Source organism: Nuphar pumila, chromosome 2, assembly GCF_984573655.1.
Source record: "Nuphar pumila chromosome 2, dmNupPumi1.hap1.1, whole genome shotgun sequence".
NCBI classification, from domain to species: Eukaryota; Viridiplantae; Streptophyta; class Magnoliopsida; order Nymphaeales; family Nymphaeaceae; genus Nuphar; species Nuphar pumila.
The window spans coordinates 123,068,944-123,141,032 of NC_143250.1; the positions used below are offsets into that span (position 1 = coordinate 123,068,944).

General features: G+C 39.7%; 1 protein-coding gene, 1 long non-coding RNA gene and 1 pseudogene across 3 annotated transcripts; 2 read left to right on the plus strand and 1 right to left on the minus strand.

Annotated features, from left to right (window-relative positions):
- The first annotated feature begins 5,754 nt into the window (after window positions 1–5,754).
- Window positions 5,755–28,052, plus strand: LOC149846981 (THO complex subunit 4C-like). Of its 2 annotated transcripts, none has more exons than XM_089996720.1 (6): window positions 5,755–6,114; window positions 6,573–6,710; window positions 6,807–6,875; window positions 18,570–18,760; window positions 27,003–27,056; window positions 27,625–28,052. In XM_089996720.1, the coding sequence occupies exons 1-6, from the start codon at window positions 5,890–5,892 to the stop codon at window positions 27,809–27,811; spliced, it is 864 nt and encodes a 287-aa protein (XP_089852846.1). In that variant the 5' UTR covers window positions 5,755–5,889; the 3' UTR covers window positions 27,812–28,052. The 2 variants fall into 2 exon arrangements, with proteins under 2 accessions (XP_089852846.1, XP_089852847.1); XM_089996721.1 differs by having other exon boundaries at window positions 6,576–6,710.
- A 10,229-nt stretch (window positions 28,053–38,281) lies between these two features.
- LOC149846982 (putative inactive receptor kinase At1g48480 pseudogene) lies at window positions 38,282–41,184 on the minus strand (annotated as a pseudogene).
- A 5,353-nt stretch (window positions 41,185–46,537) lies between these two features.
- Window positions 46,538–49,735, plus strand: LOC149846983 (uncharacterized). Its single transcript, XR_016430580.1, has 2 exons — window positions 46,538–46,835; window positions 47,180–49,735. It is a non-coding gene; the product is annotated as an uncharacterized LOC149846983 (long non-coding RNA).
- The last annotated feature ends 22,354 nt before the right edge of the window (window positions 49,736–72,089 follow it).

Below are 72,089 nucleotides of genomic sequence, written 5' to 3' on the forward strand. Positions count from 1 at the left end.
ACTCCTAAAAATAATAATATATTTTAAAAGCATTTATGTTTGAATGACTCCGTACACTCTCAATATTTTGTAGTAGCATCTTAGAGCTTGTCTTAGGGAGCCAATTTTACAAGAATCAAGTTGTAACTCCATCGTTTTGTGTCCTTGAGATTGAAGGTTGGCAAACGAGCAGAAAGAACCAAACACCAGGTGTTTGTGGTGAGTTGAGTTCAAGCTGACTCGTTCACATAAAGAAAAAAAAACATTGTTTGGAAGTTGGAATTAATAGGATTGGAACTCTAAACTTGTTTAATGAACCTTATCCTAACCTACTTAGGACAAAGAATGCATTGTTTCAAAGTTGAAAGCAATAATATTTGAAATCTTGTTGTTGCTTAATCAGTTTGTACTAGTCAAGCTAAGAGGAACACTCATTGCTTGTATATGGATTGTCATTTTTTTTTATATTTACACAGAGAAACCACCCTCCAAGATTAGAGACCTAGCCATGTTGACTTTGTCTTTCGTACTTGTGGTCATTGTCCTAGCAGTGTAAAATTTTGTGGGCTTACCCCTTTGCCCCAAGGGAGTCACCAGGCTTCGGCTTGCACAAGGGGTGATGCCCATAAAATTTTGGTGGCCTAGGTCCCATCCCACTACGCCAAAACCCTTTGGGGGCACAAATTGTTGACTTATTCTATGGTTTTAAACAAGCTCTTTATGTACTGAGCATGAGCCGAACCACAAGTTGTAAGACCTACAAAATTTCAATAATTTAAAAAAGGATTTTTGGTGTTCAATGTGAAATATCTCATTTATCCTGTTTAATTGATATGTATGTTTGATCTGTGTTAAATACCTCAATTATGTTTTTTCTTAGGTACTATTAATAATTAATGTCTATATTGATAATTAAATTAAGAAGTTAATTTAATTAGCAATTTAGGGTAATTATTAAATTGTTAAGTTAGTAATTAATTACTCTGATAAATAATAAATAACTATGTAAGTTAATTAAACCATAATAATTAACTATGTAAGTTAATTAAACCATGGTTAATGAAAAATAAATTCTAAGTGTAGAATAAATAAAAATTGATTAGACTTTGGGTTTGGATCATACCCAGTTAGATTTGAATCCAACTGGGGATCCAATATGGAATTTACTTATATTGGGTTTTTCTAAGAATAATAAATAAAGGAATTTATAATAAATATAATAAATTAATATACTGGTTAGTTCTAGTTGGGATTGAACCAACTAAACCAACCAAGTGGTGGGTGATTTTCTATGTGGTTCCTTCATGGGAACCACATGAGGGTGTAGGACCCAATGGGCCCTCATCCCATTGGGATCCCATGGTAGGATATTCTCTTTCTCTAAGACTTGGCTTAATATGGATGCCTTATTTTTGAGCTTTTTATAAACATTCGTTTTTAGTGAAACTTGTAAAAGACATATTTTTGACTTTTGTGTAAAGTGGTCAACCTTGAAAAATGTTTTTTGAGTGGAGGGCAAGACTCCATCTCAGCTCTCTATGTTCCATCATGTGTGCACCACCAGACATCTCATCTTAGCTCTAAATCCTCTATAAATGCACCTTAAAAGTAGAGAAGCTCATATCTCCTCTCCTCTTGGATTTTTTTTTAAATCCTTATTTTCTCCCTCTTCTCTTCCCTCCTCCTTCCACCAAACTTTTTTTTGAAGGCTCTCCACCTCTTTCTACTTAAGTGTAGTGTGGGGTACCAAAGTGAGACTCCACCCTACACGATTTTGTGGTAGGGTTTTCTTGATGTTTGTTATGTTCTTCATGGATTCTTCTTCAATGGTAAGTTAAATCTATATTTATAGTTTGTTCATGCTTGATCTTTCATCTTCTTCTATACTAACATGTAGCCATGTGATACATGTAGGTATGAGTATGGATATACATGGGACATACCCATTAACACATGTTGTAGACGTTCTCTCTAATGTTTATTATTGTGTCATACATTTTTAACTAATATTCATGGTTAAAAATGTTGTTCATGGATTTTTAATGGAGACTTTACATTTTTTTACTTCATGTTCATGGTTAAAAATGTTGTTCTTGGAATTTTAATGGTGACTACATTTTTACTTCATGGTTAAAAATGTTCTTAAATTTTTTATGGTGAGTTTATAATTTTACTTCATGTTCATAGTTAAAAATGTCGTTCTTAGATTTTTAATAGTGACTTTACATTTTTACTTTATGTTCTTTGTTAAAAATGTTGTTCTTGGATTTTTAATGGAGACTTTACATTTGTTTACTTTATGTTCATGGTTAAAAATATTGTTCTTGGATTTTTAATGGTGACTTTACATTTTTACTTCATGTTCACGGTTAAAAAATGTTGTTCTTGGATTTTTAATGGTGACTTTACATTTTTTCTTCATGGTTATGGTTAAAAATTGTTGTTAGATTTTAAATGGTGACTTTACATTTTTACTCCATGTTCATAGTTAAAAATATTGTTCTTGGATTTTTAATGGCGACTTTACATTTATAACTCATGCTTATGGTGAAAAATAATGTATTTAAACTTCTATTGGTGTTTCTCTATTTATTAAATCATGATCTTAGGTAAATCTCGTGTAAATAGAATTTATTATGATGGTTCTTAATGTTCTTTATAATGTTCATGATTAAAATCTTGCATTTGAACTCTCAATGTTGATTCTCTATTTTTAGATCATGATTATAGTGAAACCTCTTATAGATAGACGGTAGATAAAGTTTATCTATTTCTTTTTATCACCTAGTGTTTTGGATTTCAATAAAATACCTATTCAGGATAATGAGAAACCTAATCATGTAGTAAGACTTTAAATATAAGCTTGTATGATTTTGAAATCTAAGATTACATGGTTCAAAATCTAAGCTTGTATGCTTTTTTTTTAAATAAGCTTGTATGACGATAAATGATTTTAGAATATAAGCTTGTAAGGTTTTAAAATACAAGTTTGATTTTTGAAATCTAAGCTTCTATGTTTATTAAACATAAACTTGTATGGTTTTCAAATCTAAGCTTCTAGGTTTATGAAACATATATTTGTATGGTTTTAAAATTTCGGCTTGTGTCGTTTTAAAATATAGCTGGTATGGTTTTGAAATTTGAGTTTGTTTGATTAATATATATATATATATATATACAGATTTTATGGACTGTCTCTTGTTGGACCGGTTCATACCAAGCTCGAACCACCGGTTAGTTCAGACCTGGCCTGAACCCAAGCAAGTCAGACCCAGCTTGAACCACTAGTTGGTTTAGGCCAGGCTTGAACCCAAGTGGGTAAGACCCAATCTAAACCATTTGTTGGTTCAGATCAGGTCTAAACCCGCGTGAGTTTAGACTTGGCCTGAACTGGTGCTCAACTTGTGAGCTTTAAAAAAAAAATGAAAAAAGATAAATTAAATATGTATAGTGTGCTAATTGTTTTTTAAGAAAATCATGTATAAATATATATAGTGTGAAATACATATATATAGTTGGCATGTGGAAACACACACACACACACATATATATATACTTTGGAAAGTTGGTATACATAGCTTAAAGAGTATACATGTACTAGTATATATATATTCATGAAGTTGGAATGTATGCCAAGGATGAAGAATGCCACAATGCATGATTGACAATGCTATGAGATAATTATGTTTTGAATGCAATGCATGATGTTTAATGCAGACAATACATGCTTGCACTATCAATATTATTGCATTGGTATACATATATATATTCATAAAGTTTGAATGTATGTTGTGGATGAAGTATGCCACAATGCATAGTCAACAATGCTACAAGATAATTTATGTTTTTAATGCAAAACATGATGTTTAAGGCTGTCCAATGCATAAAATACATGTTTGCACTTATATATATTCTTGAAGTTTGACGGTATGCCATAGATGAAGTATGCCACAATGCATGATTGATGATGCTATGGCGTGATTTATGTTTTATATGCAAAGCATGATGTTTAATAATGTTCGATGCATATGATACATGCTTGCACTATCAATACTATTCTTTGTGTTAGGCATAAGGTTCAAGGAACCTTAGTAATGCCATCGGGCACTTGTGGATTCACCTATTTTTTAAATTGCCATTGATAACTTAAATATGAGTTTGGGTCTGTCAAGAACCCACAAGGTATGTAAGGACGTATCATATTATATGCAATACATCCACACTCTATTTTCTCGCTTTCATCGGCGAGATGCTCACTTGGGCCAAGGGCACCTGAGTTACGTGAATAAGTTGGGTACATAACGATGTCATGATATAACCATTATCTTAAGAGGGTACTTGAGCTACTAAACCTTGTTCGCCTGATGGATTGAGGTACATGGATTGTTAATCACATTAAGAAAGTAAAAAACAACCTTGTAACCCATTCACACCATTTTGGTCTATCCTGGAGAAGGTAGCTTGATACAATATCAAGTGACGATGTCACATGTAGATTTCACCTACATGTCATACTAACTTGAATTCAAAAGCAATGACGTCCTTTGGTTTTTTGCCACTCTAAGTTAGGGAGGTTAAGGTTATCCATAAGTGACATATCTCATCTACTGCAGTAGTACATATTGCAATCTAATGGACTCTTGTTGGACTCTTTTGGTCATAGACCACTCACTTGAGGTAGTTGATCCAATCCGTTAGGCACTTCAAAAAAAAGACTTGTAGCATAATAAACACCATAGCGACCTCAATAGATGTGATGAAGTCACCCTCCACGTACCTGGGGGCGTAATCAAGAGAAGCAAGACTTATAATGACACATCAATTGTTAAATGTTTTTATTGATGAGATATATGTTGGTAGCTATTTTCATTACAGTTACATTTTGATCAGTTTGAAATATTGTAAGAGCATGATTGTATTAACCTGATGAACTATGATATCATATCATTGATGATTGTTTTGATATTGTTCAATTTCTATATTTGTGATTTATCTTACCAAATCACAAGAGTTTAAGCTGGTTTCATGGAGTGCAGGTGATGAATGAATGAATGTGCGACATGATGAAGTGGTAAAGTCGAAGAAAACTATGTTTCTAGCTTTCTTGCTGATCTTAAGATTTTGTTCAATCTTAGTTACACTAAGAAGTTTGAGTTTATTTTATGAACATGTTAATTATGAATGATGATTTTGTCAAGATATTAATGAATATGCTTTTCATTCTATTATTGTGGATCCGTGTCTTCTCTGAGATTACTATGTGTGCAAACTTAGATCTAAGTCCAAATGAAAATTGGATTCAGTCAAGCTTAGACCTTATTATTTTCTTTAACCTGCCCAGGGTTGTCCAACTTAGAACCCCAAAACTATTTCTGGGGTGTCATATTTCAAAAGACTTAAAAAAAAAATGGATTAAAATCTTAAGTATTTTAAGTTGAAATTTTTGGAGCGTTGCATAAGCAGCTCATTTTGTTTCCGAGTTTTACGGATTGCTCACGCTAGGACCGAACTAAGGAACAAGGAGGTCCGAGGTGGGTCCGTTTGGATATTAGGGACCTGTTCGGCATTTTCAGTATTGTTGCCTTGATGAGAGAGAGGACGCGCAAACTTACACACTGCCCTATAAAATTTCCCACTCCCACACACGGCCTCTTTCTGTTCGTCTCCCCTCCTAATTTGAGCCCTAGAATGATAGAATCTCCTCTCCCTGCGATCTTTGATCTCCCCCTTCCGCCCCTCGTTTTTGCCAAACCCTAGCTTTCTTCCATCCGAGCCCCTATCGTTTCTGCGGCGCCTCCAAGTTTCTTCCGTCGTCTCCTTGCATTCATCCGTCTCTCTGCTGGTTCGAGGCTACTGCTGGGTTTTCCGGTCTATTAGGGTTTTTGCTGTTTCGGTATATTCTTCCTTTCGATGGTGAAGTCTCTGGACATGACGTTGGAAGACATTATCAAAAGCAACAGGAGGAATGGCGCTCCCAGGGGCCGAGGCCGTGGTGGTGGAGTTATTGGCGTCGGTGGTGGTGGGATTGGCGGCCGAGGAGGAGCTGTTGGCCGTGCAAGGGGTGCCGGCCGGTCCGCTTTGCGGCAGGGGCCGCTCCGGGTGAATGTTCGGCCTTCTTCGTATTCGATAGCCAAGGCAAGCTAAATCTCCATAAGAATTAGACCCTTTTTCTTTGAAAAAATTTACTGCCGATCCCAAGTCGGTTCAACTCGAGATGTTCCGGTCATGGGAGAACGCCTGAAAATGGGGCATCGCAGACGGCAGTTGTCGGTATTATGGCTATCCCTCGATCGCTTAATGGGGAGGAACCGATTGATGGCCTTTTTCTTTTTCTAAACCGTGAAGGTTTGATTAGTGCATCTTCTTGATGCAAAGATTTCGATTCTAGAGGCTTCTACTAGTACTACTACTACTGCTTCTTGTGTGTTATAGGAGTTTCTTTGAGTTTATGGAATATTTTTTTTCATCATCATCATCTCTATCATTGACTTTTGAGGAGCCCGGGGTTGTTAGTGTTACGTGGTTGTTGTGCTGACATTCTTATTCTACCGATGTGGGTATTGCTCTTCCCGTTCCATGCGTTCGACCATCAGCAGTCATTCAGCAGAGCCAAGGATATGGTATGGCAGCATGATTTGTTTCAAGATAGCTTGCTAGCTGCTGGCATTGATATGGGGGGCAAATTGTACATCTCGAACCTTGATTACGGGGTGACCAATGAGGATATTAAGGTGGGCACATTTGGAGAAAGATAGCACGATATGTTGACAGCCGGTTCTTATATTTACCTCCCACTATTCAACACCATTCTGGAATTGCTTTTTCAGGAGCTGTTTTCGGAGATTGGGGGCATCAGGCATTTTGCAGTTCATTATGATCGCAATGGCCGCTCGAGTGTACTGTCTCAACCTTATTTGTATTCTTAGATGTTTTTTCTTACTGAATCTGTTTTGCTGATGTTTGACAAACTCTGTCAAATGCTTTCAACCAGGGTTTTACAACCTTGTTTCTCGTCAGCTAGCGATTTTTATTTTAGATTTTCCAATATGTCATGAGTCAGTTGACATTGTTTTGGTTTCTTGATTGTTGCATACCTCAACATGCATATTTTTTTGTTCTGCTTATTTCTTGATTGATGCATACATCAACATGCATATTTTTCTTGTTCCTTTTCTGTTTTGTTATTGTGGGATCATTATGATTTTTCTTGCAACATTTTATGCTCACACCATTTGTTGCAGTGAATTGAAGCTCCTATGTTTGAGTCTTCCTAACAAGTTGAAAGCCTTTTAATTGTTATTGATTATTTTGATGGCTTTGTTTAAATATCTGGGAAAGCCCAACCTGCAGATTTTTTTGTGCAACACGGATTTCCCCTTTCCCTCGAATTTTGGCACTTGTATGCCTACATGTGGACTGGGGTAGGGTTGATACTTGATAGTTGATGCATATAGCCCAGGTTGTAATGAATGTCTTTGGTGGCCATGAAGATCTTCTTCCTAGTGAGCACAGCCGTGTGGTGAAGGAAACAGCAAAATGAGGTTGCTTGATCTTCATCTCTGCCTCCTCATTAGAACGTTGCTTATTCAAAATATGTTTTATAGCAGCCAAGGATGAGTTTGATCCATTATGCTCTTCAATTTGTTTGGAAAAGAAATGAGAGACAAGAAAACATCTTTGATGACAATCAAAAGGAACAATCTCAAACAGTCCAAGACCAAATTTCGGGACATTTCTTGGTGAATGTGATTTGCAGTAATATCTTGAAATGAATACTAGTAATAAATGAACTGGTTCATGATTGAATTATGTCATTTGAAGCATGATTTCTACATAATCATGGTCATAACTACTGAGATCATTGTTCACCTATTTCATAGTTCTTGTGGTATTGATATCACTTTTGGGAAGATTAGAAGAATGATTAAATGGAGGACATAAATGGAGGACAAGTGCTAAGCTTTAGAATAGGAAGGATGAAGGCTAGAAACAAGGTTCCTTCTTGTAATGGGCAATGCCAATTGCAAGTTCAGTTACATTTTTTTTTCAATTTTGCATAATATTGACATCTCATTAGATTTGATTTCAAGCTATTCAGCTGCTAGGACTGAGAACATGCCATTCAAATATTTCTGTTATATATATATATATATGGATATATATTGATATGTGGTCTAGAAAGGCCATCGTGGAAGACATGTCGAGGAGATCATGTTCTTGTTTGATGTATACAAGGCCCAAGGTCAGAAGTATTGTCGTCTTAGGGGAGTTGCTGGAATTGCCATATATTTCATAATCACCTATATCATTCAAGGTAATTTCTTGGCGAGTTTTTTTTTTTGGGAGATATTTTCAAAAAGTGTTTTTTCTAGAGAAATTTTCAGTATAATCTCAGAAACATAAGAAATTGAAATTAATATAGTGAATAATAAGAAAGAAAAGAATAGTTAGTTTTGTAGTGTTTTTCTTACGAAAATATAAAGAAACTAAAAAAGATTTTAAAATATAAAAGAAACAAAAAAGATATAAATATATAAAAATATGTTTTTGAGTACCTCGAGAATATATCGGGAATATATTGTGATAATATCATGATATTTTTTATTCTGTTGATATTTTGAAAATACCAGTATTCTCTAGGGGAAATATCAGTTGACCTTGAAATACCGAAAATATCGTGATATTTTCAAAATATCGGCTATATCAGTGACAGTGGTATATTTACTGTTCATGTTTATGCTGTGCAACCAAGCGTTTACTTTGTGTTTCTGAAGGTCTTGCTTTGTTTTTCTTTGTTGAGAGGATAGGCTGTATATGCCATATGTATCTTCTATCCTTGTTTTGGTTTGTGGAAAATGCTGTCTTATCAAAGCTTAAAACCTCAATCAATGTGGGTAGATGGTTTCTCAATATTGGATTGGCTGGTGCATTTAGTTTTTCTAGGCCAAATTCCAATTGAGCTTCCAATAGGAACCTTGCATTGGTTAGAGTAATTGGTGATGCTATTGATAGGAGTTTTTGCTGAATAATCATCTAAATTTTGGTTCCAGTGGACTCTTGCTGCACTACGACTAGTGGATCTAATAATGAAATTGCAGATTGTGCAAAAACTATAAGATATGGGTGCTATTGCTTATTATGTTTTGCCTTGCAAAAACAAAGATATTATTTGGATACATGTGTTAGTCTTGACATCAAAGATAAAGTTGTAAACATACAATTGTTATATAATGGCAAACTTGTTACACGAGGGACACTTTTTGGTATTTTACCTAAACCCAAAATCATATTATGTGAACAAGTTTAATATCCGAAGGAGAGCGGTCATTAACCCCTTTTTTCTTCTATTGCTGCTGTCCTATAATATCTTCACCTTCTCCATTCTATTTCTAACACTTTATTCTCTCTCCTAAAGTCACATGGTATTGGAGCGGCTGAGACTGGTCAAGATGATGACCCTCCCAAGACCTTCTGTGAGGACCTGTAGTGAGCTAAAACAATACTCATGGTTGTAAGTTCTTATCTTCTTTTTCTTGCTCTCTCTCTCTCTCAAGATTCCTTAGTTTGCCTTCTTTTCCCTCATTTGTCCATCTTTTCTATTCAAATAGAGGTTGAGCTGTCATATACCATAGGTGTGATCTCATTCAAATTGGGCATCATTATAACTAGTGATTTGGCCGACATCAACACCATTATAAGGGTTGTCTATGCTTAGATCAAGTTCATATCAATAATCTATTATATAGATCATGTGTCTGATTTATTCCAACTGGGCGATCTTCATATCTATCAACCAAGCTGAAATCAACTTGTTATTGTTGCTGCTAGCATTGTTACTGTTGTCATTAGCACCATTATGAGGGATCTTTCAAGCTTGGATCGGATTTTGATTTGAGATTTGAACTTAGTGTTTAACCCACAATTTCTAGATCGGAAATCAGAATTATAAAGTGGTACAAGAACTAGGATCTAAAAGCCCACACACACTTCTGCTGTCCACCATCTCAACATTTCTCGAGATGGATATTGCACCCATCTCGAGCAATGCCAGGATAAATGGCTGTCAGACAAGTTGCTTCATTCCTACCATGCGCTGACACTGCATATAATGTAAGAAAGGAAGGTCATGGTCCTTATTATACTCAAAGGATAGCAATGTAGCTGTCAGCTATGAATCACACAAATTGTCGTGGAACCACGATCCAAACTGAACATGATTAATCGATACCGATTTTTTTTGAATGTCTGTACTCACCAAAGTCACGATAAAAAGAAAAGGAGAAATCACTATTCAACAGTTAAAACGACAAAATGAGGCTGCTTGCGAATCTCTGCCTGATTAGAATGTTGCTTATGCAACACAAGGCCAATATGTTTTATAGCAGCCAATGATGAGTTTGATCCAGAGTTACCAGAAGCTTCTTAGGTAGCTAGGAAGCACACTTCCCAGAAACTCACTTCATAAGCACGATACTCTTCGCTTCCGAAACTTTATGGGAATCTTGATTCCCCCACACTTCTTCTATGCTTCCCACACGCATCGTCCATGGTTCCTATATGTTTTTCTCACGTTTCTTTTCATGTTTTCCGTATGCTTCCTCTCACGCTTTCCACTCACTTCCCATATGCTTTGTCTAAATTGGTAATCATCATTGTTAGATTTTAACATTCTGAAAAATCATGAAATATAAGAATAATTCAATTTTATTTTACTTTCTATTTGCTTCATGTTCAATTTCTATTCAGTTCTCATATTGCTTCCTTTTCTATTATATTTCACTTTCAATCACTTCTCACTTCCTATAAATTTTAAAATGCCTCGCTTCTCGCTTTCACTTCCCATGTCATTTCCTGCTTCCTAGTCTGACAACCTTGGTTCGATCCATTATGTTCTTCAATTTGTTTGGAAAAGAAATGAGAGACAAGAAAACATCTTTGATGACAATTACTTCTTATTTTTAAAGTGTTTATTAGTGCCTTTGTACGCCACACATGGAGTGTCCAACATGTCCAATAGTGTTGGATACCTGAAAACTGAAAAACAACTTAACCAATGACAGTCATCCATGACTGCCTTCAGCTGCTTCACCTAAGAATGGATGAGCAGTTAGCCGGCACAGCCGACCCCTACGAGGGTGTGTGCCTCCGAGATCTCCGCAGGGCCCTTGAGAAGGTGGAATGGAAGCTGATCAGGGTAACCGTTTGGAGAGCAAGGTGGCTACTTCCAATGCTCACTGAAAGCCTCTACGAAATGATGAAGGCGGTGGCAGCCTACGAGGCAGAGTGGGTGCGCTAAGGGGTGACTTCATTGAGTTGCTGGAGCAGAAAGAGGCGGTGCTTGAGCAAGCTGACCTAGCCTCGTTCTTCGGCCAACAGGACGGCGAGCATGCTAATGGCTGAAAAGGTAGCAACACTGGCCTGGCACATGTGCAGAGTGTGCATCTGGCAGCCGCACTCGTAGCCAGCCAGCTACCGGCTCTACTTATCACGATGGCACTGGCAGGCCCAGCAGGAGGAGCAACTGCAACCCTGGCAAGGGGTAGCAAGAAGGGGTCATGGAGCCCTACCACTGCGAGCTGCTATCATGGCCCAATAGCTCGGCTCAAGCAACACAACGAGGGCCAGGAAGGCCACTTCCTTCCGGATGGCGACAACACGCAGGGCCGAAATAGGCATCGCATGCACCAGGGAGCCCCTGCACGGAGTGGCAGGAGCGCACAACCGGTCTCAGGAAGGGAACAACCATCGAACCCCGGGGCGGAGTAAACCGCTTCCCATTTCATCCGGGTGGTTAGCCGGGTGATTGGGGCTGGTGAGGGGCGAAGGGAATAGACTCAAGCATATCCCTACCCGAGTCTTGGAGCATGGATTGCTGTAGTTGCACTGCACTGCACATGCCTTGTATAGCCAGGGGCTGTGGGCGAGAGGCCAACCACCGCCCTCCCCCCCCCCCCCCCTGCCAAAACTGCCAGCCCAACGTAGACACAGAGTGCTCCAGCATAATGCATGCAGCCGGCACACCTCGCCTCAGACCAAGCGACTGCCCGCGCACTGCGTCGAATGCGCACTCCTGACGTGCTCCTGCTGCTCCATGAATGCATGCGCCCATCACTGCATGCCTGTGCAGCACGTCCCGCGCAGGCACCTCCTACGACTGTCTTAAGCATGTGCGCCTCGCTACCGTGCACGAGCCTCCGCCTGCATCCATGCCTCTACAAGAAGGTGCTTCACATGCCTGTGCAACGCGTCCCGTGCGTTGCACACCCGCAGGCACCTCCTGCGGCTGTCTTCCCTGCATGTGCGCCTCACTGTTGTGCACAAGCTTTTGCGTGCATCCATGCTATGCACGCCGGTGCTTCGAGCACCCACCTTCGCACGCAGTCGCACGCCCTTGCCCACATATGCTCACTCATCACCGCACCAGAGCAGGAGCCATGGCATAGCAGCAAGGCTCCGACACCGTGCACAGTTGTACCCGCCCTAGAACCGTGCATGCGCAATATGCCTCCCCAGCAACTCCTCATGTTGCGCACACCTCATCGCACGTGTTGCACTCAACCGTGTGAGACCAACGTCTTGTAAAGCAAAGCAGTGCAACACCTTGAGGACAAGGTGGAGCGGAAGAGTAGTGGAGTTTATACGACCTGTCGTGCAACATGCAAGCAACGGGCGGCAGGCCCGTATACCCGAGCACGTAGTCTGCACACTGCACAGGTCCACCAAACTGGAGAAGCCGGCTTGTGTAGCTGCCCGGACGGAAATGGAAGGACACGCCCCTGCGGCAGGCGCCTTGCAGAGGCCCAGCTTTGGCAATAGGCGCCCAGGCCTATGCGCCCTTGTGCAGGGTTCTGTATAGGCCCAGCAAGGTCCAGTTTGACTGAGCAACCAGTTGCTCATTTTGTATTTACGCATGACACTCTTTTTGTAATAGGCTATATAAGCCATTGTAAGGGACGAGAGGGAGGTTATCAATGATGAATGAAATGAAAAATATTTGAAGTCCCCCATTGAGGGTCCCTTCTTCTCCCCCTTCTATTCTTCTTCCCCATTTGGTGTGCAACCTCTTGGGAGAGGTTCATCTCCGCGCTGAGCTTCTTGGAGCGTGGTTCTCTCCAAGTCGGCAGGAGGCCACGTGGTTCTCGCCCCCCTGAGTTTGTTGATCGGTTAGAGCAGACTGCAGGTGCTTCTACTCTCCCTCACTAGGTGAGCCAACCCCAACTGCCTTCTCTCAAGCCAGGCTGCCCGCGCATCGTAAGGACACACACTTGGTGCTGACACAGCAGCACACACCCGCCTCACCACCTCTTCATTCCCTGTGTCTCCGACCCTCCACAACAAACCTCTCGCGTGCAGTCCAGCCAACAGCTTCTGCAGCCATTGCAGCAAGCGTTTTTAAGGTCCTAAAACCCAGGCCTTATCACGGGTGTGGGTGTGGCACCCGTACCCGCACCTATGTGACATAGTGCAAGGCCAAAGAGATAGGGGGACCAACCTGGTTGGCAAAGGCCAAAGAAAAGATGGAATGTTCATTGTTATGTTTTCCCCACAGAGATCTATGACATCAAAGTTTGGCACAAAGAACTTCTTTAGCCACTTTCTATTATCAACAACGATGATTGAATTTTTGCATTGGGCTTTTGGTCATTTCTAAACTATTATTTAATTTTTCTATTCAATGACCCATCTACCCTTTTTTAAAAACTATAAACACCTTTTTTTGTCCCTGCGTCTAATAACTAGTTGCCCAACCTTGTATCTACCTGCCGAAAAAGCCACCAGAAGTTTATATTTCGTGTGAGTGCCGACTGGAAATCAGGCCATCCAAACCCAAAATAAAAAATCCCTTGCCAACTTTTTCTTTTCTTTTCTGCTTAAGAGAACCCTTAACATTTAATCCTACCATTATGTCGCCTAAACCTAACAATTCCACCCATAACAAGTCTCATCAAGGTTCACTCTGCATATACTTGCCAAAAATCACACTTTCTGGCATCTCTCTCTCTCTCAGCTTCACTAACACGCATAATGCCCTCCATGTTGATCTCTGTTTTTTTAAGAAAAATATATCATATTATCTATGTTACATAGGTGTGGGTGTGGGTAGGAGTGCGGATGCGGTGATCTGGCACTTTAAAAAAACTTGGGTTCGGGGGTACGGATAGAATATATATATATAATTTTTAACAGTTTTAAGTTAACACTGTGTATTTGTGTGCATTTATGTATTTATATATATAATATAGATAAAAATGAACTTGATTAGGGTTAATTGAATATACTTTTGGATAAAAATATACCTTAGTGTGGTTGACTTCACCTAACACAAAAGTTGTGTTCAAGTGTCGCACCCGCCTGGGTGCGAGTGCGAGGTGGGTGCAGTGCCCTATTAGAAAAGTTCGTGTGACATAACGTATTATTGATAGGAAGAATTGGCTTCTACATAAATGACTGATGAGGCAACACTCATTGTAAGTTGTGATACAAAGGTACTGAATTGAAAAAAAAGAACATCCCAAATCTCTGATTAGATGAGACACTATAACGATGAAAAACAGCTTCTACAACTGTTTTACTTAACTGATGAGCAACATCTTCTACAACACACCACTAAAGCAATGGAAAAAATAAATCATTGAAAGAGCAATCTGTATGCAGGAAAATTGAAGTCAAACCTTGAGTAATTGGGTCAACCTTGCAGCAAAATTACAGTGAGTTATTGTTCATCAATTGAAAGGATTCTGACTTAATTTCTGGCAAGTATATAAAGGCTTTCGATAAATTTCCCATGGGCAACCACTAGTTTAGGGTAATAGATGAATTGCGGGTTTAAATGTTAAGGGATTTTGGGTTTAGACAGCCTGATTTCCAACAGTGCTCACAATGAGTGTCCATTTCCGATGACCTTTCCACCAGATGGATGCAAGGGCAACCGGTGGGTAGATGCAACCCTATGTCACCTGGGTACAGGTATAGGCAGTGTTGTAAGTATCATATATTGTTACTATTGAGGTTCTCGATAGGATCACAATACGAGTATGTATCATACTCATATCGGGTGTATCATACGATACAACTCTATTTACCTGTATCGTACGATACATATCGTACGATGCAGTATCGATGCACTTTAAAAGGGTCTTTCTCTAAGTCACATGGGTGCGGGTGCGGGGGTGCGACACTTTCAAAAACCTTGGGTGCGGGGGTGTGGGGTGCGGCAAAAACAAATAATATATATATATATATATGCAAATATGATATTATTTATATAAAAAAACTCGACATCAACAGTTGGAGAGTTGGAGAAATTTATTCAGCAAGAATCTTTCGGGAGCAAATGAGACAGATGAGGACATGACACAAGTGTAAGTTGAAGTATCCATGAAACGTAGCGTTTATATTCAAGATTGAACAGGATCTAGGAGTAGACATTGAGCCCACCCGGTCTGGTCCGAACTAGACTCAGGCCCATCTAAAGCCCTGCCTGACTCTTGTCAGCTTCGAGCTAGGCACGAGTCAAGCCAAGTTACAGGTGAGTCAAGTCAGGCCCTTTAAGCTAGTCAGTATTCTTAAATTGTGAGTCATTAAGATATGAATAAACCAGAAGAGTCAAAGCCAAATTTGAGAATGCCACATAACAACAAAAAGAAACAAAAAAAGGAATTAAAATTGTTGTGAATTTCCATTTTATTATTTAAGAACAATATTTTGAGTCAAGCCAGCGCAAGTGCACTTTGTCTTCACGCTTATCCAAGTAAAAGTTTCTCATGTCACCCTGATAATCCTTCCATAACTCTGCAGTATCTGCATTGCCAATGACAGTAAGGTCCACCAGATTCGTTACCGATACAAGCAGTGTTGCTGATAACCCCCTCATGTCGATCTTTGGCAAGCAGCCTAGCATGCCTGTATTTTCAGGGAGAGTTGAGAAAAAGGAACAATCGAACAAATCCAGAAACCTCAGCTTCTATTGTAAAATCCGACGTAAAAAAATCCTTTCGGACCCGGGTCGGATCTGGATCCGGTCCGGACCTGTAACCCATTAGGGTTATTAGCATGCGAATGCGAGGGTTAAAACCCTCGCATATTTCAAACCCCCGCAGCCTCCCCTTCTTCTGAGAAAGGAAACCCCTTTGGGGTTTCCTGAATCGGGCGTCCCCCAAGCCTTAAAATAATCACAGAGGGGGGGGGGACCCTCACCGCCTGCGCCTCCCTCCTCTGCCTCATCTCCCCTCCCGATTGCCCTCCTCATCTCTCTCTCAATCACTCTCCCTCTGCCTCGTCACCCTCGACTCGTCGGAGAACCGGTATACTCCCGAACACCACCAGCCCCTACGTGCGTCTGCGAGCTCAGCGCCATCCCCTCTTCTTCCTCCTGATCGTCGTTGCCGCTGTCATCGTCGTGACCTCGCAGGTAAAAAGCCTCTCCTTGCAATTTTCCTTTTCGGCTGGGTCGCCGGAGAACCGGCAGAGGGCCGACAACCTCTGTCGTGCCATCCCTCTCTCCTCTGTTTCTGATCAGGGTGTCGGTAGGAGGTCGGCGGCTCATGCCTCCCCTGGCCCTCTCTCTCTCTCTCTCTCTCTCTCTCTCTGTCGCCGGAGGGTCGGCAGTCCCCTGTCGTTCCCTCCCTCTCTCGTGGTGCGCCGGAAGGTCGGCAAGAGCCGATGGCCCTTGTTGCGCTCTTCCCTCTGCTCCTTGCCGGAAGGTCAACACACCCAGGGTCGGGTTGACCACACCCGGTGCCGCACCCGCACCCGCGTCGAGTCGCGTCAACGCGGGTGCGGCACCCTGCTAGCCGAATCCCTGTGACATAGGTCTTTCCAATGAGCTCTTATAAAAAAAATGTGTGGCCCAGTCCTAGATCTTGCCCTTTTTAATTGGTTATGCTCTATGGGATGCAATCTCACTGCTCCTTCTTCGTGCACAGGTTGTCTTCTTGTTGAGTATGCGTGGAAGGAATGATGAATTCCTATTTTTCTATGTTCCGTTCTTTAAGAATCTTCCTTGGTTGATGTGGTTGAATTGGTATAATCAAGAGGTAGAGGCTAAAAGCTTGTAATATGATTTTAATCCCTTGTTTGAGGAAGGGAACTAGGTGGTGGTTGCAACATGGTGGTTCACTTTGTAGGAAAGGAATTTGTTCCTTCAGAGAGGATGACTCCTAGACTCCTAGTTATCCTAGTGCCATTGTTTGTAGTGCCTTTGATATTTATTTTCTATTATAAACAAATAGATAAATATTCCAAATTGTTGAATTCCTTATTCTCAATATTGAATTAAAGAATTTTAGTAAGTTTGCTAAACTGTTGGTTTCTCTTTCACAACATTGAGTTATTATGGGACGACTATCAATATTTTTTGTGCATGCCACTTTGTTAGTTTGGCGTTAGTTTTGTCAATTTATTATTTGTATTCTCTATGTGACTCTAATTCTCGATATGTTCCTTCAGGGTACGTTTGATGCGCTGCTTCCAGCGTGATTCAGATGAAAATCACGTTGGGAACAACGATTTTCAACAAACGATGGACGCGGTGGACAGCGTTCCACGCATTCGCCACGTTCATTTTGACGTGTAATTTTTGCTCCACCCCTCTCCCCGTTACAAATAGAACAAGAACTGAAAGAACATAAAAAAATGCATCGACAGGCGTGCCACGCTCGTCGATGCTTCTCTCCATCGATTGAGCAAGGCAGAGGGGCACTGACTCTCTCTCTCTCTCTTCCGATCCACCTCCACTCGGAGGTGACGAGCCTCTCCCCATCGTCGCCTCGATGGCCCGTGTACTACGTGCAAAGCCCCTCCCGCGACTCCCACGATGGCGAGAAGACGTCGCTGCACTTGACGCCGGTGCTCAGCCCGATGGGCTCCCCTCCCCACTCCCACTCCTACTCCTCCGTCGGTCGCCACTCCCGTGAGTCCTCCGCCAGCAGGGTCTCCGGCTCCCTCAAGTTGGGCTCCACCAAGATCGACCACAGCGGCAGGGCCGACAAGAGGGGGCAAGCTCTGGCGAGGAATCCCCGCCATCGAAGAGGAAGGATTGCTCGACGAAGAGGAAGAATCGAAGGGAATCCCATAAACCAGTGTCAATCGAGCTTGAGATCTGCTGCTTCTGAATCGGAGTAGCTGATTTCGAGCTCGATTCACGTTCACTGTCCAAGTTGGACATTTGGAACATAGCATTTGAGTATGGTCCAAACAAACGTTGGACTTGGAACAGTTGTTACGGAACGAACATAACCAATGTTCTGTTCTGTTCTTTTTGTTCATTTCGTCCAACCCTGGACAAGCCATCAAACATACCCTCAGTGATGAAGAGAACCTTTCTCCTTCTAGACTGACACATGTATTGCACATTTGAATTCGACTTCTATGTTTTGGAATTGCAAGAAAGCAATAAATTTTTGCACATGCTATTTTTAGATATGATTGCATGTCTAAACTTGGCACTCTTTTTTCCTTCATCATCATTTCCATTCAAATCCTGCTCTTAATGTCTATACGAGTGCTTCTAACCCCAGATTTTTTGTTCAATCTAGAAGTTTTTTATTTATCTTTTACATAAATTTGATATGCCTGTCCCTGATTGACAGGGCACAGCAGAAGTAGTATATACAAAGAGAAGCGATGCCATAGCAGCCATGAGGCGGTACAATAATGTTTCTTTGGACGGGAAACCAATGAAGATAGAACTGATTGGTACAGACACAGGTGCTCCTGTTTCAGCTCGTGTCGAAGTCAGTGGTGGACCTAATGGAAGGGGACAGAGGACTGTTGTCATGCGGTAATCAAAGATTCTCTCACCCACTCTTGTTTATTGTAGTCAATATTTTCTTATGCCAATGTATGGTGATAGTCGTATATCCTCCTGCTGCTGATTGTTGATAGATTATATGGGGGGGGGGCACCTGCATTTTCTTTATAAAGATATAAGATCATGATATTTTAAACTTAGCTGAATTTTCATCCTGAAATATAAATATTTAGATGCACTGATCTGTATGTTCATTGTCTGGAGGAGATTGTTACCTACCAAATAACCAAGTAAACAGTTTCTGAGCTTAAGATGAAAAAATTGTATCTTTTCTGGTGACCAGAGTGCTGTAGATTGAAGCATGATATGATCATAATTTGTAATGCCGTGCAAATGATGACATCAAATATAATATATATCAATATATGTAATAAATGAACATTAGATAGCGTGAAAACTGAAAAGGTAGCTTCCATAAATCCTCCTATATCTACTGCACCTTTTCTAATAAATTTCTAGTGCATTATCTGTAAAGTCCATGAATTTTCTGGATTTTTGAGAAATAATAAGGGATTATCCCGGTAATTTTCGGAATAATTAATTAATTATCTAGGATATTTTGGATTTTATCAAGTTATTTAACATTTATTTAGAATTTACTAGTTTTTAAAACGTATTTGGATTTGGGTCTCGATGGGGGATCCATGAGGATCGACCCCATGAAATCCAGTTCAAACTGTTCGACTTAAACACATAGGATCCATTTGGATCTTATAGTTTAATTGAGTTTGGATCCAGAGAGATCCAAATTCATAAACCAATATTATCAGGATTTGGATCCATTTGATTGGGCCCGGTCTAAGTTAAAAAGAAACTTCGAATTTGGATCTAGAAAGGGATCCAGGTTATTCAAAGCATAAGACTGAGATTTGGATTCATTAGGTGGATCAAATCCCAAAACAAGTTGGATCCATAAGAGATCCAAATTGTTAAACACATTGAGTCTAGAATTGGATCCACATGGTCGGACCAATTTTAAACATACTAAAATATAAATATACAATATATATATATATATTTATAGCTAGTTGTGGTTCCTTAATAAGGATCTTGTAATTGGATTGGATCCATTAGATGGACCCAATCCACATTAACTTAGAAATCAATATATATATATATATTAAGAATATGGATACGTACTCATATTTGGTTCAAAGATCCAAATAAGACCCAAGGTGGATCTCATTTAAATTCAGATCCAACCCAACTAAAAAGACCCATACCAACTGTATGTGTTGGATCTTAGGGTTCCAACCCATAATACTCTCTCCCTCTCTCTCTCTCTACCATGAATTGGGTTGGATCCAACCACACTCAATACCCATTCACCCCCCTTTTACTCGGACCCCCACCGGCATTTCAAACCTATAACCCCCCGTACGAATATCTTCACTCACCACCTCTCACTCTTGCCCTTTCACTCCCTCTACTGTGCACACACAACACTACCACCTCCACTGCTTTCGGCGAGCCCCAGCCCGCCGGTGCTGCCTCTCACGAGAACCACTACCGACCGCCTCCTCTTCCTCGGTATCCCTCATTTGAGGCAAACCCGAGCCCCCCCCCCCCCCCCCCCCACACACACACACACAGGTGAGGTCCTTCTTCCCCCGCCTCTCTTCTTCTTCCCTCTGCTTCCTTCCAGCGAGCCACCGGCAACAGCAGCGGCGCTGCTGCTCCCCCCTTCTCTCAGAAATGAGGCCACCACCATCCTCCCTCTATTTTCCTCTGATTTGGTGGCTGGCCAGAGGCCAACCAACCTCTCCCCTTTTGCAGTTTGGTCCTGCATAACCAAACTAGGTTTGGTTAAACCAAGCCCAACTCGGTTAAGCCCCAGGCCGCTCCCCCCCTACGCTGTGTGTTCTGTCAGGAAGGAGGGGGCAGAGGCCAGCCGACCTCCTGTTTGTTCCGGCAGAACCAGCGGCCCACCCCTCCTTTGGCCGCTCGGTTCGGCTTAACCGAACTGGTCTAGGTTAAGCTCAACCTAGCCCAGCTCAGTTCAAATCCTGACCGCTCGATTTTTAGCCAAAACTGAGCTCAGCTTGGCTCAACCCAACCAAGCCTAGCTCAGTCCTGTCGAGCTCAGTTTAGGTTTGACCCTAATGTCGCCGTAGTCACCACCTCCGTTGGAAAAATGCTTTATCGCCAGTTTCTCCATCACTTTCACCGGACTATGGCTCGTTCCAAGCCAAGTACCGTAATGTCGGTTCTTATGCTAACCATCGCCTCTTGCTGCAGTTTGCCGCCCCGTTTTGCAAGCCCCACTTGAGGGCTACAAACACACACATCCACACATTCTTGTACCTCCAGCACAAATACCGAAGCATAAGTGAGCCATCACCTGCACTCGGATTCACTCAAAGAATTGCATGCACTCCATGGTAGGGAAAATACACACGATGATCATATTTATACGGTCTTGATATATGTATTTTCTATTATATCAAATAAATATACGTATATATAATTTTACATATGTACATATATATGTATGATTTATTTACGTACTCAGTTTTGTGTACGCTTGCTTTATTTAAATTACGCACACATTTAATACCTTTTTGGTTGGGGCAAGCGAGGCTGCATGCAAAGACAACCTTGCATGACCAATTCTAGTATGTTAAGTTTGCTGGTGTAGTGTTTGAAGCACTATCTGCAACTCTTTCCTTGTCACTCGGTCCATCATAGTCCTCAATTTGATACTAATGATAGGGTGTGCCAATCAACTCCTTTGCGTCTGTCGATGTTGTCCACTTTCTGGCTGGGCTGAGCAAGGCTAATGCGGGGGGGGGGGGGATACATTACACAACCAATTCTGTGGTGTTTGGTTGCAATGAAGGGCCTGTGCAGCATGATTATATCCCAAGGCAGAGGAGATGTGTGTGTTCGTTGAAAATACAATCACAAAAGAAAACAAGGCTCAATTTATCAAAGGTTCCCACAACATGGGGGTTTCTTTTGCTGTGCAGTGTTCCCATTACACACAATTTGAAAAAAAAAGGCGGTAAGACCCCCTGAAAAAATATTGGGAGGTTTTATTTGCAGTTGTGCATTGTACACAACAATAACAAAAAGGTAAGAAAACTCCAACCATGGGGTTTTCACTCTTGTCTGTGCGATGTGCACACACAATGCACAAGAAAAAAAATAACAGATGGAGAAATTGCTCATCCAAAAGATACTCCATTGGAGAGAGAGAGAGAGAGAGAGAGAGAGAGAGAGAGAGAGAGAGAGAGAGAGAGAGAGAGAGAGAGAGAATGTCATGTGGATCAAGCAAGTTAAGTTTAGCTTTCTGTTATCCTATGTCACATGGATATGCACATTTTATGAAGTTTTCAATATGACTAGTACATACGGGGACATGATATGGGGACCAAAACGGAGTATCCATGTGACATGGTAGTTATCAAATATATGAAACTAGTCAGGCGGTCATGGTTCCGTTTTTTTCATTGTCCTTTTTCTGAAAAATTCTCTTACCAGCTATTTCAGGGTTACTGGAAGTGCCATAGCATATGGGGAAGCGCATTTCGGAAGCGCGAAACGTGGTGCTTCCGAAACGTGCAGAGAAGCGAAAAAAATTGGGAAGCATACTTCCCAATTTAAGGGAAACTCGCTTCCCCTTATTTTTTTATTTTTCTTACATTTTTCTCTTTTTTCGCTTCCGGTTCACTTCCTAGGTCGCTTCCGAGACAATTCCTGGTTCACTTCTAAGTCGTCTCGTGCTTCCCGCTTCTTAAAATTTTGGAAGTATCTTGCTTCCCACTCCTGCTTCCCCGACTGACAACTCTAAGCTATACTGATATGGGTACCATGTGCACATTGCCTCCGTCCATGTTAATACATTTAATGACTTAGTTTACTGTTATGGGGCACGACAAGAGTTACCAGAAACTTCTTAGATAAGTCGGAAGCCCGCTTCCCAGAAACTCTCTTCGGTAGCGTGATATTCCTCGCTTTCAGAACTTGATGGGAATCTCGATTCTCCCACGCTTCATATATTCTTCTTATATGTTTTCTCACTACTTTTCATGTTTTTTATATGTTTTCTCTCATGCTTCTCACTCACTTCCATGTGCTTTCTCTAAATTGGCAATCATCATTTTTAGATTTTGTTAAAAATTTAATTCTTACGCTAAAAAATCATGAAATTTAAGAAGTCACTTGTATTTTAGTTTTTATTTGTGTTCCATTTTGATTCCCATTCAATTCTTATATTATTTTTTTTATTTCTTGCTTCCTGCTTCCTACACATTTTAAAATGCATCGTTTCTCGCTTCTGCTTCCTAGTCCGACAACATTGGGCACGACACAAACACCTTTGGTATGACATGAGACACCTTATTTCAATTATATGAGCTTGTCATTAGGGCCACTGTTTATTTCAAGTACTATAATCCAATGTCCTTAGTTGTCAAAAGCTGCACCTAGGCTGGCTAGGCGTAGGGCTACCGCCTAGGCTTATGGGTCTAGGCGGTAGGGCCCTATTTTTTCACCTAAGCTACTTAGGTTGTCCATGCTTAAGTCGTAGAGACATAGTTGTCATGTTTTTTAAAATTTTTTATCTTTTTTTTTCTTTTTCTTCTTCTTTCTGCCCCCAAAACTTTATTTTTTTATTCTTTCTCTTCTTTTGTTTTCTTTTTCACCTTTTTTTTCTTCTTCCTTTCACCCCTCCGCTTAGTTGTCAAAAGTGGAGCCTAGGCTAGGCGGCCTAGCTGAGATCTATGTCACACGGACTCTTCTAACAGGGCACTGCACCCGCGTCGCACCCACACCCACACCCACACCCATGTGGGTACGATACTTAGACGGCTTCCTTTGTCTCAGGTGAAGTCAACCACACTGAGGTCCATTTTTGTCCAAAAGTAGATTCAGTTAACCCTAACCAAGTCCAGTTATATCTATATTATGTATATAAATACATAAATGTACACACATACACATAGTGTTAACTTAAAATCGTTCAAAATTATATATATACCCTCCTCGTAAGCCTCACCTAAATCTTTTTAGGGGCTCACCGCTTAGGCTCTGCCTAGCGCCTTTGACAACTAAGGTGTCCTCTAGTGTCATGGGCAAAAATTTTCTGCAAGCTTGTGCAGCGCGAGGCAACCTAGTTTGGCCAGCCTAACGACCTAGGTCTCACACAAACTCTTTTCTGCAATTGTTGAAATGATCATTGCCTAAGCGGATGTTTGGTATCAAACACCACCTCATGCACAACGACCTAGCCCAAGCCACGGCTCCGCCCATCTTTCCTATACGCATGCCACAATACTCTTCAATGAATGTACGTAAGTGAGCATCGTCTGAGTTTCGAGGAGGGGCTGCAATGCCACAACCCCAAGGTTACAATGCGATCTCCTGAAAGCGTCACTCAGAAGACCTGCAAGTATCTCAACTGATGGGGGACAGTCGTTTTCGACCTCTAGCCTTGTGGCCAGTTGATAGCTATACGTCATAGTGAGGAACACTACCCAAATCACACACCGATGCCTAGGCATTCACTCGCCTAGCCTCATGTCACCATATGCAGTTGGAAACACCAAATGTAATCCTTGAAAAAATTGGCCCTAACCGATACACACCCCTTGCGAACCAAACGTTAAGTGTGGGATATCTTATTCGAGTAGATAGGTACTTAACCAAATCTCCAAAGGCATACATCTTCTAGTTCGTTGGCCCAACACTTTACCAAACAATGCTTCACGTTTGTGCCGTCACACACCATCGTACCAACGATGATACCATTGTCCATCATGTGGCATACTACCACTGCATGTCACTGATAGCCCAACGCATACTGCTCGTTACTGCACTCGATGCATTTTTCACTCATTGGTGCTCAACAATGCTCTTACCACATTCCGACAAGCTTGTTCTGTGACACTCTCCCCACCCAACCCTTCGATGTCCTCGTCGAAGTTGGTGCACGTAAGAACATGGCCTTCTCTTCAAATTGTTAGTTTTCCTTTTCCCTCGTTTTTTGTTTCACTTTACCTCATCATTCTAAACTCGTAACACTTCACTCCAAAAGATTCAACTTTACACTGAAGCCGTCTTCGCACGTATGCTCCGCTCGTGCACGACCATCCTTCTCTAGCTTCAACCTGCCATCGTCACAACTTTCAACACGATGCGTCCTATACCACGACACACCTCAAGCCACTTTGACAACGATCCACTGCTTTTCCTTGCGACCCTTTGTCATGCTCATGCCCTAAACCTAAGGGCTATCCAAAGGCACTTCTTGCCCAACATGATCCTCGATATCTCCAAGTTTCAACTCTCTCCTGGAGCCGGCACACTGCAACTCTCTTCTAGAGCTAGCAAATGCGTTTTCATAGGAACCAAACTGACGAGCCGACAAGGACGACTTCTTACCACTCACACAATCCAAGGAGGAATTGCTGAAACACAACAAACCAACACAAAGAGCATCTTGCTCGAAAAGTAGATTCTTCGCAAACCCACAAATTCATCAGGCCTATTCGTAGATACTTATGCTTTTACACTTCTATCATCCAACTCGAACACTTGAGAGAGAAGATACAAGTATCATTGAGTCTCCCTCACTCAATGGTGCAAAACCTTCAAGCCGAATAACTAATGGTGCAATCTCCGCATTGTGCACAAAGCAACGCCACGCTCCACCTGTGAGCTGACACACAAATTGGTAGGAATCAATCACACACGTGCTCCTCGTAGCACAACGTCGTGGTGCCAACTTCGGCACACACTGATTTACTCATGTCCCTTAGCCAACTGAGCAACAACCGGACACATCTACTTACCATCGACAAAATGTCTCATACCTCCTTGTCAACAACTCGCTTCTACGCTCGGTTCACTACACTTCAGCTACATACATACGTACACATGACAAACCATTCTCCTTGGTGGTTTTGGTGCTTGGAACTCATCCAAACGAACACTGTTACCATGAATCGTTCTGTTTTGATACCAGTTGTCACAAGCAAAAATTTTCTACGAGCCCATGCAAAGCTAGACAACCCTGGCCAGTTTAACGGCCTAAGCCTTGCACAAACTCTTTTTTGCGATTGTTGAAACGATAGACACTGTGCACCACCCACGTACAACTGCCTAAGTAGATGTTCGGCCTCATGCACCACCTCATGCGCAACGACCTAGCCCAAGCCGTGGCCCTGGAGATCTTCCCTATACACAAGCCACAATACTCTTAAATGAATGTATGGAAGCGATCATCGCCCGAGTTTCGAGAAGGCAACACTTACACCCCTCCAAACCAACAACCCAAATTCAACAACAACGCCGCTTTCCCAAGGCCACAACGCGATCTCCTAAAAGCGTCAATCAAAAGACTTGTAGGTATCTCAACATTTGAGAGAAGGTTGTTTCCGCAACACTACCTAAATCACTCACCGATGCCTAGGCATTCACTCACCTAGCCCCGCATCACCATATGCAGTTGGGAACACCTAATGTGATCCTTGGGAGAGTTAGCCCTAACCTACATGCACCCCCGTGCGAACCAAATGCTATGTGTGAGATATCTTATCCGAATAGAGAGGTACTTAATCAAATCTCCAAAAGCATACATCTTCTAGTACGTTGGCCCAACACTTCACCGAACATTGTTGCACGTATGTGCTGCCACACACCGTCGTACCGACGACAATACCATTGTTTATCGCATGTCATGCTACCATTGCATGTCATTGATAGCCCAACGCATACTGCTTGTTATTATACCTGATTCATTTTTCACTTAGTGGTGCTCAACACTGCATTTGCCACATTCCAACACTTGGTTTGTGACGTCTAGAACCTCTTTTCTTTTTTGCAGTATTCTCGCATGCCTTCATTTCTCGTTCTTTTTCTGATCATGACATGGAAGACAGGTGATATTAAAGGCTTGACCTTTTTTTTCTTTTGGACTTCTCCACGGCTAGTAATGTGTAAGCTTGCATTAATAATTCTGGAGATTGAGATGGTGTTTAATTGCCTTATTTGTTAAAAAACTATGTGATAATCATATATATAGTAGTTCATTAATATTTTCCCTCATATTTTTTTACTGAAGTATAAAGTCGTACTGTCATGATATGTAAACTTCACATAAGTTTTTCAGTAATATTTTGTCAGTTGGTTATGTATTTCACTCTGAGTTTCCCTCTTATAATTGGTTTCTGCTCAAGTTGGACGTGTCCTGACCAAAATTTTTTTGTAGGCCTGAGCCAGGTCGAACTGTTGGTGTTGTGAATTCCCTGAATCATGGCGTTGGGTAAGTATGCAACATTGGGTTTATTTATGTTTTCTAATTTTGCTAATTGATTGAAGCTTTTCATTTGAAGTCCATGATTTTACAAGCGTCTAGGCATGGTTTTCAAGTTCACAAATTGGTATGTTAATGCTTGGAAACACATAATCCTGAACTGGCACTTATTGAACATTGTGACTTGATAAGTTGCCTCCGTATCTTTTATCAAGTGAAATGCCTTTTTCTCTAATTGTCTTTGGGAACATGGTAAGTGCTCCATTCCATATTTATTGCCAATTTCTTTGGAATGTCCGTGCACATCTGTGCGCACTGCACACCCTATTGAGTTTACGTGCATCCACTTATCCAGATGAGATAAGTTGGGAAGTCTGAATTTTCTACTCGAATATAAATATATTCCCACATTTCAAGGCAAGTATGTGCAAAATCACCTAAAATTAGATTTCTTAGCTTGAATGAGGTCGTTCGTGTTTGGTTCCACTCAGTCCAAGTGGTACGCCTCATCCTGGCATGTCTTTTCCTTGAATACCACATAACTGTGTGATTGTATGTTATTTCTATTCCCTACCAGTGGGAACCGTGGAGGCTTCCGTCGTGGTCGTGGGCAGGGACGTGGTGGCTGGAGCCGGGGTCGAGGCCGTGGCAGTGCCCGTGGAAGTGCCCGAGGGCGTGGAAGGAGGCAACCACAGGAGAAGTCTGCAGATGAATTGAACAAAGAATTGGACGAGTATCATGCTGAAGCCATGCAAACCTCTTAAGCAGCTGAGTGCCCTTAACCCAGGTGTGGAATGGCATGGCTTGTTTGGCTGCTTGTAAAGAATAACAGAAGAACTTGATTAGTTAATTCGGTGGTGTGCATTGCTAGTTTTGCTCCCTATGCTTCAGCAACCTTCATCTTGCTCATTTGGTGTGATTAACATGGTGATATGAACCTCTTGTATTGGTGTTTTCCATAGTTAGTTGCTTTAGAGGCAGCCTAGTAGTGCCCTTTTTTCGTTATCTTATTTCTTTCTTTTAATCTGTTCTGCATCGATCATCATTGGGTGATATCCTCATCGTCTGCATCATTGTCATCAGTTTTTCTTATGATGATGAGGGTGACCATGGCCAGCGTTTGACAAGAGGGAAATTCAGTTTCCTCCACCTGTTGAACAAAGATATTCATGGAAAAAAGGCTATTGTTATTTGGCCTTCTCATGTATGATATACAAAACCTGAGAAAGAACACACAAGATCAGGCTTCATATCATCTCTGGGGGCTGTCGGTTTCACTAATTTAGTCGTTATCTTCGGAGTTAATGAAACAGGTGAAGATCCTCGGGAGCCAACTTTGTTGGGTTTGTTAATTTTGTCTTTTTCTTTTTTAAACTCATTATTTGATCAAGCTATCCTTTTTTATGAATATTATGTCTTTAACAGTGGTTGAGTTTAGATTGGTTGTTGAAGTAGAACACGTACGCGTTTGAAAAGGATCTCGAAATATTGACTAAATTGTTGCCCTCAAAATTATGAATGGATGAAGGGAAGACGGGGTCCAACCCTATCTGGATCTGTTGTATTTGAGATTTAAATTCAACTGATTATGTTCAACTCAGTCATAGTTATATCCTTGTATGGCCCTAGTGGTACCAAAGTGCTAGACGGGGTCCAACCCTATCTGGATCTATTGTATTTGAGATTTAATTTTAGGCTTTACGTCGGAAAAACTCTTTAAAACTTTAGCCTTTCATAACATGTATGCTGATTCATGATTGGGGTGCTTGCGATTACCTTCATGTTTGGGGTCTCCTGACTTTAGAACTTGTAACAGTTTCTTTCTCTCATCAATAATCAGTTAAGGGTCTGCCTAACCCCAGCTTTTCTATATAAAAAAAGTTTAAGGTCCTTTGGAGGGTGGTTTCGTTATAGGGCAGTATCTTATATCTCAACTTGGGGTGCAACTGGGTCGGGTATGCCAGATTTGACCTGACGTTCTGAACTGATTATACTTGACCCAAGTTGATTTTAGTGGACTCTTGGGTTTTGGCTCGGGTTCAAAATATAGATCCATAATTTAAACAGTTTGGATCTTGACTGTCACAAATAAAGATCTCAACCTGTTTGGACGTGACCTGCTTTTTGTACTTGATTCAAATGGTTTTCCATATTGTGAATCTGAATCTACTTGAATCCAACCTGATCCTAATCGACCTTAACTCAAATCCATTATGTACCCAAACCTGTTTTATATGTGAAGTTATAAACTGACCTTAACCGAATCCAAACTCATGATACATTTTGAATATGATAAATCAATGATGTCCTTTTTATTTCAACTTCGATGATGGTTGGTTTGGATTTTTTTTTATATTTTGATTTTAACATTTATTTACAATAGTTAATAAACTTTTTATTTGTTAGCATATAATGTTTTTAATGAATAGTTGATCCATTAATTTACATATTTTTCTATTGGTGAGTAATTAAGTCTGGAATACTAATCATATCGAGTTTTGAGTTGAAATGCAAACCCGTTAAGATCCGAACCGGTTGACCCATATGAGTACTTTTTCACTCATGCCCAGACCTGAACCTGATCGAAATCAAAATGGGTCTATTAAAGGTCTGACCAAATTATACCTGACCTGATACATACTAAACTCGTTAACTCATATGATGAGCCCACAATTTCTAACCTTACCCAAACTCGAACCCGAATTAGATTGGGTTGGGTTTGGGTCTTATTTTTAGACCTGATTTGGAATTGGGTCTGACAAAACGTGAGCGGAACCCGACCGAGAATGTTATTTGATATTATGGCAGCTATATGATTCCCCTATTATCTTAAAAAGCTGCCTTGACGTGACTTATTTGTATCTTGTTAACAAACTTCCAAATTTTGTTTAATGGGGGGCTGCTTTTTTTCTTATTATTTTTCAAATGCTTTGCAATTTCTAGAATATCCTCAAGCTTGATCTTTTCAATCATCATTCAACTGTGTTTTTCTTCAAAGTTTCTCTTGGGGATCCATTTGAATTGGACTTATGAGGTCTAATCAGCATATGGAGCAAGACATGGTTTATGAAATTTCTACCAGGACCTGGTCCAACTTGAGTTCTAATTGAGATCGGTTGCTTTTCAACATGAAAAACATAACATATTGTTTTACTGACTATGGAAGGGGTCTGGTACCACTACGTTAGAGTCAAACCCAGGTCTGAACCCACCTGAGTCTGATGAAAGTCCAGATTCCAACTAACTCCTGCTGTTGCTTCCATAAGTTCGTCGATAACCATGAGAAAACCATTTAACGTGAGCATTTCGTGCAGACTGTACTCAGGTAATTATGGATTCAAATCTGAGATGACGGATCCAAAGCTGACCCATTAAGATCCACGTCTGGTAATTTGGGCCTGAACATCATCAAAATTATGTCCCTTATCGTTAATTTGTCTGGTGTAAGTGGATTCAAATGTTCATTAAGTTATCCAGGATCCATATTTGACCACTTTTAGTTTGATTATTGATTAGACGATCATATATAATTAACACTTGGCTCTGCCTTAAAAAACAGAAAAAGAACTGCTATCTAACGAGGCCCCATCACCAGTTATTCCTTTCTGTTTTTCCTGTTTTTTTCTTTTTCATGTCAGAGTGGGATTCGAACCCGGTCCCGCTATCTGTTTAGCATTTCTTCTGCAACTTTTCATAAGTGCAGGTATATTAGAGATCCAACCCTGTGAGAGTGAGACCATGATTTGAACCATGCGTTAGGATACGGGGCATCTCATGTCCATTTCTTGGTTGGATTTAGAACATGTATAGTTGGATCTTATTGGATTCAGATCTGGATGAGCACAGGAAATCTGTTTTTACGTCAGAATGGGGGATAATTCAGTTTGTTTTGCCTTTAACCCCATCTAAAATCAATATGGTTACGTATAGTTTTTATTGATAAAGCTGAATTCGAGGTTGGGTTTTGATAAAATCTTATTCAAAAATTCAAATAAAAACATATTTACTAAAAGTACAACTGCATTGGTTATTTTTAGGTTGGACGTGAGGGAAGCTTAAGAATATTTAAAATTTTAGCTAGAATTATAGAAGAAAAGGGTGTAGAGAATATGGTTACAAAGAAAATTTGCTGTGAGAGAGAGAGAGAGAGAGAGAGAGAGAGAGAGAGAGAGAGAGAGAGAGAGAGAGAGAGAGGTTTTCATTTGCACGTTATTTATCGTGAGTCAAGCTGGTTAAGAGAGGGCCTTTGATGGTGAAATTACATGAAGCTTGGTTTCTAATTTCAACACCCATTGGACAGGACAGGAGAGCGGATCAGGTTAGAGTCTGCTCTACCTTGGATGCCATTCATTCATTTGATAAATGTCAGCCAGAACACCATGAACGGGACGCTTGGTTCACAGATGGGTCCCACAATTTTTTTTTGAGAGCCATTCAAGTTTTAGATGAGCGGCATCTACGGTACAAAGAATAAACTGCTGAAACAAAACAAACAAGATGGTGTTTGGCTGCTTTCAAGGCAGCTCTAGCATAATACTGCCAGCTGACCTGGTACACTCTCTCATTGAAGAGAGAGAAATGCCCTCCTGTTGATGGGACGAGGCTTAACGATGATGATGGTGACAATGATTACTGCTCAGACCAACATGTGGAGAGGTCCCTTTAGTTTTCTGAACATGAGGAATCTGGACCCATCTTGAAGGACTATATTAGATGTCTGGTAGAATCAAATGTGGTCCTCTTAGGAAGAGGCTCAACTCATTGGAGAGACCCAACTCATTTCATATAAAAGGACCACACAGAAGTAAGCAGCATGAGGACTAAAGCAACTCGCTTAGGGTCATATGACTAGCTAGTGATTGAAAGGATTAGCTGCTTATCAATCAATATATGCTTGTCCCATGCAAGGGCTAATGAACAGAGGAAAAGAAAAAAAAAACTTCAGTGGCTTAACCATAGCGGTGGCTGCCATGAGTCATTAGAAGCTTAGGGGTATATTCTGATGCAAACAGTAATGCAAATGCTCCAATAATGTAGCAAATGTAATCACAGAAAGAAGGCGGCTGGATTTGATCAAAATGGCCTCTCTCTCTGAGTTTCAATTAGGGATGCAAATGTGTCGCATCCTGGATGGAGGCTTTGCAATTTTTTGGCTATTTCGGATTCAATCTTTATCCGACTCTCCATGTATTTAGCTGTTCCAGGTGTGACCTGTTTGCATCCCTAGTTTCAAGTAGGGGGTTTAAAACTCATGAGGGTAGCCAATATTTTTCCAAGAAAAAACTGTATCCTAGTGAAAGCTTCCTGCACTATGGAAAGTTAATTTTTTAAGTTCTTGAAAAATCTGGTTATACGTCATAATCTCATGTCAAAAACACATTTTTACTAAATAAACTAAGATTGTATATGTAATGTTTGATCATATGTATATTTTGTCACTAGAATATGTTAATTGAAAATATGTGAGCTAGGCATTTTTTATTCTTTTTTTTTGCAAATCCAACCCTGCAGATGCATTCGACGTGGTTCATTTGCTAGGAATCGACTGTTGGATCATGTATTTTTTATAAAAAAATGCATATTTTGGATGCTTGAATATTTACAAAAATTCCTAGTCATTGATTTTCAAGTCTTAAAATTAAGATCCTTCTTATGCATCTTAATATGATGATCCAAGAGTCTGTTTCTATAAAACCAAGCATGTAGATCACATGTATACGGTGAAATTTAAGGAAAAAAACCCATAAAACTCTCGATTTTTACTCCAGTTCACATATTTTAGTCTCTTTCTCTCTCTCTCTCTCAATATATATATATATATATATATATATAATGATAGGGTGCTCCATAAAACTTTAAAATTTTTTATTACCTGCAATTTATTTTTGTTGAGAAGTGTCCCATCTCTTTTTGTTTTTTGTTGTACAGTGGGAGCAGTAGGTTCTTTGTCACTTTTTAAATAATTGAAGCAAAAGTCAACATGTTCATCAAATTTTCATTGACAATTTTTGTAATATAAATGAGTGAGATTTTTTTGTATTTCTAGTATGTAAAAGTAAATTGAAATGAAAAGTACCCCTCATAATTGACTTTGATATCTTTTATTATTGCCGTTGGTAATTCACCAATATTTCACTGGACAGATATATGACCCGGATCCAATCCGGCTTAATTATTGGACTCTTCCCATACGCAATACTTTATTCCCTAGGATTTGAACCAAATTCCATAAAGCATCTTAATCAATAATAATATGGTCAAATCCTCCTGTATACAATGGTAGGCCAAGAGTGGGCCTTCTGCTTAGCGACTAGGCTCAGTACGACATAAAGCAGGTTTTAAAACCAAACCTAAGATGATGCAAAATATGACTATCAGTGCAGATCCTGATTCAGGTCTCAATCAACTGGATGGGCTTGGATACTCTTGCGGATTTGTTAGGCGTTATTCGGTCATGGTTGGGTCGGACTAATCTGATGCAAACTCGGACCAAACTAGTGAATCTGAATCTGGACACAGAACCTAGTCCATATCCCTTGCATTCACAAGAGCATCTTTGAAAAGGAATTGGCATTTTACCTGATTATTAGTACATGGTCATGTCTGGCTAGTCAATAACCCGGTGAAAGGATCCTGAAGACGTCCCAATTCCTGTTAATCCCACCTGGGCTGTTCCTGATTAGTCCTTACAAGTTCAGGAGAGTAGGGCAACCTGGTACTCAGGAGTAGGCCTGAAAACAAGATGACCCACTTGTGGCTTGGCTCATGTTTGGCTCATTCGAACATGCAAAATCGGCTTCGCAAACTGAACATGAACAGTGAGTGTTCAGCTGGGCTTGGCTCCTATAGGATTTTTAAGTAATAACGAATATATTTTACATCATAAAGCATAGATAGTTGAAGTGCTTGACTTAGAAGCAATGAGCTCAAAGTTCAAATCCCATTGCTTACAGCTTTGAAATAATGTTCATCATTCATCATCATAAAGCCATATCCCAACTACATTTGAAATAATGTTCTATTTTGTAAATGAGTCAGTTTGAGCTACATTCCATAGGTTTAGGTACAAATTGCATTATTTTTCATTTTAAAATTTACACTTTTTGTAAAATGAGCTAACTCAAGCTCGACTTGGCTCGCCACAAGAGTGAGCTAAGCTTGAACATCCTCTGTTCATTTTGTTTGGCTTGTTTACCAGCCCCACAAAGGCCAGGTCATTAACACATTCATGTCAACATTGGTTGAACCACAATATAGACTTATGATCAATTTCCAATAACACACAGGAATATATGAAATCATTTTCTGCAAAAAAACCAAGAATCGACTTCAATTATGAAAATGTCAGCCCTATACTCAAGAGGAGAGTTAGCTGAAACTATCCTTCTATCCCAATATCCTGGCTCTTTCCCGGTTAGTTAAGCTGCTTGGTAAATTGGATCTAGACTAGCCATGTGGGGGATATAAACTTATGAGGCCAAGGGTATGTAGGTATGTATGTATGACTTGGATCAGGTCCCAATCTGGGTCCAGCCCACTTTACGTTCATAAGGAGAAGAAAAGAAAAAGGGAAAAGATAGAAGCGACCTGGTCAGGTCATGTTAGCCAGGATGAATTGTGGGTAGGGATGGCAGTGGACCGGGGGAAAGCGGGGCCCCGCCCCGCCTCGCCCCGTTTGGACCGGGGATGAAGGGTATGAAACGGGGATGGAGGCGGGGACAAAGGTTAAAATCCATCCCCGTTCGGGGGTGGAGGCGGGGATGGACGCACATTTTTCCCCACCCCGCCCCGTCCCCGCCACGATCCCCGCCCCGACCACTTTTCCCCGCAATATCCCCGCCCCGCCCGGCCTCATCCCCGTTTGAACCGGGGATGGAGGACATGAAACGGGGATGAAGGTGGGGGTGGAGGATAAAATCCATCCCCGCCGGGAATGGAGGCGGGGGTGGAGGATAAAATCTTGAGGCGGGGCGGGGGTGGAGACCTTGTCCCCCGCTCCGCCCCACTGCCATCCCTAATTGTGGGGCCTACCAAGGCCACCCTTGTTTTCCCAAATTTTGCATTGTTGCTTCCTTCCCAAATGGATAACCAGTTTTTATACAATAATCAAATAAGACAAAGAAATCATTCATTTTTTATTTTGCAGGGAATCAACAACACTATAATCCGTCCACACAATGACCCACTTGTTATGACGTTTAAAAAGGAAACGTGGTAGAAGTTTAATTACTGGCAGTCAACAATAAAAGAGAAGGAAAACTCCACATAAGCAGCCCTTCAACCAATGACAGGAAGAAAAATGAAGGGCAGGACAAGCGGATTACGGACACATTTTCCAAAAATCTTCTTCATTTTTTAAATTTGCCTAATGTCCAAATTCACGAATGCTTAACTTCGTTAGGACTTTTTCATCCTTCGCAAGAGCGAAGCTCTTAAGTTTTGCGCGATGTATCGATAAGCTCTTCTGGTATTACAAACTCTTACTAAAACGTAGATTAACAATTTTTCTTTTTTACATACCTCACAAAGTTCAACTTTTTGTAACCAAAACATACATAACTTAATAAATACTATACTAAATTTACATATATAGTACGAAATTCGCGAGATACCATGCGAACCTCTTTTCAGTAACTAATCATCAAAGAGATCCTCGAACATGTAATGATTTGCAAATATAATATATAGTAATTTTTTTTATAAAGTTTGCACTTTGAAACAACCATCGCAAATAAGGACATTGCAAATATGCTCTTTATATGCAGATTTACTGACAAATTTGTGAAGTTAGGCAAGTTTCAATTATTGAAGGTTCGTAAATTTGGTTATACAAACTTTGTAAGGTTCGCAAAAAAACATATGAATCTATATTTTAATGAGAGTTTTCGATACTAGAAGAGCATACTCATGTACTCACGCGACAAAACATAAAAAGGTTCTAAAAAAAGTAGAGCATTTGAGAATTTGGACATAATTACTATTCATCTCCCTTTTTTTCATATATATATATATATATATGATGGAAATTTTGAAAAGTACATAATTACTGTTTTGAAAAATGTATTTGGTTTTTTATTTATTTTTAAATATAATACTCAACTTGCAAAAATAACTATGTATTTTAAAAAATGGTATTGCTTTAAGAATTAAGTGCTTTGATCATTTCAATAAGCTGATCGCTATTAACTAGCTTAAGGTTAAATAAACCCTATACATACATGTGTGTGTGTCTCCAATAGAATAGAAAGGACGCCTTTTAAACTTTTTTTAATTTTCTTTTTATGTGTATGAAACCAATGAATACGGTATGATTTATTTAGTTAGAAACCTGTTTTGAAGCACCCTACTGCATTGTGTAATCAGGTTTTCCAAGAGCTTCAGAAACCGATGTCCGATAATACACAAAAGTTCACAAATGAAAAAAAAGATCATACATAAAGAAAAACCGGGTACCGATTTATCAAAATGAGCAATGCTGAACATATCTGTGGAGTCAAATTCATCAGTTAAGGATCCCACTCATGACTTTCTACTAGGTTCGGGTTTGGTTCGGACACAGGTGAAACCAGACCTGGCCCCAATTTTTGGGTATGGTATCAAGTACAAATCTGGGTCTAATTGGACCGAACACAAGAAAAACTATACCCAGACCCTTTCCATATCCGGTAAAATAATATTTTTTTTATCATTTTTACATTAAAAAATTATAGGTCTTAATCAAGTCGGGCCTGAGTCTGATATAAAATTTCACAAACTATACCGGGATCCATGTATTAATAGGACCTTCGGGTCCAGACCCGGGTCTTTTTATTTAACACCATACCCCGAACCCTATAGGGTTTTGGTAAGGGTAGGGCCCGGGTAAACCAGACCCGTTGACACAGTTTCTACCAAAGAGAGTACAATACAAATGATGCCGGCCCGTGGCCCGTGGATGAACCCAGGCACGCACGCAAGCACACACACACACACACGTATATTGTGAAGCTTACAATGAACCGATGGACATGATGTCGTAGTGAAAGAATGGCAATAGCAAATTCCACACACAAGTACCATCACAAAAGCATGAGAGAGAGAGAGAGAGAGAGAGAGAGAGAGAGAGAGACAGAGAGAGAGAGTATTAAATAATGCATTTGCTTCTTTTCTTTTTCAGATGAGAATGTAGTTATTATAGTAGGCACTCCTACTACCCAGGCAGCCATGCTACAGATAGCAAGATGCACTAGTGATGGCACTGTACTGGGATATTGCAGCAATGCCAAACCAAAGAGGGTGGATAGAGAGTAAAGTGGGACCAACCACATTGGCTGTGTGGCAACAATTATTGCACCCCCCTTCTTTTTATGGGCTTGGTTGGCATAAATATCAAAGTGGCTTTAACAACGTACAGAGAAATGATCCAGCCATATACTGCTTAGAATATACAGGAAAAAGAACACTAGTGTTGGCAATCGCTTTTTAATGAAGCAATAGAGCATAAAGAACCTATTAATTCATCCTAATCATGATGTAGATATTATTAGCCAAATAAAGCAGTCTTAATTTACCATAGATAGAATGATGGTCTTCGAAAAAGAAATGCTAAGAACCGTCCCAGTGTTTTCACATCTTATGCACATGGTTCCTGCTCCTAGGGGTTAAATCCATATTCACAAACATTGATAGAGAAGGTCTGAACCTCCCATATTTGCTTTATGTGAAGCTTATAGTGGGTCTTTTTGAGCTGTTAAGCATCAAGCCACCATGTCAAGATGATGATATTCATTCTGTAAGAGCAGCTCAAGTGGGGTTTAGAGTCCTTAAAATTGTCTTAATTGACACAGATGCCCAGTATAAAAAAGCCAACAAGAACAATAACAATAACAATAACAATGAGAAAACTTTCTTTCCAAAAGGAAAAAAGATAAAAATACAAGCATTCCTCTAAGCAGAAGAGAAAAGGGAAAAATAAAGAAAAGGAAAGTAATTACAGCAAGCAACCCACAGCCTCCAACCCCAATGCAAAACCTTTAAAACCCTTCCCCATACTTTCCATTATTCCCCTCCCAAATCACATAAACCCCATCGATGGTGAGACCAAAGTAAACAAGAGATGAAGGAAAAGAAAAAGAAAAAAGAAACCAAAATACCATTGTGAGAAGGAGAAATCATAATGAACTTTAATTTCCCTTTAACAGTGTCTGCTAAACCATCAACTTCTTGTTCACTTTCATCTGCTTGCTGCCTTCGAATCAATCAAACAGGCCAGGAAGGGGTGGGGCAATACTACCTGTGTCCTCTATGGAATCGGTTGTCCTCTGCGAAGAGTGTGTTGCTTCTTCGTCGTCATGGCTACTGATAATGTTGCGACAAAGCTCCTTGATCCTCCTTACCGCCTCGCTCATTGTGGGACGCTGGTTTGGGTAGCCTGCTGCACAGTCCATAGCCAGTTGCAGCAGTTGAACCATGTCCTCTTCTACATTCTGATATCTCAAGAGCTCCAGATCAAACACCTCTGAGGTCCATTCCTCCCGCACCACTGACTGCACCCATCTTGGCAGGTCCACACCCTCTTCATTGAGCAAGGCGTGAGACGGTGGCTTCCCCGTCAAGAGCTCGAGAAGCAGGACCCCAAAACTGTAAACATCTGCCTTCTGCGAAATTCTACTTGGGTCGGTCACCTCCGGTGCTCGGTAGCCGATTACACGATTAGCAGCAGGTGAAGGGTTAACAAGCGTGGCAAGCCCAAAATCGGAAACACAGCCATCGTACTCTCTAGTCAACAAGACATTGGACGACTTGATATTGCCATGGGAGAAGTTGGGGCCTTGAGAATGGAGATACTCTATGCCCTTTGCTACTCCTAGGGCAATTCGAGAACGTGTCTCCCAATTCAATGGTGTTCTGCCGGCTCCTCTGCTTCCTGTTCACGTTGACATTCTATCAAAACAAAGAAGATAATAGAGAGAAGAGAAGACAAGACAAGGAGACTAACTGGATTTGCAGCCAAGTTAGAAAAAAGATTACCAAGAAAGCTTGAATGTGCAAATGAATAAAAAACGTAGAGAAGGAAAATAAAGGATTTGAATGCCATCATCATAAAAAGTTTAAAACACCATGGCATTATTTCTCAGTAATTACTGAGAAAGCGCTCAGTCAACTTAATAATCTCAAACGAGCAATGAAATAATCCAAAAGATGAAATGCATGAATTACGGAAAACCACCGGCGTCAACAACGACACCAACAGAAAATGCAGAACAAGGTGAGTCAATCAAAATAGTAAAACTAATAGGGAATCAAGCAATCAAACAAACAGAAAGACAAGCACGACCAACCAACTGAATGAAAAAAAAGACTGAAAACTACCACCAAACAAAAGCCAAAACAAAAAACAATCGAGCTCAACAAGCAACACCCAGTGAAGATAAAAAAAATACTATAGAGCAGCTAAATCACTCTGTCGCAATATACACAAAGGACGAGCTCTCCTAACCAAATCATTAAAAAAAAAGAACCGCAACTAAATATTTAAAATGAAAAAATCAAAAAAGAAAAAGCAGAGTAATCTAAGCATGACCAACTAAAGTAATCCGGAAACAGCAAAACTTAGAAGTAAGATGACCAACTAATCAAATCACTAAAGCGAAACAAAAGCAATCAAATAGCTTGAAGCAAAGGAGAAGAAGGAGAAAATCAAGGAAGAAACTACAACCATCCATATTATTATTTTGAAAGGAATGACAGACAGTAAAAACTAAAACTCAGCAAGCAAGATTAAGACCACCAACCAAACAAGGGATCAACTGAAACACTTACCGTGGAGCAATGCGGAGAGGCTGCCCATGGGCATGTAGTCAAAGACAAGGAGCTTCTCCTCCCTGGAGTAATAGTAAGCCCGCAGCGGAACAAGATTGCCGTGGGCCATCGATCCAATCATGCCGATCTGCGCGGCGAATTCCATCTGGTTCAAGCTCACATCCTTCAATCTCTTCACTGCCACGACGCTCCCGTCTTCGAGGACCGCCTTATACGCTGTTCCGAACGTCCCCTTCCCCAGAACCTCTGCCGAAGCCCTGAGCAGGTCCTCCAGATCGAAGCCACCCTTTGCTCCGGGGAAGAACACCAACTTCTTCGCGCCGCCACCACCAGTCTCCATCCTCCCCGCTGCACCGTAGTCCAAGAATCCACCACCAACCACATTGCCTTCCTCCTCAGCAGGCGATTTATCCAGCACGACCGGACCAGGAGGCGGCTTCACTGCAGCCATATCGATCGCGCCCGTCCTCCGCTGGCTGCTCTTGCTCCTCCTAGCGCACACCAAGCAGATAGAAAGCACCACCACTACCGCTACCGCACAGGCGATCACGATGCCGGCAATCGCTCCGCCGGAGAGCCTTCGGTGCCGGCGTTCGCCGCCAGCATTGCCGTTATCACTGCCACCACCGCCACCCGCCGAGCCGTTGGTGATGGGAGTAGCGGCGAAGGGGCATGGCGGGAGGGGGGCGCCGCAGAGGGCGACGTTACCTCGAAATGAGTCGGCGCCGAGACGGCTGAGAGAGACGGGGATGGAGCCGTTGAGACGGTTGAAGGAGACGTTGAACTGGGTGAGGTTGGCGAAGCGGAGAACAGGAATGGGTCCGGTGAGGGAGTTGGACTCGAGGAGGAGGGTGGCGAGCCTGGTGAGGTTACCGAAGGAGGACGGGATGCCGCCGGTGAAGTTGTTGCCGGCGAGGTTCAGGCGGACGAGCTTCTGGAGGCGGAAGACCGCCGGGGGGATGGGTCCGGAGAGCCGGTTACGCTGAAGGTAGAGGTTGCGGAGGTCGGCGAGGCCGGCGAGGTCCGGCGGGAGGGGGCCGGCGAGGGCGTTGAAACGCAGGCTGAGGGTACGGAGGGCGGTGAGGCCACCGAGAGCCCCCGAGGGAAAGTCTCCGATCAGGCCGGCGCCGGGAAGGCGGAGGGTCGTTACTCGGCCGTTGACGCACTCCACGCCCTGCCAGGAGCACGGGGTGACGTCCGACTGGTTCCACGGGAGGAACCTCCCCACGGCGGACCGGAAGGTCAGCAGAGCGGCTTTGTCACCGGCGATGTCTGTGCTTCCTGGCGGGAGGAAGCTGGAGAGGAGGAGCAGGAAGAGGAGGAGAGAGGCGGCCATCGATGGTGGCGATGGATGGGTGGTGATTTTGGTGGGAGTGTGAGCGGGAGTGGCTTTATGGGGAGATCATAGTGGGATGGTTTTCAGGGGTACATTGAGAGAGAGTGAGAGAGGGGAGGGGACATAGGATTTTGATGGACGGATGGATGGGTGTGGGCTGTATGGGTAGATGGTAGGAAGTAAGAGCAGCAAGTTAAGGCCCTGTCTGGAAATTAATTGGGAAAGGAAGTGTCATTTGAGGAAGTGGGAACTGTCAAATCTTGAATTTGGCTTTGGCAGCTGTGGATTCCATTCTTTAGTGTAAATAGAAAGGTGAGAGGACCTCACTTCCCATCCCAGCTACCAGTTGAGTTTCCAATAGTTTGACTAAGTTTTTACCAAATGCATTAACTCCAAACAGGGCCTAATTAATAGATGGGTAGAGAGATAAAGTGGGTCTAGGTGCCTTCAGTTCTATGTGCGGATGGGTGTAGAGATTGAAGGATTTTACTCCGTTGATCGATGCTGGAGAAAGCGTGGTGGGCCTCAGTGTGCAGCATTTGCGGTAGTGTCTGAGACAGAGAGGAAGAGAGAAAAAGGGCAGTATTGTACTGGCACGGTTAGAGAGAGAAAGTGGGGTTCCAGACAAGAGAGAGAGAGAGAGAGAGAGATGTAAACCCTTGCACGAAAGGAACCCTAGATTTTAACCACACGTTTTTATCTTTTTTTCCCTTTTAGCTTTTCTTCTGTTTTTCTTCTGCAGAGAAGAAAATTGCACTTGAGGGCTTTTATGCCTTTTTAGTTTTTTTCCTTCTTTATGACGAAAGGAAGACAAATCCTTTTAACGCGTGTTTAGGTTACAGGGTCTTGTGAGAATTTGTCGTAATGATGAAGTTATTCAGTTATCACTAACGACGAAAATATCAAAGCCATTAGTGTTTGATTATTATATTAGCCATTTTGTGTCTCAAATGACCAAAGCATTCTTCACCCATTCAAACGGACAGCTCTTCCATCTACCAGTTCATCATCTCAAATTTATTTGAAGATGAATGACTTGTCCATCAACCCATGAACTGCATCTGTTATTTACAACCTAGAAGATATAGACACTGTTTTATAGGCTTAAGGGAAAAAAATAAAAGAGACCATAGGATTCATTGTGCAGGAAGGGCTTGGTCATTGTTCAGTTTCAATCTTCAAAGCATAGTCACAAACATAGTCTATTTTTTACAATCTCTAATTTTTATTGAGACATTTTAAAAAAACGATATAGTTTCCAAAAATATAATATTTTCATAATATCGTCCCTATCATATTTTTATTGCGATGTTATCACATTATTAATGTGATACTTCAGATTTTGTATGTATTTCTATGTTGTTAATGTTTTTTCCTATATTTTTTTATATATTATACATTTAACATTTAATTATGTTAATATTTTCTTGAGATTTTTTTAACAGAAACAAAATTTCCAATTTTATTGCAAATTTTTTTTTGCCATGAAAATCCCATGACTATTCTCCACGGTTTTAACTATCCATTTCACGTACCAAAAGTGGCAAGGCACATCATAAATCCCAATTGGTATGAGGTCAAGGACAGACGGGTGATTGTAAAAATTAACATGCATGATTAGAACAGTCAAACCAATAATTTAAACAAAGAAAAGTAATCGTCCTGAAAAATCCACGGGTTGTCAGTAAAAGTGCCGTACTCCTTTCAGTTCTCAAAATTTTGTAAATAACCAATGTGCCACACTCTGTGGGGGTTTATTCTTTAAGAAGATAGGGGGCCATGAATTATTATTTTTGCACAGAGTCAGGGGTTTGTTTTGGATGTTAGGGATACGAGATGAAAAAGGAGGACATCACAATAATTATGATGAAACAATGTACTCAGTTCCAGGTTGTTGTTTTTTCTGGAACTCATGTTTTAGATTCCTTCCCGAGCCGAGATAATTGTCAAATATATATAAATGCTAACCATATTTCTAGCTAACCTCTGTGCAAGCCGGGTTTTGGAAGTTTTTTTTTTTTTTTATCATGTATTACTTAAATCTAACCATTTAGATGTGTTCAATACCTGTTGATTCATTAGAGAACTATATTTGAATCATTCTTTTTATGAAAATATAATTTTTTTAAACCTTAAATATTTTTGAAAATCTTAAATCAATAAATTTGTAAACTTTATAAAAACCTACCTACTTTTTGGAATCAGACGATCCAAGAGTAGATTCTTATAAAATCAAACCTGTAGAATGCATATGTACGGTCAGATTTATGAAAAATATGAAAAAACCCTTAGAAAGCCCCATTAACACGGTGATTAGCTAAAAAACAATAGTTAGCAGCTACCACCTTCTCTCTCTCTCTCTCTATATATATATATATATAGGGAGAGAGAGATGCGAGGGTGCTTTAGGAGCACCTACACCCACCTCTTAGAAACTATAGTTGTAGGTTGCATCTTCTCAATCAGACTTCATAGATGCATTCAACATAGTTTATTTGATGAGAATCATGATTTGGATCATATTTTTTGGATACAAAAATAAGATTTTTCATGTCATCAATTTTGGTGCATTGTGGGCTGTCGATTTTTGAAAATATTAAAAAACCTACAAGTAGGTCACAATCACATGATTCAAAACTTGTTTCCTATTAAAAAGTGCATGGAGTTCATATCAATAGGCTCTGTTCCACACAAAAAATTCAGGAGGTTTGAACATTTAAAGCTTCTGTTAGGTGGGAGTAGGTGCCTTCTAACCACCCTATCATTACTAAAATATATATGAGATAGCATTTTGCTACCCTCCAGCTGGATAAGGAACCCTCTAGTTAGAACTCATAGGGGAGGTTTTTTTTGACCAAATCTAGCTTCATAAATGTGTTCAGCATGACCAAAATAATAGAAGTCAACAACAAAAGGAAGATCTAAAATCTACAACTGATCGTAGTCAATGGTATTCCTTCTCTAAGGATTGAGTTTTTCATCGATCGGACTTTGCATATTGGATTTTTATTATTCATTTAGAGCGTGACATGTTTTGAATTATGAATTTTTGATGTTTAGATGTGTTTTTGAAAGCGCTAAAAATCAATGGCCCACAATGGTTTGCATTGTAAAATTTTAAATTCATATTTGAAAAAGATGTCTATATGTTGTAAAGTCTTTGTTTAAGCTCAAGCATTGGAAAATGGGAGCCATCCGATCATCATTGGTTGCAGATTTTTGACATTCCTGTGGTTAGATGATTCACCTTTCCTATATATATGGGTTTATATTTGGTATAATTGATTGTACCTACAATCTAGTTAGAATCTTAGGATGTCAATTGTTTTGACACAATCTAACCTCATAGATCTGTTCAAAGTGCGTGCTTTAGTAGGAATAAACTCTTGGATGATGTTTTTTCGATAAAAAAAATAATTTTTTATGAGTAAGAAACAACAATTGATGCCTTTATAGCCATTGATTTTTGGATCACCTAAAAAACTTGTATACAGTTAAGCTTTTGGTGATTCAAAAATATCGTTCTCACTAAAAAAACATGTAGATCTCATCTATGGTGTTATATGTGAGAAAAAAAAAACTAAATAAGGTAGTTCTGCACCATTTGCTACGTCGATTGCACCTACAATCAACTGCATCAAACCTTAAAGGCGGATGAGGGGGTAAGAGTGAACCCAAAATATTCTGCAAAAAATGACGCAGGAGTTGTGTGAGTTCAGTGTCATTTTTTATTTGTTTGAAAAGTAATGAAAAATTGTCCTCGTCACGCATAGGATAGGAGTGTAATTACCTTGATCATTTTTGCCATTTTATTCAAGTGCAGCGCACGGGGCCAAAATCCACGTCATCTCTCTCTCTCAACTATTCTCAAAACGTCGATGACTCTAATCCATAGTGACAAACGTTTTTATAGGCAATTTCTCGTTTTTCAAAAACTCATGAGAAATTGAAAAAAATCCATAAATCTTGCATTTTTTCGGCAAAATCTTGGCAATAAAAAAATACATTTAAAAATATAAAAATTATTTTTTATAAGAAAATATTAATAAAATTTATTTAAAAATAAAAATACACATTTTTTTGTGATAAATAGCCGTTTAAAACGTAAATATCGCGTTTAAATCGTGGTATTTATGTTTTTTTTCATAAATCTCGCGATATTTTGAAAATCTCATGAGAAATTGCCGTCTTAAACTTTCAGGCAATTTCTCGCGATATTATCGCGAGATTTTAGTAAATCTCGCGATATTTGTCAGACAGCTCTAATCACCTAATTTCCCTACCTCCTTTAGAAATGGCAAGTGGTTGGCCTTGCTGTGAATTTTGGCAGCATAGTTGGGCATCTAGGTCATGTAATCGCAGGTATTTCCTTGTAATTTTAACCCGCAAGTCGATGTTTTTTTTGGGGTTTCTTCCCCTGCATGCTCAGTTGGATTATGGAAATTAGGGCTTTGAGATTGGTTTCTCTAATGGGTTTCTTGTTCTGATCGGGAGTCTGGGTCCCTACAATGTTATCAGTATCAGTGCGTATACTCACAGTATTGGCAGAAGATCGATATGCTTCTCCCCTGAATCTGTAAAAAAAAATACAATTTTGTTAATATTATTTTAATGGTTTTAATACGTGTCACGATATGATTGATTCATAATATTTATTATTATTTTTTAGCGATGCAAAATGATTCACATGAGTATCAGTATCAGCCGATACAGGCTACAGCTGAATCGGAGCCAAACGATTCAGGACCGATACCGATCCTGACAACATTCCCTGTTCCTATGGATTTGGTGGGGGCAGTCATGGAGTTGAGTTGGTGGTAGTCAAGAAGGTTTCTTGAGAGAGATTGGGATCTTGGTTTTATTTCTTATAAGAAATTCGTGTTTGAGGGAACACGGGAATTTTGTTCTTATATATAATATTTAGTAATATTTTTTGTATGTATAGTGGCTTATTAAGACATCTAAAATTTTCTTTTAGTGCTTTCAATTAATATTTATGTTTTGATTTTACTTACTTTCAATTGATATTTATGTTTTGTTTTGATTTTTACCTTCTCAATTTACGTACCATTCATTCATAAGGATGAGCTGTTATCTAGTTGTAAATACATCAGTTCCTCTCAATCTAAGCTTTAGCCTGCATCATATGCGAATCTTAAGAAAAAAAGAGGGTTGAATGGTCACAATAAAATAAAGATTTAATAAATACAAAGGATTAACTACGATTGTTGAAAGACGTAGTTAAATAAAAAGCAGTAGTTAATAATGAGTCGAGACTTTTAACTACTACCTTTAGCTTTTAATTACAGATACAGGCCCGTAGTTAAACGTTGTTATTAACTACTTTTGAAGAATGAATTGAAGCTTTAAGATTTTAGGTGGGGTTTTGTGCGTTACTCAGAATCTCGATTGGAGTCTTTACTGGGCAAAGTAGGGTTCGTAAATTAGGGCTTCTATTTTCGTGCGGTTGAGTGGCGAGTGGTGTGTTCTTAGGGATTCTTCGTTTGTTGTTTTCAGTGGTTTGATTTGATCTCATTTGAGGGTTTTGGTTGTTTTGTGAAACGGAGGCGAGATCATTGAACAAGAGAGGGTTTTTTGGGCCGAAGTGATCTTCAGCCCGGTTGCATTGCAGATCGTTGGTGCTTCTGTTGGTACAATTTTCTGCCTCTCTTTTGACTGTTTTCTCCTCGTCTGGACATTTTCATTGTTCGGTTGAATTTTCGTGATTTTGCTATGTCCTCTGCTGTGGAAACTTGGAATACAATTTGTTCTCTTTTTTGTTGATATGATCTTATGAAGCACATCCGTTGGCTTGAAGAAGAGTATTTTCGAGAATCTGTGGTAGCCATGTCTGCACAGTGGGGATTTTAGATTTTTTTTTTTTGAGGACCTGTATATGTTGTTTGGGTGTTTCATTATGGGCATTCAATACATGATTCATTTGGCTTTCAGGATCGGTCCCTTTACTTTTTCTTTTTTATCATTTGACTTTCAGGGTCTGAGATTTATCAGGAGATATTGTCAAAGGCCCTTGCTAAACACTTTGGAGCCAAACTGCTCATATTTGATACCACCTCGATGCTGGTTGTAAGATTATATTTCTAATCTGCACATTTTTATCTCATTGGCTTAATGTTTCTAGTAGATGAACTTATATCTAAAAGTTCGTTCCATTATTCTATAGGGTTTATCTTCAAAGTATGCAGATTGGTTCAAAGGACTCAGAGCTGATAAATCATGTTTTTGTGCCAAACATTCTGGGCAATCTAATGCAACCAAAAAGACAGTAGCACCAAGTACTGAGTCTGATGTATCTGGCTCAGAAAATGCAGCTTCTGGTGTTTGTCATCAATCTCAACTGAAGCGGGAGTCATCAGCAACACCTGGGCCGACTAATATCAATTAATATATTTTTAATTGAACTTAAAACCGTGTTGGGGAATGTTTCATGAGCCTATGAACATTTTGTTAGATATTTGTTTCTGCTTATTACATATTTTTGCTAGAAATGAATTGAATTTGTGTTTTCTCCTTTACTTATTGGAGAGAATTGACGAAGTTTGAGGTCTATGCAAACTCTTAATTCTCAAATATTTCTTTATGCATATTGGAGTATGATATGTGATGTCCTGGTAATAGAGTTGTTAATACGTCTAGACGTTGTTACCTTGAAGCGAGCTTCGAACTTCTGACTGGGAGGTGCTAATAATCTTCATAGTGGAATTTCCACAACCTCATAGTATATCTGTTCTTGTTTTCTGCTTTCTATCTACTAAGGTTGTTGAAGAAGAATGCCATTATCATCTTTCTCTCTCTCTCTCTCTCTCCATTTGTGTTGCTCTATCACTTCATTCTTCTGCAATGTGTGAAGCACTTCATTCTCCTTTTGTGTGTAACCTTGGCGGTCTTTTGTGTGTAACCATACCAGAGGGTGTTAACCTTGGCGGTCTTTGTGAAGATCATGGATTCTTCTGCAATGGTGATGCTCAAAGACATCATTGCTACTTTTCTGCTGATTTAAGGACCTTAAAAGGTGTTACTTTCTGCATCCTGAATTCATTTATTCTGAGCTCACATTTTAGCTTTTTTCCATTTTCAGGTAGTGTCTAATGAGAGCAAGAATGGCCGTTTTATATTGTTTGTGAAAGATGTTGAGCAGTCTATCGCAGGCAATTCAGATTCTTATGCAGCTTTCAAAATTTGGGAACAATCAAACTGCGTTACTGGACTTTGCTTTCCCGGTAATGACATTCTAGTGTCGAGGAAATTATTTTATGTGCATGATTTCAAAGTTTTTTTTGCACTTGAATTCTTTTCAAGCAGTTTCTTTTTTTAGTTTTTCATTATTTATTGTTTTTTCATGCTTGAGACTTTGACTCAATGTTAATCTAAATTTATTTATGCATATGTATCCTCATATATCCAATAGTTGTTTGATTATATACTTTCTAGATTGAAATGGAACATTTACTTATCACTACTTGTCCTGCCCAAACTTCAATTGTTATTTGTATAATCATCATCCAGTACTTTCATTGAATAACAATATGTCAAGCTCATTAATCCAACAATATGCTAATTGGCCCCTATTCTAGGATTGCCGTAGGTGCATCTTATAGATTTTTTTGTTTTTTATTGTCTTGCCTTTTTCCAAAACTTAAAACACCTTTCTTGGAAAGATTTTGATGCTGAACATAGGTTTGAGGAATTTGACAATGTTTAGATGTTTTAAAGGTAAGGGAGGCTTAAACATAAAGAACGGAATGTGATCCCACATGAAATTGATGAGGCTAAGGGCAATAAAAAAAAATCACAACAGGGATGTGGGAATTAGGGCCCCAAGGGCAATATGTCTTTTAGATCATTCAGTTTCTAGAGTAGAACATTTTGTGCAGTCCTAGTGACTTGAAACAAAAAAGGCTTTTTGTTGGGGAAGAAATGCTAATAAGAATTATCCTGGTTGGTTCTTATATGGTTGATTATATATGTTGGTGACTTCTTTATAGAGCTGTAACTTGTAAATGAGTGGGGCTGAGGCTGTGTTTTGGTTGTTTGAGCTTCATTAATTGACGACTGAGGACAAGCGTGGGCCTTAAACTGTAAAAGGAGGCTAAAACTACTGAACTTCCAACTTGGGATAACAGCCAAGCCTCCCTTACTGCAATACATGTAATAGCTATTGTATGACTATCTTAACGTAACTATAGTGTTCTTATATCATATTTCCAAAAGTTGAGCGAAGCTTGCATTATTTACACAACCAAGCTCGGGAAACAGATGGAAGTTCTGGCCATTGAGCGCATTTTTCTGAGCTTAAATGAGATTTCAAGAGCAAAGCATCTGAGTAGGTTGCAATCTCCGTCGCTCATTTACCCTCCCATACCTTCTTGCATATTGGAGCAACATTTTCAATTTACAGGGTTGAAACATTTACCCTCCCATACCTTGTACGCTGGTCCTAAAAGAAGGTGAGGTTGATGATGCGGGGCCCCACCAATGCTCGAAAAAGTATGGGCAAAAGCTTATATACAAAAAAATAAAAACAGATACACTTTAAATAAAATGAATAAAATAAAAATAAGCAAGAAGTGAACTCACTACGGGCTTAGTTATCCCTCATAATACATTGACTCCAATGAGTGACATATTCAACAACACCTCCTCAGGGCACAGGTCTAGGAAGGTTCATATCTGGCAGAATGAATCCTATGATAGGTGATCTAGTCTTAGATTTGGCAGGCAGGTTCGGCAAAGTGAGGATGCTCAAGTTGAGTTAGGTTCTCAATGCAACATGGCTTCCTTACTCAGGTGCAAGATGGATGGATTAGAGGGGTGAAACCTTGTTTATAGATTTTGAAATGAATTTGGGTCTCAATCCTATAGATTTTGAGTTCAAAGATCCATATCCGACTTTTGATGATGTGGCACAATCTTATTGGCTGAAAGTTTTAAAGTCTTTTTTTTTATTGGTTCTTGCTACTGTTAGGAAAGTTTTAAAATTGGTGATTTCTTTCCACCAAAAGTGTTTTAAAAGGTTTAGTCCCATATCTAAGAGAAATAAGTTTTTGCTACTGGTTTAAATAGAGACTTTGTTCTCTATTCTTTACTTTGGTAAGCCTTGTGTCTTTGGGTGGCTTGTAGACGTTGTTGGGCATCGTGCAGCAACAAATGCGTCGTTCGCGTGCACGTGCGCGCATGTGCGCAAGGGCGCCTGAGTCGCAATGTGACATTTTGATGGCGCACTTCGCACGCTCGCAGCGGTGCGAGGTGCATATGAGGCGCAAATGTCCGTTTTGATTTTCGGTTTTGAGATATCTGACTGTTTGAAAGGTTTTAATAGCATTTATATTGAGTTTAAGGCGCTTTGTGACTGTTGGACGGTTTTGAAGGTCTTTGATTGACAGTCAAAGGTGGGTGACCGTTCAGGTACCTTTTCGTCCTATTTTTAAACTGTCAGATTTATGACCATTAATCTCATTTATCGCAAAACGTTTTGGCCTCTCTAAAAGTCTATAAATATCTTCTATTTTCGTCTTTTGAAAACATCAGAATTTCTGACTCTCCAGTTTTCTCCTTTTTATCTTCTCGGTTTGGCTTGCAGAGTTCATGTGTGGAGAGGTCATCTGTTCTTGCGAAGCAGTGACTCTCTTGAGGTTCAAGCCTAGTTGTATCCTTGGAACTCAGTCGTAACAAAACCTTTTTTCGCATCTTCAGAATTTCCGGAGTGAGGCGATTGAAGTTCTAAAGGTAGCGATCTTAAGAACGTGCCTCTAGGCTTGAAATCTCTTTTCTGAAATCCATTTTTTCACAAGGTTGTACTAACAATTTTAGAACTTCAATTATGGCCTCTGGTTCGACATCCAACTCCATCAATCTGCTTAACCGTGACCTTGAAAAACTTGATCGATTTGATGGGTCAAACTTCAAGCGGTGGCAATCAAATGTCTCTTGCTGTCCGAGCTGCATATCGACTATGTCCTCAAAAAGCCCTGTCCCACTGTCGTTGCTGGAGAAGTTAAGACAAAAGAACAGAAGAAAGAGCGAGAGAAGTGACATACTCACAACTACCGATGCAAAGGGCATATCCTGAACACTTTAGCCGATTTTCTCTTTGACCTGTATTCACCATTGGAGTCGGCTGAAGAGTTGTGGAATGCTCTCGAGATCAAGTACAATGCAGAAGATGCTTCTGGTAATAAAAGATTTATCGTAGACCAGTATGTTAATTTTTCTATTGTTGATGATAAGCCGATACTTGCTCAAATTCATGAGATGCAAATTTTGGCCTATAAGATCAAAGGAGAAGGTATGTATCTTGATGATGACTTCCAAGTTGCTGGCATCATTGGGAAACTGTCGGATTTCTGGAAAGAATATAGGAATCACCTAAAACATAAAAATGAGAAAATCACTTTAGATGGTCTTCTTAAGGACATCCGAATTAAGGAAAAGACTCGTCTTCGTGACAAAAAGAATTTGAGTCCTAAAGAAGGTTATCCTAAAGTGAATTTTGTTAGTAACAAGGGTGGCAAAATCATGAAAACCCAAAAAATAAAAAAGAATTTCGTGAAAGGGAAAAAGCCGACTGATAAAAAGAAAATTAGTTGCTATGTTTGTGGCAAGTTTGACCATTTTGCTAAAGAATGCAGAGAACGGAAGAGGACTGGTCCTAAGCCAAATGAGTCAGAAGAAAGGCTTTTTGATGTAATCTCTGAAACCTTTATGGTGGCTGCAAATAAGGACTGATACCTAGATACTGGAAGCACTGTTCATGTGGCAGACGGCAGGAACTTGTTCAAGTCGTATGAAGTAGTGGGGGAGGGATGCAATCTCTTTATGGGAAACTCTTCCTCAACTAAAGTGCTAGGAAAAGAGAGTATGAAAATTAAGTTCACCTCCGAGAAAGTCCTAACACTTGAGAATGTCCACTATGCTTCAGAAGTTTGGAAAAATTTAATCTCTGCAGATCTACTGTCACGAAATGACTTTAAGATTGTTATTGAGTCTGAGATTGTAACTGTGACCAAAGGAAAAATCTTTGTAGGAAAAGGGTTTGCCACTGGTAGAATGTTCAAGATGAGCATAAATGAAGCTACTACTTCTGTTTATATGGTTGACTCATATTTTCTTTGGCATTCAAGGTTAGGACATATAATTTCTCGTTGCATTCATAATATGAGTAACTTTGGTCTTCTTCCTTGTCATGTTAGAATAAAACATAAATATAAGTGTGAGACATGCATTCAAACTAAGCTAACTAGACTCCCGTTTCCTAGTGTAGAAAAGAATTATAAATTGCTTGAATTAATGCATTCTGATGTGTGTACGATGGATAATGTTTTAAGTCGTGGTGGCAATAGGTATTTCATTACCTTTATAGATGATTACTCGAAATTCTGTTATGTTTATTTGATGAAACATAAATCTAAAGCATTTTCCAAATTTCTTCTTTATCTTGTTGAAGTACAAAATAGGTTTAAAACAAATATTGTACATTTAAGAACGGATAGAGGCGGTGAATACTTAGGAGGAGAATTTGATAAATTCTGTGGAAATAATGGCATTATCCATCAAACTTTAACACATAGAACTCCTGAACAAAATGGAGTAGCAGAAAGGAAAAACATAACACTTGTAGAAATGATGAATGCTATGCTTCTTAATACGGGTTTGCATTCCAACTTATGGAGAGAGGCGATACTTTCTGCTTGTTATATTCTTAACCGAGTTCCTTATTCCAAATCTGAAAAATCACTTTATCAATTATGTTTTGGTAAGAAACCTAATCTTAGTTATTTTCGTGTTTGGGGTTGTTTAGCATATGTTAAAATTCCAGAAAATAAAAGGAAGAAGGTTGAACCTAAAGCATTTAAATGTGCATTTGTTGGGTATGCTGAACATAGTAAAACATATAGATTTCTGAACATTGTTAATGATGTTATTATAGAATCTAGAGATGCATCTTTCATAGAACATAAAAATGCATTTGATTCTCTTCTTGATGGCAATCGCATTACAGTAGAAGAACATCTTGTTAATGACATGATTGAATATTCTAATGATTGTGTTGATGAACCAAAAACTGTAGTTAGACACAGTAAACGCATTAGAAAACCAACTAATTTTGGTTCTAACTTTTATACATTTCTAATTGAGAATGATCCTATGTCTTTTCAAGAGGCTATGTTTTCTCAAGATGCTGCCTTTTGGAGAGAAGCTATTAATGCTGAAATAGAATCAATTATGTCTAATAATGTTTGGAAATTAGTGGATTTACCTGTTGGTTGCAAAACTATTGGCTGCAAATGGATTTTTAAAAAGAAATTAAAAGTTGATGGTACAATCGATAAATTTAAAACGCGTTTGGTTGCAAAAGGCTTTAAACAAAAAGAAGGTATTGATTATTTTGATACTTTTGCTCCTGTAACCAAAATATCTATTATTAGAATTCTAATTGCCATGGCTGCCATATATAAGCTTCAAATCCATCAAATGGATGTAAAAACAACTTATTTGAATGGAGAATTAGATGAAGATATATATATAGAGCAACCTGAAGGTTTTGTAGTGCTAGGGCAAAAGCGCAAAGTTTGCAAACTTGTGAAATCCTTATATGGATTAAAGCAAGCCCCTAAGCAATGGCATGAAAAATTTGATAGTTCTCTGGTACATAATGGTTTTAAAATTCATGATGCTGACAAATGTGTCTACAGTAAAGTAGATAGTAGTTCAATTATTATTATTTGTTTATATGTTGATGATATTCTTATTTTGGGTAACAATAGTGAATGCATAAATCAAACAAAAATATTTTTATCTTCCTTGTTTTGTATGAAAGACTTGGGTGTTGCAGATGTTATTTTAGGAATCAAAATTATAAGAAATAAAAATGGCATTGTATTATGTCGATCACATTATATTGAGAAAATTCGTACAAAGTATGAATATCTTAATAGTTCACCAGCATGCACCCCATATGATCCAAATATGAAATTGACTCCTAATGTTGGTGCAAGTGTTCAACAATTAAAATTTGCTAGTGTTGTAGGTAGCCTTATGTATGCAATGAACTGCAAGGCCTGATATTGCCTATGCAATGAGTAAAGTGTGTAGATACACTAATAATCCTGGTCATCAACACTGGAATGCAGTGAACAAGATTCTTAGATATCTAAAGCATACTTTAGACTATGGAATTCACTATACCGAGTTTCTGGCTATTATTGAAGGGTATAGTGATGCAAGTTAGAATACCGACTTTGAAGATTCCAAGTCTACGAGTGGTTGGGGTTTTACCCTTGGTGGAGGAGCAGTTGCATGGGGGTCTAAGAAACAGACCTGTATAACTCATTCTACAATGGAATATGAGTTTATTGCTTTGGCATCTGCTTGTAGAGAAGCTGAATGGCTTAAGAATATGCTAGTGGATATTCCACTAGGTGAGAAGCCTATACCTGCTATTTCAATGTTTTATGATAGCCAATCAGCTATATGTAAAGCAGGTAATATGAAATACAATGGGAAGTCTAGACATATTAGTCTAAGACACAATTTTATAAGATAAATGATTGATGACAATATTATTTCATTGAAATATGTGAAGTCATGTCAAAATTTGGCAGACCCATTTACGAAAGGCCTTTCGAGAGATGTCATCAATAAAACATCAAGGGGAATGAGAATTAAGCCAATTAAGTCATCACCTAAGGATACCCAACCTAGAGCGCTGGAGATCCCACATGCATAGGTTCAATGAGAAACGAATTGGTGAATGACATATATTGAGCATATTTATGTAAGCCCATTACTGATGTATGCTCATGAGATGTAACTAATATGAGGGTTGAGTTAATAGCTATTAATGAGTTTGTAGGCCTTAAGGCTAGGGTGCGTGTTACAGTACACCTAGACAAACTCACCTACATGAGTGTAGAAGTGTGAGCCGTTTCTTATGAGAATTGACAATTCTCTGGAGCACTCATGAATCCAGGGAAGCACAAGGCTCTAAATGTGTCAACATGAAATCCACACAATTGAACTTTTGGAAACCTATGTATGATTGAAAACTCAGTTAACAATATAAGGAGCTAAGTTTAAGGTAAGTCCACTTAGCACCTTGGTTAATTTAGGTTTTCTTTCAAATAGTGGGGGTTCAAGTCATGCAGACACTCTCACTGATGCATAAGTTTCTATGCAAGCCAAATATATTTTAAAACTAGTGGGGGATTGTTAGGAAAGTTTTAAAATTTGTGATTTCTTCCACCAAAAGTGCTTAAAAATGTTTAGTCCCATATCGAAGAGAAATCATTTTTTCTAGTGGTTTAAATACAGGCTTTGTTCTCTATTCTTTACTTTGGTAAGCCTTGTGTCTTTGGGTGGCTTGCGGACGTTGCTGCGCATCGTGCAGCAACGGACGCGTCGTTCGCATGCACGCGCGCCCAAGGGCCCTTGAGGCGCAATGTGGCGTTTTGATGGTGCACTTCGCACGCTCGCAGTGGTGCGAGGTGCATATGAGGCGCAAATGTCCGTTTTGATTTTTCGGTTTTGAGATATCTGGCCGTTTGAAAGGTTTTAATAGCATTTATATTGAGTTTAAGGCGCTTTGTGACTGTTGGACGGTTTTGAAGGCCTTTGATTGACAGTCAAAGGTGGGTGACCGTTCAGGTACCTTTTCGTCCTATTTTCAAACTGTCAGATTTATGGCCATTAATCTCATTTATCGCAAAACGTTTTGGCCTCTCTAAAAGTCTATAAATATCTTCTATTTTCATCTTTTGAAAACATCAGAATTTCTGACTCTCCAGTTTTCTCCTTTCTATCTTCTCGGTTTGGCTTGCAGAGTTCATGTGTGGGAGAGGTCATCTGTTCTTGCGAAGCAGTAACTCTCTTGAGGTTCAAGCCTAGTTGTATCCTGGGAACTCAGTCGTAACAAAACCTTTTTTCGCATCTTCGGAATTTCCGGAGTGGGGCGATTGAAGTTCTAAAGATAGCGATCTTAAGAACATGCCTCTAGGCTTGAAATCTTTTTTCTGAAATCCATTTTTTCACAAGGTTGTACTAACAGCTACTAGGTTTAACCCTATTTGCTGGAGTTACTTAGCTTAGGGGTTAAGCAACATGAAATTGATCAAGTTTAAGTAATTTAAGGTGAGAGCAATTCCTAAGATATTAGGAAGACTTATCTCTCTAATTACCTACCAATAAAAAATTAATGAAATACACTATTCATGAAAATAATTATATGCTAACAAATGAGAACTTTATTAGCTATTATAAATAACGCTAAAATCTAAATATAAAAATAATCATAAGTTGAAATAAAAAGACATCAATGATATATCATATTCAAAATGTATCATAAGCACTTATGCAACATGAAAACAGTATGAAGTATTGCAATATCAAAAGCTCAGGGTGCAATAAAAATCTAATGAGATCTAGTGCATTAATGCTGGAGATCGCAGAGTTTATGAATTTGGATAATGTTTATGTGATGTGCATGTATACCTAAACAAAAATCTGCCATATTAGTTTCCTACATATCAAAATTGTACAATACTAATGACATGAGCATGATGACCATCAATTTATGCTTCAACCCTTGTGTAACATTGGAGGCTGGTTGCAGACCAGGGTGTGGCGCATGTGGTCATGTCGCATTGTAATCCGTTTGTATTTAAGCATCAATGTTTAATTCTCACTAGGATTATCCTTTTGTATTTAAGCATCCATGTATTTAATCACATTGTAATCGGTTTTTTCAAATAAAACATTTTCACTTTTTTGTATAGCATGAAAAAAGCGGAGTGGAAAAATGTGAGAAAAATGAGGAGAGTAAAGAAATCGACGGATGTGTAAGGCAAACAAACGATCAAGAAGTTGATTCTCACGTGAATTTGTTGTTCACACTCACATAGCGTGAACACGAGTTTAATGTGGTTTGGTCTTTACTTACCTGCGTCCATGGTGTCTCTATCTCTCTCACACATTAACGTGAGATAGGAACTCTTCTATTTAAGAATTACAAATTGTGTGAAAGTCTCACGCATTAAGGAAGATCATTGCATTTGGTTGGAAGTCTTTCTTATTTGAACTTCACTCTTCCAAGGTTTCCTTGTAGAGGTGAACTTTTTTGCTTTCATTAGGAGACCTTACACAAGAGTATCCTGAGACTATCCACTAGAGGAGTCCATAGGCTGGCCACTCTTAGTCGCGAGACCTTGACAAGGCTGGATCTTGGGTTTGGATCACGTGCTTTGACAAAGAGGGGGGTCGATCAGCCTCCTCTCGGAGAGAGAAAAAAGTGGCTTGACCATGTGTGTGTGTGTGTGTGTGTGTGTGTGTGTGTGAGAGAGAGAGAGAGAGAGAGAGAGAGAGAGAGAGAGAGAGAGAGAGAGAGAGAGAGAGAGAGAGAGAGGTGGTTTGACCAGATGTGTGTGTGTGAGAGAGAGAGAGAGCTGATGTTATGTAAACCACAATGAAAATGAAGCAAATAAGAAGATAAAAAAATAAAATAATGACATAAGACAAGATTTATGTGGACAATGTCCATGGGCAAAGGAGCAAAAAAATCACTAGCAAATGCGAGAAAATATAGATACCAGATATAGATCGACTTGTCAAAACCCTAATCCCCAATACATTCAAAATTCACGTACTCAACTTTCAAAAGGAAGCAACTATAAGTATGACTAAGGGCATAAAACACTAATTGGTACAAGTTATCAATGGGCTCCAGTCTTGAGCTTAATGGCCTGATCCCTCCACTACCACCACAAACACCCATTTAAAATCTCATTATATGGTCACCAAAAATATTTTCACATCGGGTCATACATAAGAGCGAGTTCAGATTTCAAGACACCCACAACACCTGAAAATGATAGTGGGTAGGAAAAAGATGAAGATGGAAGATCTTATGACATCCCATGGAATGAGATATGTTGAGGGTGAATGGTTGCCCTAATGCAAAACGAATTTTTGATAAGAAAACTTCCTCAAACCTCCCCTCCCTCCCCCCTTGAGATTTTTTTTCTATAAAAAAGATTTTTTAGATAAATGTTCTTTTAAAAAATTTTCTCTTGTTTGGAATTGTTGAAAAAGTTATAATTTTTTCTTTCTTACTTTCACTTTTTCTACTATTTTCTCACTTCTAATTCTACTATTTTCTCACTTTTAAACGTGGGAAGCCTAATATGATGGTCACATTGTTAAGTTATACAAGAAACATGTCTTAAAACTCACTAGAGGTAGGGATGCACAATGAGTCGAGCTAGCTCGGGCTTGACTTGAACTTGTTCGAAAATATAAATGAGTGGAGATTGAACAAGGGTTCAGGCTCTGTACATATAAACGAGCCAAGTTTAAACCAGCTCAAATGAGCTTGATAAGTCTAATTAAGCTTGGCTCACATAGTTATAAAAAAAATAGATTTATATATGTATATATTTTATTTATAATATTAACATAAAAATGGTTTTATTATAATGGATAAGTCATTGCTCATCTTTGGACATGGCATGGGTTCAAATCTCATTACTTCCCTCTCTTTCAAAAAAGTATTTCACACATAGTTTGAAAATATTTTTTAAATAAAGGTTATCAACTTGAGTTGAGCTGAGCCATGATCGACCCGATCTTGAGTCATGGTTGTTCAAGCTCGGCTCAAGCTTGGAACAATCATTTTTTCTTCACAATCTGTCTCTAATGCCTCCAAAATTTTAACTAAAAAATATAGATTTTATTTATTTATTTATAATATGTAATAATGTAACAACTTTATTTCAATCATACCAGGTATTAGACAGCCCGCCTGTGCGCAAGCGCGAGTGTATATTAACTTCATAATATCAGAGATCCTGTACAAAACTATCATTATCAAACCAATTGAACACATTTTATAAAAAATTATTAACTTAAATGATTCATCAAATTTATTGTTTTAACCGAATTAAGCTCTAAAGAGTCAACATGTTCATGCACCAATATCTAATAGCTCTTTAGAACAAAGTTCGAGAAAATAACATCCAATTGACAAAAACTCATTTTCAATTATATTGAAAAACACAACGAAAAATACAAATTTAAAATCAGTTAAACATTTTGAATTTTTGGTTAAAAATCTCAGGTGGGTTACAATCACGAAATACATCACATTTAACCATTAATATAAAATTAATCTAAATATTAAATGGTTTCACATAAAATATAAACCATTCATATATCTTGTCTTAAACTTCACATAAAATATAAACATATTATGTCTTAAACTTAAGAATTTAAATAATCAATCAAAATATTTAAATAAAAGTCTAAACAGATATCTCGAGGACCCAAACAATTGATTTCACACAGCACCCCCGCAGCACTTGGCATATGCTCTAACTTGATTATTCATTACTTAAAAAAAAATTAGTTTGAAAATAAGTGTGAGACTTTAAAGAGCCTCAGTAAAATTCATACGAGCATTACATATATACAAAACACTAAGCCTGCATATTCATGCCTCAATCACAATGTACAAAGTATATCACTATACAGTTAAATTTAGGAATATATATTATCAGAATATTCCACAACCAACCATATATCAATTCAGGCATGCATTAGATATAGTTATGAACAAATAAATAGATGCATAAAAGAAACTGATCAGTTATTTTATCGTTTCTCTTTTTACCAAACTCTATCAGGTATACATAGGGTATCACGAAACAGACTAGATCACTCGAGTGTTTATTATGCTATGCGCTTTGAATTCTCAAGAAACTGACTGAGTCACACCCACCAAGAGTGATCTTAAACCGAGAGAAAGCTCTCATGATGGCTTGGCTACATGCCAAATATGATCGATCCTAATTTCAATAAAAGACATATATATATATATATATATATATATATATATATATATATATATATATATATATATATATATATACCATGTACGATTAAAATTGATAGTTTAGCCTCTTAACTCATCTGGACCTAGGGACCAACGGAGTCATTGCCCTAGTCATGGACCGTAAAGAGCAAGTGTTGAGGATGAAGAGTATTTTTCTAGTCAAGGTGCGCTAACAACACCATGATATCAAGAAGTGTACTTGGGAGCCAGGGGCAAGTATGAAAGAAAAATATCCATATCTATTCGAGTAAGTATTTAATTTCACGAACAAAATTTTCTTACTTGTGGATTTTATCAGATTATTTTTTATAAATATATGTTACTTTTTGGATTTGAAACCAATTAAATTAAATTAGCTCTGGTATTTGGTTTTGGGTCTCGAATGAATCCGAGATCCACTTTAGACTTGGAATTTGATTCAATTTATTTAAATATGCATTCGAGTTAGAATTAATTATGTATATTAACTTGAAATTGAATTCCAAGTGAATTGAAAATTTAAATAAAGGTTAAAATGAAATTTGAGTTTAACTTAGTGTTGATTTCATGTAAACTGAAAATTTATAAATAAAATAAACATGAAATTTATGTGCATTTATGGTTTGAATTTGATTATCGATTAATCTTGAATTAATATTGAATTAATCTGATTGTTTAATTAATTGAATTAATTTAGGACCCTTTGAAAAATGATTAGGATTTTTCTTAGATATTAATTTAGATTTTCTTTTTAGATCTATATGAAATTAAAGTTGGAGTTATGCATTGATGGGGTCCAGTGTGGTGGGACATTCTCACCAACTTGCTATACTCAAATAATTAATTAGCTAAATTAATTAAATAAAATAGAGAGCCTAACTAACTAGATTAGCTAAGAATCTTACCTAAACATAAAGGCTCAATTAAAAAAATATCATACTTAACTTAGGAACAATGGTGAAGTTTGAGAATCATCTCCCTCCCACACCCGAGAGAGACCTACTAAGAAGAGGAGTAATTTTGATGAAAATGCATCACATATATCATGAATTTAATCATGCTTAAATATCATGCATAACTTAAATAACATCAAACGCATGTACAAGACATGTAAAAGTCGTGCTTTCATGATAATAAATAGCTATAAAGCATGAAAAACGATAAAAACATGCTCTTATGGGTAAAACCCGAGGCCCTCAAGCTAAAATCGGTTTAAAAATACTTTGAACCAGTTTGAAACAACTCTGAACCGATCAATTAAGCGCCCGACTCGGTCTCAGAATAGTCGAACCAGTCTAAAACATGGACAAAATCCTATAAACCCCTAAAACTGAATGAGAAAATTGATGTTCCTTTACAAATTCATGAAATAGGGTCTCTACATTCAGGAACCGGTAAAAAAACTTATAGGAACCAATAAAAAAGAGCTTTGAATCGATCCTGAAATGTCTCATATTAGTCACCAAACTGGTTCAATTTTTAAATGTTTAAATAGTATGTGGACCTTATTTTCGACCTGATCTGATTCAATCCAGATTCAGATCTAGTTTCAATGGATCTTTAGTCAGTTCTTTCGGTCCGGATCCAGACCTATTTTTTTATCGGGTCCCAGGTTGGATCCCAATATTCAGATCGGGTTCAGGTTCAGATCTAGTCCAAACATGATTCATGTCAGATTCTGATGCATAACCTGATCCATATCCAGACCCGGTCCAAACAAGATCTGGATTGGATTCAAGTCCTTGACTCAATCCAGATCCAGATTTGATCCATAAAGGATTCGAGTTGAATCTGGATCCTAGGTCTGGTCCGGTCTGGTCCATATCGGGTCAGACCCACACCTGGAACCCCAAATGGGTTTGAGTCCAGTCCAGTCCCCTGGATTGAGTCCAGATCTGATCCTTAATGGATCTGAATCGGATCTGGATCATAGGTTCAATCCGAATCAAGTTAGACCTAAGATGGGCAGAGTTCCGATTCACCCAAAACATTGAATCTGGGTCTGGATTAGGTCCCCCCGAACTCTGATCCAAGACCTGATCCACACGGATCAGGTTCCACTATAGATTGCTACAACACCCCCCCCCTTCAAACGATCACCATCACTAGCAGTTTCGTCGTTGAAGGCCACCCCACAACGACTTATTCCTGTCGACGTATCCACCCCATTGGCATTGGCGTTGGCGAAGGTAAGGAGAAGCCCTTTTTTTCATTTATCCAACCACCGTCGTTGCAGTCGCCTTCGACGAGTAGCCGCAATTGTCGTCGGTCCGGTGGCCTGCCATCATCGACGATTGTAGTGGTGAAAAAAAAAGACTAGGTGGGGATCAACCTCTTCTACGAAAGGTGACAGTCGGCCTTAGATGCCCGGCACCCATCGTACCCAGCCATTCGTCAGCGGCGACAGCCAACATAATAGCTGACTGTGGTGGTTCATAGCCACAGTAGCCGACCGGCTCCTGCGGCTGCCACTGGCGGCTACCCTCAGGCTGTCATTGACGATAGTCGGCCGTCGGCCGACAGAGCCTAACCTAGCCTTCAAGTGCTTGTGATGACCCATCTAAGGTGGCGGAGGGCTCCTTGTGGGGGAGTTCCAAAAGAAACCAGCAGAGAACCCATATCCAGCAACTGATGGCGACCATCGCCATCCTTCGCAGAAAAAACAATAGCTACTGTTGTCGACCCGCAGACGGTGGTTCGTCGGTCAATGCCTCCCCTGTCATCATCCAACTTCTCAATGTTAAAAGGGAGTGTAGGGATTTTTCGGCTGGAGCTTTTCCGGCGACGGCAACCGGTGACACTATACGTTGGTGGCCCTGCATAACAAAACAGAAAAACAATAGACAACGTACCTGAGGCTGCCATTGACGGAGCTGCTGTGGTCGCCAGAGAGGGACAATCTTCAACTCAGCCTGTCCGCAGCCACCACAAGCGCAGGCCACTGTATGCGGACGGTAAGTCGACCTCTTCCCTCCAATTTCTGTATTTTCACTGTATTGGGTTGCTTATGAAACCCCTTTAAATATTCACTGAATAGAAACGGTTTAAGCAACCGTTTCCCTTTTATTCGGTAATGGGTTTAACGGAAGGGAGCACACTTATGGGGAGCGTTACCCACATCGTGGGTAACCACCACCAACGTGGTGGTTAATCCCAACATTCTCCCACTTGCTCCGACGATAAACCCTTTAACCAGAAAACCTTATGGGAATAACTTGATGAATATAATGACCTTTATTTTCTATTCTAAAGATCCTTAGTTGAATCTCTAATTTTTATGAGATTAACAACAACCATAATGAGAATCAAAAGACTGAAAGTGATCACTTTATTTATATGCATATGTCAAAAAGAGTTTAACAATCCCATCCTCATTACATGTTCGGAATATAATCCTGGTGCTAGCCCTTTAGTAAGAGGATCAGCGATCATCTCTTTGCTACCAATATTGACAATATGCACTAAAAGATTCTATGTCCTTTCTTTAACAACAAAATACTTCAATTCCATATGCTTGCATGACGTAGTACTTTTGTTGTTGTTCGAAAAGGACACCGCAACTTCATTATCACAGTAGACCTTCAGTGGCTTCCCAATGGAATCGACCACCTTTAACTGTGATATGAAGTTCTTTAACCATATAGCCTGCGAAGTAGTCTCGTACAATGCAATGAATTTTGCCTCCATGGTGTGGGCAGCAGTGGTCGTTTGCTTTCCACTCCTCCAAGAGATCGCTCCCCCAGCAAGTAAGAAGACGTACCCAGTAGTAGACTTTCTACTATCAAGGCATCCTCCTAAATCTGCATTTGAGTAGCCAATGACCTCGAGGTGGTCAACTTTATGATACGTTAACATATAGTCTTTTGTCCCTTGCAAATACCGCAAGACTTTCTTGGCAGCCTTCCAATGGGGTAAACCTGGATTAGACTGAAATCTGCCAAGTACCCCTACTGCAAAAGAAATATCTGGTTGAGAACATGTCTGCGCATACTGCAAGCTGCCAACAACTGATGCATATGGATAAGCACTCATCTGTACTTTGTCAATATCGTTTTGTGGACAATCCTTTAGGCTCAGCTTGTCACCTTTTGATATGGGTGTAGAAGTAGGAGAACAATTCTCCATCCCATATCGCTTTAACACCTTTTCTATATAGGATCTTTGGGAGAGGCCTAGAAACCCTTTTGCTCTGTCTCGACGAATCTCAATGCCAAGAACATAAGCAGCCTCACCCATATCTTTCATATCAAAATGTGATGCAAGAAACTGTTTTGTCTCTAAAAGCAACTTTATATCGTTGGTTGCAAGTAAGATGTCATCCACATACAACATCAATATAATGAACTTACTCCCACTTTCCTTAAGGTATATACATTGATTAATAATGTTTTCTGTAAACCCGAAAGTCACAATGACTTGGGAAAATTTAATATACCACTGTCGGGAGGCCTGTTTAAGTCCATATATTGATTTGTTAAGCTTACAAACCAAACGATCATTTTCAGAGAAACCAAGAGATTGTTCCATGTATACCTCTTCATTCAGATCCCCGTTGAGGAACGCTGTTTTCACATCCATCTGATGTAGCTCTAAGTCATAATGAGCTACGAGGGCCAGAATAATCCTCATTGACTCCTTAGTTGAGACAGGAGAAAATGTCTCATTATAGTCAATGCCCTTCATCTGGGTGAATCCTTTAGCAACCAATCTTGCTTTATGTCTCTCTATGTTACCTTTGGAGTCTTTTTTGGTCTTAAAGACCCATTTACACCCTACAGGCTTTACTTCTTTAGGTAACGTGACAAGATCCCACACTTGATTTTTAGCCATAGAGTCTAACTCTTCTTTCATGGCTTCAATCCAGTGCGAAGATTGTTTGCTTTCAACAGCTTTCATAAAATTCAACGGGTCATCATCTATATCTATGAAATCACCAGGCTCCTGAAGGTACATCACATAATCAGGATGTATGGCAGATCTCCTAATCCTTGTGGATCTCCAAACAGGTCGTTCCTCAGGCTCAGATGGAACCTGATCATCCTGTTCGTGCTCTTCCGCATTGTCCACAATAGGTTCACTTTGGATCTGTGCATTAACAATCGAATGATCAACCACACCATCATTAGGAATAACAATGTGGTATCTTTCGATGTTTTCCTTAACAGATGATGAAACTGGATCCTGTATTTCCTTAAAACCAATGTTTTGAAGTGCACTTAATCCTACTGAACCATCTTCTAGGAATTTAGCCTTATCCGTTTCAACAATCTGTGGTGAGTGAGATGGGCAATAAAACCTGTATCCTTTTGATCTTTCTGGATAACCAATGAAATATCCACTGGTTGTTCTTGGATCAAAGGCTTTAATGTGGGGGTTATACAGTTTAGCCTCTGCAGGACATCCCCATATGTGCATATAAGACAGTGATGGTTTCCTACCTGTCTATAGCTCGTAAGGAGTTTTAGGCACAGATTTTGTAGGAACCTTATTCAAAATATGCACAGCTGTCCTTAAGGCTTCACCCCACAACTTTATGGGAAGTATTGAATAATTTAACATAGCTCTAACCATTTCTTTAAGCGTACGATTTCTCCTTTCAGCTACACCATTCTGATAGGCACTACCAGGCATGGTATATTGAGGCACAATGCCTTCCTCTTTAAGAAATCACGCTAATGGTCCTTCCCTTTGCCCCATCTCAGTAAATCTACCATAATATTCGCCACCTCTATCAGACCTAACTATTTTAATAACCTTATCGGTTTGTTTCTCTACTTATTTTTTAAATTCCTTAAACATCTGAAAAAAATATCAGATTTTTCGAAAATCAAGTAGAGATACATATACCGAGAATAGTCATCAATAAAGGTGACAAAATATTTTTCGCCTGTGTAACAGGGGGAAAACGGTCCACATACATCCGTATGGACTATTTCTAATATCTCACTACTGCGTTTGGCACCTTCTTTATATGTGTTTGTATGCTTAGCCTTTATGCAATCAACACATGGGTCATTGTGAGTAAAATCTAGAGATTGTAAGATCCCTTCATTTACCAGTCTCTTTATTCTCTTTTCAGAGATATGACCCAACCTTCGATGCCAAAGCATGTAAGATTTATCATTCATCATGCTACGTTTATTTTCAACTAATGCGTATTCAGAAGTCAAAGACTCCTGAGTTTGGATCTTCACATTCAATCTATATAAACCATCATAAACTGATGCAGAACCAATTTTAATTGAATTTCTGAATATGAACAATTTGAAATTTTCAAACTTAAAAGAATATCCAAATTTATCTAACTTTGAAATTAAAATTAAGTTTCTACTATACGATGGAATATAAAAGACATCATAAAGATCTAAAACTACGTCTGTATCTAGAGTAATCCTTTAGGTTCCTACACCCTTCACATGTGAACACATCTTGTTTCCCGAATAGATGTTTTTCTCATGCATTGTTGGTTTTCTTCTGCTCAGGAACAACTGTAGACAGTTGAAAATATGAACAGTAGCACCAGAATCAATCCACCAGCTATTTTCAGGAATATGTAATAAATTACATTCATGAAAAACTAATGACAAATTACCTCTCTTTTCCAACAACTTCTTATACTTTATGCAATCTGCCTTCATGTGTCCCTTCTTCTTACAAAAGAAGCACTTTATGGGAGCAGAGTTGGATTGCTTATCTTGGGATGACTTATCCCCAATTGGATTCTTCCTAGCATTTCTCTTAAATGCATTCTTCCTTGGTCCGACTTTGAACGTATAAGAAGCCATATGTGCACTCTGCACCTTCTCACCTTTCATCCTCTCTTCTTCTTCAACACACTTGGACATAAGTTCATTAAATGTCCATTCATCATTATGTGTGTTGTACGAGATTTTGAAAGGTCCGTATTTCAAGGGTAAGGATGTTAGAACTAAATGCACTAGGAAAGAATCAGAGATGGTGAGCTTCATGTCATTCAGCTGAGATGTTATGTTTCTCATCTCCAAAATGTATTGGTGAATGTTTCCCCCTCCAGTATATTTCATAGATATCAGTTTTGACATCAGGGTACTGGCTCTGGCCTTGTTTGAACTCACAAACTGTGCCTCAATGGCATTCATGAATTCCCTCACTGTTCTGCATTGTGGAATAGCACTTCGAATGTTCTTAGCTACTTTAGATTGCAAAAGCAACAAGCTAAGCCTATTTGAGCGCTCCCACTTCTCAAAAGCAATCTTTTGATCAGCAGTACTCTGATCAGTGAGGGCAGTGGGTTCATCTATCCTTAGGGTCAGATCTAGATCCATATACCCTAATGCAAATAAAATAATTTCTTTACAATCACTAAAATTGGATCCATCTAGAAAAGGTATAGAGCTAGAGCCATCTAAAATCACAGAACTAGAAACTGCATGACAAAAGACACGTATCAGGAATCATTCATACGAGACTAAAACATTAGTGGAAAAAGCAAAAATAATAAGGCCATTGATATGCTTCTTTCCAGGCGAGTAAAGAGGGTCATCAGAGTCCTACTTTGGTAAGAGCTCCGACACGCGAAACCACTTCTTCTACCGACCATATTCGATAAAACTAAGGTTCTTGTGAAAATAGACCATCAACACAAGGTACCTTTGGATACTCATGTGTGATGTATCTTGACACATTTACCTTATTATACCCTACTTAAATTCCAAACACGATAAAAACTACCTTTGGGTCGTTTATCGTTTCATGAATATAAGTACAACATTAATATTGACTAAAACTATATGATAGTATAACATTTTGACAACATACGTGTATTCAGTCACTTTGGTGACATGAATACACTAAGTTATCTGACTATCCTTAATGCCAATATAAAATAATATCTTAAAATGGTCTGTAAACTGAATGAACCAGACATATGACTCTCGAAATGGTTCTAAAACTGAATGAACCTGTCATATGTACCACGAACCGGTCTTAAAGCACTCTGAACCGGTCTGAAACAGCCCCGAACCGGTCATCCAAGGGTCCAAACCGGTTCTGAACCTTATGAACCGGGTCAAATATGAACAAAAGTTCATTAAAACCCTATAACCGTATGCCAAAACCCCTATATTTTCTTATATTTAAGAAAATAGGGTCTTAGCATCTCGGAACCGGTGAAAAATTGGAAGGAACTGGCTAAAAACGGCTCCGAACCGGTCCCAAAAGGGGACTGAGTCAGTCCCTGATCTGGTTCAGGCCAAATAGTGCCTGGACCCTTCTGGATCCGGGTCAGACCCGACTGCAAACTGGATTCGGGTCAGACCCGGGGTTATCCGGATCCGGGTCGGACCCGGTACAGTTCGGATCCGGTTCGGACCCGGTACAGTCCGGATCCGGTTCGGACTCGGTAGAGTCTGGATCCGGGTCAGACCCAGTATGGTCTGGATCCGGGTCAGACCCGGTTAATAGCTGGATCCAGGTCAGACCCGGTAATAACCGGAGTCGGGGTTTACCTTATCCGGGTCGGACCCGAGCGGGTCCCCACCCGAATCCCTGATCTGATCCGATCCGAATCAACTTTATGGATCGGATTCAGGTGAGCGGGTCCGGTTCAGAAAATGAACCCGACCCGAAAAACAAAACGTTAAGAGTCGAAATAGGGTTTTTCTGAACTCTATTTCGCCCTTTTTGATTTTGTTGCAGGGTGTGGCCGCCGGTTTCGACGATCGAACGATCGTCGGCAAACCCCGACGGTGAGGAGGTGTCAGCCACCACCGTCGGTGACCCAATGGTCACCCCGCAGTCGACGGTGGGGCGACAGCAACTGCAACAACAATTGCAGAGGGAGCAGGCCTCTGCCGCCGCCTGCCGGTGACCCATGCAGCCGGCAGTCGGCGAACGCTTGCCGTCGAACAAACCCCGACGCCTGCCGACGATCAACGCCGAAGCATTGAAGACGACACAGGTAAGTCTTTTTTTTTTTTGTCTGTCGCCCAACGGTGACAGTCACCGGCGTAGTCGTCGTTTGTCGTCGACATCATGTCGCCCCACGGCGACTATCTGTCGACAGCCTGCAACATCGCCCCACGGCGATCTTTTACCACCGGAAGAAGCTCTGTCGCCTCATGGCGACAGTTGCTGGAAAACACAGTCGCCCAATGGCGACAGTTGCCGGAACCCTCGCGCAGCGAAACACGCGGTGTGGGCCCATAACCCAATGTAGGGATTTTCCGACTGGAGCTTTTCCGGCGACGGCAACCGGTGACACTATACGTTGGTGGCCCTGCATAACAAAACAGAAAAACAATAGACAACGTACCTGAGGCTGTCATTGACGGAGCTGCTGTGGTCGCCGGAGAGGGACAATCTTCAACTCAGCCTGTCCGCAGCCACCACAAGTGCAGGCCACTGTATGCGGACGGTAAGTCGACCTCTTCCCTCCAATTTCTGTATTTTCACTGTATTGGGTTGCTTATGAAACCCCTTTAAATATTCACCGAATGGAAACGGTTTAAGCAACTGTTTCCCTTTTATTCGGTAATGGGTTTAACGGAAGGGAGCACACTTATGGGGAGCGTTACCCACATCGTGGGTAACCACCACCAACGTGGTGGTTAATCCCAACAGGGAGTCCGACGAGGGAGAACGCTAACAAAAGTTTTCACGAGCGTTGCATGGATGCCGACACACCCACATCACAAACATGTTCAACGATTGTGCAATGTGGGCCCATAACCCAATGTAAGCGTAAACCGGAATGTATAAACCAAAACCACATAACGGTAACCGCCATGGATGAAAATGAACGAAGGGAGCATTGATGTAAGTTTTTGGCATTTTCCTCGGCCTATCAACACTCTCGATGAGGTCCAGAGGAGAGCAGGACCCTTGAACCCCAGAAAGTGAAAAACAATATCATATTTAATGATGTTGTTGTAGCACTCTTCACACTACCATGGGTCTTTATGGATTTATGAGAGAAACCTGTAGAGGAAGGCTACAGTGAAAAGTTACCACGATCTGTGCTTACCCTACATATTACAACTGTCTTGTAACTCTCACGCGCCATGCTATCCCATGATGTACTCTTGTCAAACCAGGTCACTATCAGGTTAGATACTATCTATATTCCAACAATCCAAACCCGAAGCAGGTTATATGTCCCCCCCCCAACAGGGCAGTTAGCTACATCTCATGTTCGGGGGACCCAAAGGGCACCACGTATGTAAGCATGTGCGTCTTTTACCTATTATATTCCAACAATCCAAACCCGTGTTTTAGGAAAGCTCTTTTACCTACTGTTGTGATTGCAGCTCCACCAAATACTTTCTCCCACCACCACCTCAGACTCAAAGGAACAAGCCTATCACTAAGAAGGTTTGGAAGCAAAAACCGTTTAACTGAGGTACCCATTACTAATCGTACGTTTTAATGCTTTGGACTCGATTTTAATTCAAGAGGATGCTCGTAAGTCTAATTTTGAACATCAGGCTGTCTTGGATGTTTTGGGAACATGAAGCGGACATGGATGTGGGTGCTGTGCTCGTCGACACTGCCCATCCTCCAAGGCCTTGTAACCACCGATGGGCCGCCCAACTGATTCTACCAAATGGCCATCAGAATATACCTGCTCCAAGTATGCCTGCTTCGAGCACAATTATCATCGCTTTAAAAAAGAAAAGCGCCATTGCTGTGTTCTCCCAAGCGTAGCCTAAATTTGGGTCTTTCACCAGTTTTGTCATACTGTTCATGTGTTCCATCAACAAAAACAATATTATGAGAATTATTATATGCACATACATAATGCAAACATATTCATGTTTTGGGAACCCTTAGACTCGCGTCTCATTGACATCTTTTTATTAAATAGCAACTTCTTTTAAGTTTGCTATCAATCACATGACATTTATTTTATATTACTGAATTATAATAAATATCAACCATACGCTCACTGACAATAAAGTCTGCTATTATAGCACTTTATTCTTCCCATACTCAATGCAATACTGTCATAAATCATGCACTTCATCTAGAATTACATATTTCAATAGCCAAGCTGCAGCCATGGTTGTGGTTGAGGATGCACCATTTGTAACCAAACCGCTGGCTAAGTACCAATGACAAACATGCTGGTCTCTATGGAACGCTTGGCAATGACCTATAACGGGAAGTTTGATCAATCTTGGCAGCCTTACATTGGGGGGAAAAAACATTGCAAGCCTCCCACTGTTACACTTGTTGCACCATCATCAATGTCGTACGTGTCTTAACAATACACCTTTTCAAATGCGTTTTTCATGTGCTTTTTCATCACGCTTTACTAGCGATAGATTTGAGTTTTTTTACTCTTTAAAAGCTAGTGAAAAAACAACAATAAATATGAACAGAAAATGACGTAAAAATATAATTAAAACTTTTACTCCTAAAAGCAAACTTTAAGCAGTTTTATTAAAAATATGTAAATTTTAATAAAAAAAGATAAATTTTAAGAATAAAGTATAAAAGCCTTTTAACATGAAAAAAACACTTTATAGTATCCATGAAGTTTACTTTGACATCGAGAGAAACAAGTTTTCAAAAGCCAGTTTCTGATAAAATTCCAAAAAAGCGTGTAGATATTCATCTTACAAAACAAGCTTTCTCAAAGTGAGCTTATGGGGTTTTAGGAAGCTTCCCGGAACTGTGGTTTAGAACCTAGCTCTAGTGATTTCCACTAGTGGTATCCAATATACTATATGTATCGCATTGATATGATAGTAGATCCAAGTGGTTTTACCACCTTGTTCACAAGGGATGCCGTTGATGCAATGTTGTGAAAATCGGTATGAATAAACAGGGGTCGATTCGATCACCCTTTAAAATAGAACGATTTTGGCTCAAATTGGTTGAATCGACAAAAATCAGTCGATTTGAAGCAGATTCAGTTAAGAATCAGCCAAATTCTGTTTTTGTTTCCTTATTTTTCTGGGTTTTTTTATTTTTTCTGGTTTGTTTAATAAAAAAACTCTTCCAATCCCAAAACAATTCAATTCGATTCTTTGTTTTTTTAAAG

Bases quoted from the DNA above. Each gene is read 5' to 3' on its own strand.
- LOC149846981 (XM_089996720.1), top strand. From the start codon at position 5,890: ATGGTGAAGTCTCTGGACATGACGTTGGAAGACATTATCAAAAGCAAC. The intron at 6,115-6,572 runs GCAAGCTAAATC...TTCGACCATCAG, and splicing joins CTTCGTATTCGATAGCCAAG to CAGTCATTCAGCAGAGCCAA. The intron at 18,761-27,002 runs GTAATCAAAGAT...ATTTTTTTGTAG, and splicing joins CAGAGGACTGTTGTCATGCG to GCCTGAGCCAGGTCGAACTG.